Source organism: Sinocyclocheilus rhinocerous, unplaced genomic scaffold (assembly GCF_001515625.1).
Source record: "Sinocyclocheilus rhinocerous isolate Xijiao unplaced genomic scaffold, SAMN03320098_v1.1 scaffold5670, whole genome shotgun sequence".
Classification (NCBI taxonomy): Eukaryota; Metazoa; Chordata; class Actinopteri; order Cypriniformes; family Cyprinidae; genus Sinocyclocheilus; species Sinocyclocheilus rhinocerous.
Window position 1 is genome coordinate 47400 of NW_015632468.1, and position 65620 is coordinate 113019.

General features: G+C 38.5%; 2 protein-coding genes, 1 long non-coding RNA gene and 1 pseudogene across 12 annotated transcripts in view; 1 reads left to right on the plus strand and 3 right to left on the minus strand.

The window, feature by feature from the left end:
• LOC107742419 (serine/threonine-protein kinase N1-like) overlaps positions 1-7393 on the minus strand; it is a 25688-nt gene extending 18295 nt beyond the window's left edge. For all 3 annotated transcript variants that reach the window (XM_016555360.1, XM_016555359.1, XM_016555358.1), the window contains exons 1-3: positions 7219-7393; positions 1983-2280; positions 1624-1769 (exon numbers count right to left, since the gene is read on the minus strand). In XM_016555360.1, coding sequence (XP_016410846.1) covers positions 1624-1769; positions 1983-2280; positions 7219-7317 — 543 coding nt within the window. In that variant the 5' untranslated portion in view covers positions 7318-7393. The remainder of the gene's footprint in view (positions 1-1623; positions 1770-1982; positions 2281-7218) is intronic.
• A 9632-nt stretch (positions 7394-17025) lies between these two features.
• LOC107742421 (uncharacterized) lies at positions 17026-19183 on the plus strand. The gene is made up of 3 exons (XR_001640308.1): positions 17026-17268; positions 17389-17507; positions 18524-19183. It is a non-coding gene; the product is annotated as an uncharacterized LOC107742421 (long non-coding RNA).
• Positions 19184-22294: 3111 nt separating this feature from the next.
• Positions 22295-45436, minus strand: LOC107742420 (mucin-2-like). 8 transcript variants are annotated; one of them, XM_016555369.1, is made up of 7 exons: positions 45153-45435; positions 33680-34340; positions 33278-33371; positions 26793-26846; positions 26632-26750; positions 25698-26375; positions 22295-25208 (listed from the first exon to the last, which is right to left on the minus strand). In XM_016555369.1, exons 2-7 carry the CDS (start codon positions 34236-34238, stop codon positions 22660-22662), a joined length of 4053 nt encoding a protein of 1350 aa, XP_016410855.1. In that variant the 5' UTR covers positions 34239-34340; positions 45153-45435; the 3' UTR covers positions 22295-22659. The 8 variants fall into 8 exon arrangements, with proteins under 8 accessions (XP_016410855.1, XP_016410854.1, XP_016410849.1 ...); XM_016555368.1 differs by having other exon boundaries at positions 22295-26375; positions 26632-26719; positions 26789-26846; positions 45153-45436; XM_016555363.1 differs by adding an exon at positions 43740-43788 and having other exon boundaries at positions 22295-26375; positions 26632-26846; positions 45153-45436.
• Positions 45437-57709: 12273 nt separating this feature from the next.
• LOC107742422 (mucolipin-1-like) overlaps positions 57710-65620 on the minus strand; it is an 11348-nt pseudogene continuing 3437 nt past the window's right edge.

Genomic DNA, 65620 nt, shown 5'->3' on the forward strand with positions numbered 1-65620 from the left:
AGACAGACAGACAGACAGATAGATAGATAGAAAGAAAGTCAAATGATAGATAGACAGACAGACAGACAGACAGACAGATAGATAGATATATAGATAGATAGATAGAAAGAAAGTCAGATGATAGATAGATAGATAGATAGATAGACAGACAGACAGACAGATAGACAGATAGATAGATAGATAGATTGTAGGGGTGTGAATCGTCACTGGTTTCTCGATTCGATTCGATTACGATTACGATTATCAAGTCAACGATTCGATTCGTTATCACGATGCATCATGATTATATCAAATTTATTTTGTGCATTTTTATTAAATTATATAAGCAGGCTACTTTTAAAATAATTACAAATTAATAATAAATTTAAAACAATTGTTAAGATCCAAATAAATACAACTTCAAAACATACAAGCAAATATAAAGTAATAAAGGGGGATAAAAGACAATTACAAATGATAAGCAAAAAGTACTTTCAGTATCTGAGAGTGCTTTAAGTGCCCGAAAGTTCACAGGCAATCATAGTTATGGGTTTTTCTTTTTTCCTCAGCATTATTGCTGTTTAATTATTACTGATGAGATCATAGACAGTGGCTGAATGCACACTGATGCACAGATCTATTTCCACATATCAGATGTTTTGTCCTGTTCTGAAAACATAACTGACTGTGTTTACATCAATTTCGTATTCTGAGATGCATTTAACCGCAGCCGCGATTAAGCTCCAGGACAAACAAACACAAAGCAAACATGAAAGTCTGTGAGTACGTGAGTTTCGTGCATCTGATACATACTGCATTCCAAATGGCAGACATGAAAGCACATCTAAAGTAAAACACTGAAATAATGGCGGGTGGAAGCACACATCGCTTTCACACGAAACACACAGCGGCTTGAGTGAGCGGCGGCCAGCGGATTTGACGAAGGAGGCTTGCGGCAACCACATGTGACGACCCCGGGCTGGACTCTGTTTCGTCCACGGTGAAAGCCGATCCGGCGATCCACAGCACAAAGTTGTAGTATTTCCTCAGCGACCAGCACGGATCAGCTCTAGGCATGACGAAGCGGATATCGTCCTCTTTTGGAAGGCCAAACAAAGTAGTTTCGCTTTCACAACGAAACACACAGCGCCTTCACGACATGGCGGCGGCGGCAACAATACTACAGCGAGAATAAAAGTTACTTCTTTCTTTGCGTGAACATTTGGGCGGTGTTATGCAAATCTTCCCACACAGTGACGTAGACATGTGGGGGCGTGTTAGAACGAGGCGTTTTAGGAGGGCGTGGACAAGTCTTAACTTTTATAAAGAATATCTCTTTGGATTTGAGACTTTAGTCTTTGCAACTTTACAGATCTTCTTTATGCACCAAGAGCTTGTAACACTCCAAAGAGAAAGGAAAAATTGAAATCGCATCATATGACCCCTTTAAAAATAGTGGGTGCATTTTAAAATACTTGCGGGACAAGCGCTTATGCGAATGACGTCAGTACGCTATAATCGATTATGGTCTATTACTGCATTATGAACGATGCAACGATTAATTTCAACACCCCTAATAGATAGACAGTCAGATATAGACCATCAGAGAGATAGACGTTAGATAGATACATAGATGTTCATTACCTTTGTAACCCCGTTGGCGTAGATGGGGATCATGTTCTCTGCCCCCTGTTTGACCTTCAGTTCGATGTTGAGCTGTCGCTCCAGAGCCTTAATCCTGTCCTGATTGGCTGAGGAGCGACCCGGCGTCCCGAGAGGCTGAAGGTCATCTGTGGGTCAAAGACAGGGTCAAACATTCATCTGGGGTCACGGTCTAACAGGGTTATGAAGGCTGTAAATATATACATCAATTTGCCGTATGTTCACAACAAAACCCATCATCCCTGAATATTCGTATTCACTCATCAATAATGAAGAATTTTACATTAAACTCATTTCTTACATGCAGCATTAAAGGTAAGATAATAATTATGACCCCTGACCTTTGCTGTCATCGTGACCCTTGACCACGATGTGGGCGTCCAGCTCCTGCAGTTGAGTGTGGAGCGAGTCCAGCTTGCGGCTGGAGCTGCGTAACTGGCTCTCCACCTGCTGGGCGTTGCGTTTATCAGTGGTGGCCCGCCGCAGGTTCTCCGCACCTGCTTTTATCTTCAGCTCCTTCCGGATCTCTCTCCGGATCCTCTCTCGCTGCTCGTCCAACCGCTGCTGCACGCTGGAGTCTGAGAAATCAGAGTTCTGGTCCAGTCCCAGCTGCTCCAGGACGGACAAGCCATCCGAATCCTAGGAGGGGTCAAGGGTCAATGCTGGCAGACTGAGGTTATGTATGGATAGACAGAACAATAGATAGAATGATAGAATGACAGAAGGATGAATAGACAGACAGACAGAAAAAAAGATGGATAGATTGATAGACAGACAGAAAGAACCAGACAGACAGATAAAATGATAGATTGATAGATAGACAGAATGAAAAAGATAGAAAGAAAGAGAGAGGTAAAACAACAGAACGATTGACAGACAGAAAGAATGAGACATAGATATATTGATAGATAGAAGGATAGACAGACAGAAAGAATGACAGAGATGATAGATAGACAGAATGACGGACAGATAGAATGATAGAACCGACAAAGAGACAGACAGATTTAACGAGAGAGGTAGAACAATAGACAGACAGAAGAGATAGATAGAGAGACAGACAGAATGAGAGAGACAGATAAAATGATAGATAGACGATAGATAGATGGAGAGAAAGAATGAGAGAGAGAAACAGAATGATAGATATTTAGAATGATAGCTAGATAGAACGATAGATAGATAGATAGATAGATAGATAGAACGATAGATAGATAGATAGATAGATAGACTTTATTGATCTCACATGGGAAATTAAGTTTCAGATGAAGCATCAATGAAAATACATGGAAGTACAGTAAATATGTGTGTAGTTTCTGTAATTTGATTTTCAATGCAATTATAACAATGATGGTTTCACAGAAATGACTTCGAAAGAAAAGTGGAATAATCAGTTCTGCTTGTGAGTATCTAGTTTACTTGCTACTAAGTTCCTCAAAAAAAGAAAAAAAAAAACCTCTGAAAATCCAAGTATTAATGACACAGATCTTGCACTGCGGCAGTAAACATAACACTGTTTCCTGGACTGATATAAACCAGAGCACACTGATTTCAAAAGACTGAAACAAAGAGTGTGATGTCTGCGTCTGAGACTCTTCACAGACCCGGGGTCAGTGACGGCAATGCTGTTCATTGATTCAGTATGAGCAGAAATAACTCCCTCACAGCAGGACATAAACACACCACCTGCTCTTAGACCAAAACCACTGACATCTCAAACCTCGTATGGCAGTCCAGACCAGATTCTGAGTGTGTCTGATAGACATGAAGAGAAATCAAATATAAGACCTGTGAATGCCATTCATTAAATCAAGTGTCTGTATCTGCGGTGACTTTAATGCTTTTTAGTGCAAGCATGAAGTCTGAACTGAAATATTTGGCATCAGTAAACATTTCGGCGGACCTGAGGCAGTGAGGGAACTAAAGAGTGCAAAACCTTTTTTTAAATATATATATATATATATATATATATATATATATATATTTATTTGATCAAAAATACAGTAAAAACAGTGAAATATTATACAAATGTTCAGCATCATTACTCCAGTCTTCAGTGTCACATTATCCTTCAGAAATCATTCTAATATGCTGATTTGCTGCTCTAAACATTTATTATTATTATTATTATTATTAATGTTGGAAATAGTTGTCCTGGTTCATATTTTTGTGGAAACGTTGGGGAAAGAAAGAATTAAAAAAAAAAATAATAATAACAATGATACTTTTATTAAAAAAAAGTTTTTTTAATCAATATGGGTTTCCACAAAATTATTTTAAAATATATTAAATATATTAAAAATAGATGAATATATTAAACCAGTTATTTTAATCTGTAATAATATTTCACAGTATTACTGTTTTTACTGTAATTGATCAAATGGCTTTGTTGTGCATTTCCAAAAGAACAAAAAACACCTTAATTATTCAAAACTTTTATATCCAGTAGTGCATTTATTTGATATATTTTTAATTTCATCTTAATGCCGTTTTTACATTTTACATTCATATAGCACTAACTTTATACAATACGAATTACTGAAAAGCAGATTTAGAATCAAATTAATCACAAGAGAGTCACAAAAAGTTTCAGCAAGCAATAATTTCTTAAATACAAAAAGGCTCAACAGAGGATCATTTAAGTGCATTTAAATTCATCTTTGCAACTTTAATTGAAACTCCTGTTGTAGTCTTTGTCAGTGATCCGTCATGAGTCAGCAGCAGTGTGAGGAGCAAAGGGCAGCTCTGCGGTTCAGTGCTCATGCTGAGGAAGTTAGAGACATCAAGTGAAACCTTATAATCATGGATAAGGTAACTGACTGTTGACTCGCAAACAGAAGTTCTCTTTTGTGTTTTGTTTGCGTTGGCCGATACCGACACAAGAGACAAAAGAATCGATCAGACTGAGTTGAACTGTAATCAAACATCGCCCAGCTGAAATATAACACACTTCGCGCAGCCACTTAAAGACTAAACACACGTCTGGCAGTGTAAATAGAGCAGGTAGCAGACTCAAGACACCGCAGAAACATTCAGCTGACAAGAGAGCGAACGACACACACAAACATTGTGACTCAGTAAGGAAGTTCAGCCGTGAGCAGCTCACTTACAAAACACACACATAAAGCATGTAGGAAAGAAAAACCACAATGAAATCTCTTTCAAATCTCAATAGTTCCTTCAAGTTCGCAGGAGTTTTGCTGAACTTTCCTGATGTTCCTCCTTTCAAAAGGACCCAGTTAATCGCACATTTGTGACTTTGGACCACAAAACCAGTCATAAGGGTCAATTTCTCGAAACTGAGATTTATACATCATCTAAAAGCTGTATAAATAAGCTTTCCATTGATGTATGGTTTGTTAGGATAGAACATTATTTGGCTGAGATACAACTATTAGAAAATCTGGAATCTGAGGGTGCAAAAAAATCTAAATACTGAGAAAATCGCCTTTAAAGTTGTCCAAATGAAGTTCTTAGCAATGCATATTACTAATCAAAAATTAAGTTTTGATATATTTACATGATTTTTGGCATAAAAGAAAAATCAATAATTTTGACCCATACAATGTTTTGTCGGCTATTGCTACAAATATACCCCAGCGACTTAAGACTGCTTTTGTGCTCCAGGGTCACATTTATCTCCTCTAAAGTTTCAGACAAGATCTCAATGTCTAAAATTAGCCACGATCTCAAAAGTCCGAGATCTCAGTGTGGACACATGAAGGTATAAACATTTCAAATGGATCTGAGCTGCTCTCCATGTTACGTTTAAAGCTCTACTCAAGTCAAAATTGTGAATAAAACAAAGATTATTGGGCGTATGTTTTACAAAACACGGTAACACTTTATTTCGATAGTCCACTTTAGACATTCTATTAACAGTAAGTAACTTTGCAACTACATGTCAACTAGCAGTTAGTAGAGTATTAGTAGACTGTCTGCTTAACACTTAAGACTATCTTCTAACACTTTCTTTGTCAACTTATTCTACTAACCCTAAACCTACCCTAACAGTCTACTCTGAGAGTTAGTAGACATGTAGTTGCAAATGAATGAGAATTAGTTGACATGTAGTTGACATGTAGTTACAAAGTTACTTATAGTTAATAGAATGTCTAAAGTGGACTATCGAAATAAAGTGTTACCCAAAACACTATTTCAGTCTCTCATGTTTAATTCAACATGTTACTTGCTGTTTCTTTATAATTATTTGTGAAATTTATTAGCAATTAATTTGAAATCCTTAAACCAAATTATTATCAGTATATATTCCTATTTGACTCATTTGGGTCTGAATCTTATGTATTTAAATACACATTACTGGTCTATTGTGAATGATCCATCAGATCACATTTCTAATGCAATAAAGTTTGTCTTCATACTTTGAACTTTCTCCTCCTCTGCAACGACTTTCCTTTTCCTCTCATGTCATCAATTCATCTTATTCATCAGCCACCTTCACGCAAAGACATGTTCACCATCCAATCATTTAATCAGAATTTTTTTTTCTTTATCTTTATATCCTGTTTCACTCAGAAACATGTCTCATTACGGAAGTCGAATGTCTTGTGAACACCACTAAGCTCTGAGCAGCATTAGTTTCACTACAAACACAGTTCAGAAACATCACAAATGCAAAAACACAACAGTTATAAACCATCATCATCACCACGATCTTTGTCTCGCAAAAGTTTAGTTCAGGCCTTGAAAGAATAAATTCTGTCATCCTCATGTCGTTTCAAACCTGTAAGACTTAAGAATAAAACAGAACATAAAAGACGACATTTTAATAAACGTCTAAGTGTTTTTTCACCAATAGGGCCCAATAACTAAAAAAAAAATATATATATATATATATATAAAAAAAAGAAACTTATTTTAAGTTGGTTTACGTTTTTTCCATTTAGTTTAAGTACTAAAATGACAGACTAAAACTGAAATAAATGTTAATAAAACAGTGACACTTTACAATAAGTTCCCATTAGTTAATGCATTAGCAATGAGCAATACATTTCTGACAATATTTGTTAATCTTTATTAACTTCAGTTGATAAAAATACAACTATTAGTTCATATCAGCTCAGGTCCGTTAAATAATATTAACAGATACAACTTTTGATATGAAAAATGTACTAGTAAATGTTGAAATCTGCTATGATTTCAAATCACCTGACATCAAAAGATCAATAAACGCTTTCAAAGTATTTTTCATTGTTAGTTACTTAATATAGTTCACTAATGCTAACAAATGGAAGTATTGCCAAAAAAAACCACACATTTAAAATAATAACAATAAAAAATTAAATAAATGACAAAAACACAAAGTTATTAAAACTTTAACTAAAATAAAAAAAAAAAATATATATATAAATATATAAAAAAACTAACTCAAAATATTAATACATAAACAATAGTATATTAAAGATACTAAAATATCTCCATTCTTTAAAATATCCTCTTTTATGTTCTAAAATAAAAAATAAAGTCATACAGGTGTGGAACGAGGTTTTAGGTGAATAACAAACTGCAGATCAGTGCCATTCAGACAGTTCAATGTGAACTGAGCAGATTTTGAGCTCCTACCACATGTTCGGCCTCCGCTGGGGCTGGGGCTGGGGCTGGGGCTGGGCTGGAGGGAAACTCCTCCAACGAACAATCTCCCGCATCTCCTTCACTGTCCATCACCTCCTCTCCTCTCCCGTTCTCTTCAGACCATACACTGTTCTGTCTGTTATTAGAGCCACTGACACCACATAAAGCCATGGCTTCCGCTCAGAGAGAACGGCTGCAACAGCTTCCTGTTCATCTCTACATGATGACACACAAGAGACGTTTGCACAGGAACACACACACACACTTGTGCACGTGGATAGCTCGCTTTTGAAATCTCTCGACACAACTTCCTGCTCAGAGACAAGCTCTGCAGATTGGCACCATTACAAGTGTGTTTTAATATGCAGTATGATATTTTTGTGAACTCTTGTGACTTCTCGACACACCTGCTCAGAGACAAGCTCTGCAGATTGGCACCATTACAAGTGTGTGTTTTAATATGCAGTATGATATTTTTGTGAACTCTTGTGACTGTTCTGAAACAAAGAGGAAACGAAACCATTCAAAAACACACACACACACACACACACACACACACACACACACCAAACACACTTTTTTAAGGCATGCAGTCTTAAATTCACTGCAACTGAAATACCGTTTCTAGAATATAGAACATAATGAATAATGTTCCCAAAGGCCATCCGAGATGTAGATGAGTTTGTTTCTTCATCAGATTTGGAGAAATGTAGCATTGCATCACTTGGTCAGCACTGGATGCTCTGCAGTGAATGGGTGCCGTCAGAATGATGTTTTTATCAGCTGTTTGGACTCTCATTCTGACGGCACCCATTCACTGCAGAGGATGCATTGGTAATATAATGCTACATTTCTCCAAATCTGATGAAGAAACAAACTCATCTATATCTTGAATGGTCTGAAGGGAGTAAATATTCAGCAAATATTCATTTTTGGATGTTCCTTTAATGTGTGTGTTTATCCATATAAAGGCACAGGACTTGTGGTCTCTACTGTCCTCAGATGGTTCTGGCTACAACATCTAGTGATGCAAAGCAGAGAAGTGAGTTATTACTGTATCAAGCTGTTCTAAAGAAAGAGATGATCTATGTTCTGAATATAAATATGATCGAATTTATGATCAGCACTTTAATGTCATGCATCTTTCACCTCATGTCCAAATTTGACCAGGTTAAACTGAGCGACTACATTCCGAAATGACAGTGGAAAGCTTCCCGTAGCGTTTCACAGGGTCTGTAAGGCTCCGCCCACGATGCCCCGCCCACAAATCAGACTGACAGCGTAACGTTCAGGTATTCCGGCCTGGAACGTTTCCCAGAAGCCATCCGACTGCTGTGTTTACAGACAACATTACACAGGAACCGAATGAAATGAGTTCACTTTGAAAAACAGACAGAGCAAAGCAAAGCCACTGAGGTACACAGGTTTCTTTTTTTTTTAATCTGTATGTAGGATTTAACACTTTCACAAAAATTTACTGTATTTTTAACTGTTTCAACAACTGTAATCAACTGTTTCTGCAACTAAAAAAAATGAGGAGGTTAACAATAGAAAATTATTACAGAGCTACAGTTAACCCAAAATTCAACTTTGATATCTGACTGGGGTACCCTAGCAACGCCCAAGCAACCATCTATAACACCCAGTAACTGCCTAGTTACCACCAAAAACACCCTAGCAGCCACCAAGAATTTGGATCCACCCAAAACACTCTTGCAACAAATTAGCAACCGCCTGAAACACCCTAGCAACTTCCTAGCAATGCCCTAGCAACCATCTATAACACCTATAGGGCCCTATGATTTCCATGATGCATAAAACACACTCAGAAAAACAACAACACAGAATTTCTGAAAAACGTAAAACATTTATTATTGTTATTATTATTATTACTGAATTTAAATTATTATTAAAATTAGTTAAAACAGCATTTAGGAAAAAATCATATAAAAAAAAAAATAATAATAATTTTTTCATAGGATCATAGACCTAGCAACTGCCTAGCTACCACCAATAACACCATAACAACTGCCTAAGCCCTAGCAACTGCCTAGCTACCACCAAGAACACAATAGCAACTGCCTAGCTATCACCAAGAACACCATAGCAACTGCCTAGCTACCACCAAGAACACCCTTGCAGCCATAGATGTGTATAGGTAGATTCCTCATTCGACCGATCCAAGCACGTAGACGCATCCACCATCTTGGAACATTGACAATGTCGTCACAATAAAAATCAATGAGTTTCAAGATGCAACAACATTGTGCAGCATCTGGTTACAAAAACCGTCTTAATTAAAATTCCTGAAGAAACTGGATAAACTTTCACAGGTAAGAATATGTTTGTTTTTAATATCTATTAACTCAATATTACAGGTTTTTAAACTACAGTACCTTTTAAATGCCTTGTTAGCTAACGGCTTTGCCTTGTTGTATTGTGTTAATTTAGCAAAAGCATCTTCTGAAGTCTACTGAAGATATATATTATTCACACATGTGTATAACTACAGTTACAGTGCAGATGCACGGCCTTGACATTCCAATATGGCGGACGGCTTAAGCATAGCGGCCCATAGAAACATGAGGAATCTACCTATACATATCTATGCTTGCAACTGCCTAAGCCCTAGCAACTGCCTAACTACCACCAAGAACATCCCATCAACTGCCTAGCAACCATATTGTAATGCCCTAGCAGCCTCCCAGTACACCCTAGCAACCACAACAAAGCCCTAGCAACTACTCAGAACATCCTATCAACCACCTAGCAATGCCTTAGCACTGCCTAAACACACACCCATAGCAACTCCATATCAGCGCAAACACAATGCTCCAGTTTAATAAAATGAAACCCCAGCAACAAGCTCCAAATATCAGGGTTTGTTTTACTTTTTTTATATCGTGTATCATGGGTTTTGTGCAAAGAGGATCGGATTTCAAGAGATCTGAATGATTGCTAGTCCACACGTCTCACTGAGTGAAAACTACACCTGATCAATGAAAGGCACGTGTGGACGAGAGACACTAAACAGAGAGAGAGAGAGAGAGACAGGAAGTTATTAGTGAGCGTTGAGTGGACTGATCCATTTCTCCTAGTGATTTTGGCAGCAACAACTATCAACTTAAATGTAATAAAAACTGAATTAGCAGAAGGACTCTTGCTGCTGAGAAAGACAAAAATCCTTTGAACGGATCTCAGAGAACCAATCAAATCACACTAAATCTACCTCAACACTAATCCGTGCATCAGTTTTAACATACAGTATATATATATATATATATATGTGTGTGTGTGTGTGTTAGTCTGTGTGCATTTATGTATGTATATATATACAAAACCCAGAAGCTCCGAATATCAGATGCTGTGTGTGTTTAAGTTTAGCATGAAGCTTCAAACCTTTTAATTATTTTAATGTCGACGTGAAACGCAAATGCATTTTACTTCCATAATGTGACACATTTCAGAACAAAACCATATATTTACTGAAGAAAAAAACAGACAGGACTTGATTTGAATCGATTGAATGGTGAAACATCTCTTTATGAGAGCTGGTTGAAAAAATTAGATTTAAAAAAAAAAAACTTTTTTTTTCTGATGAATCAATAACAATAACACTACTCTCTCAATACAATTTTAATAAAGTCCATTTTGATTCTACATTTGAACATTTGAGATGTAAAAGCTTCAGTGACGATCAGCGTTCAGAAAGCAGACACAATCATGACTGTCTGTGAAATCACAAGACATTTCAGATGAAACTGCTGCACACAGATGTATTATTCAGAGTCACATTAAGAGTCACTTAAGAATTAATGTGTGTGCGACCACCGTCAGCATCTGCACACACACACACAGACACACACAGACACACAGACACACACACACATAATTACATTGGTTACATTTTTGTTAAACTATCTCTTTAAGACAAGACAGTACAGACTTTTAAATTTTTTTGAGGTTTTGGACTATTTTGCTTCCATAACATGTCTTCTTTCAGACTAGAGGAAAAAATAAACACTTAAATGTGTATTTTGGATGTTTTTTTATTACACTTTATTTATTTGCATGCAAGACAGTACAGACTTTTTAATTTTTTTGAGGTTTTGGACTATTTTGCTTCCATAACATGTCTTCTTTCAGACTATACACTTAAATGTGTATTTTGGATGTTTTTTTATTACACTTTATTTATTTGCATCTGTAGATTTCAATTACAATACATATCTTTAAAGTCAGTTTCTCAAAATGAGTTTGTTTCTCCACTTCATCAGCACTTACAAACACCAAACTTTTAACAGTTTTATTCCTCTCTATATTGTGAAGGTTTTTACTGAAGGGTTTGTTCATATATAATTCGCTCTGAATTATATAACCATTTATTCCTAAAACATCCTGTTTTCTGCTTTTCTGATTTAAAGCATGATAAAAATAGAAAACCACAATCCTCTCATTAAAAAAAACATTTAACTCTAATATGTGACCCTGGAGCACAAAAGCAGTCTTAAGTCGCTGGGGTGTATTTGTAGCAATAACCAAAAAAACATTGTATGCGTCACGGTTCGAAAGAGGCGAAGACTCAAGTGCAGGCAGGCAGTCTTCATTTATAACTCACAACAAACAAACAAACAATTGGAGCCTTGTGAGCGGACACCGCCGCCTGGGGGGAACTGTGAGTGTGCGCCGCCGCCTCAAGGGGATCCTGAGCGGGCACCGCCACTTTGAGAACATTGTGAACAGACCCAGCCACCTCGGGAGGATCGTGAGCGACATCAGCGGCGGATCCTCCACGCTGCGTCTCAGCCTGGGCTGTTCAGAGAATGACCCCCAGAACCTGGAAGTGGCCGGCACGACCTGAGGAGGTTCTGGAACGGCAGCCCAGACTGGGAGGGGGGCACCCTCCAGCAGTTCCACCTCCCTTAAATAGATGATGTGGTCGACCATCTACCAATAGGACCACGTATCTAGCTCCCCCAGCTCCTCCCAGTTGACGGGCTCGTCTTGTCCTATCCTAACAAACCATACATCAATGGAAAGCTTATTTATTCGGCTTTCAGATTATATATAAATCTCAATTCCGAAAAATTGACCCTTATGACTGGTTTTGTGGTCCAGGGTCACATATGTCAACAAAAATCAAACAAGAAATTTGAACCTGGCTTTATCCAATATTCAGATTTATTCAAATTAGTGAATTTTTTTGCATACTTAAACATAACATTTCAGAAAACAATTGTCTTAAACTGCAATTGGGGATGTATGACGATATATATTAGTTAATTTTTTAAAAGTCTAAGTCTACTTTATCGACTGTCATCAACACTAAACTAGGGTGAGGTTGCAGGCGAGGAAATTTGCATCAAGCTTTCATGTGCAAATATACAACATTAGTTCCAAATGAGGTGGTCACAATGTGCTCAAGTGTTGTCAAAACATCACTGTCTCTCATTACGTTTCGATGGCGCTCATGTTTCTCTTGTAATGTAAACAGATGGTGGTGAATTTCTCCATAAGGGCTCTTCAAGCCATTTGAAAGCGTTTCTCTCCAATCACGACGGACAGAAAGCTCCTAACGGGTGCGTTCGCATTACCAGCGGTGACACTCACCGAGCCCGAGGGCATTAGAGCTGATTTCTGCTCTCCTCGCAGAAGAAAAACATTTGGACAATTGTTTTAGCAAACGACCCACAGCAGGTTATTGGTTCCCATGTTATTCATCAAAAATCAAGTTTTTGAATAACAGCAAAACTATGAAATTCAAGACTCGAAATTTACCTAGTTTTCAGGAGTCCATAGAGAATTTGCCATTTCTTCAACAATTTGGGTTTCACAGTTTAAAAGTCTGAAATAATGTTTTTGGTTGTTCGTTTTCTGGATAGCAATTACTAGTCTTTTGCAGGACTAAGAAGTGTGAGAAAGCCAGTTTACCCTCACAAGGGTTTGAGAACCAGACATAAAGGCAGTGAATCCGGTCCGTGGTTTTCCGTCTGCTCGCCACCAGATGTTGCCTTCCAGTTATATTGACTCTCACACTACACAAACTGTTGCATGTCACCCCGGACTACAAATAATCTCTACAAGTAGTGAATAAAAACATCAAGGACGCGTTTTTATTTCGTGTCTGTGCATCTAATTTTAAACATAAAAATATCCAGCACGATCTGACACCTCACACGAAGGGTGTAAGAGTTCAAAATGTCTCATATTTTACTCTGTTTTTATACAAATCTACTTTTTCTCATAGTGTCAAATTGCATGGAATCCAATGGAGGTTAATTTGTCACCAGATTTTCAACACAACAGGAGATTAAGCTATTGCTCGCTATAGCGCCTCTTGTGGCAACACTTAAAAGATACATGAGCCTGCATTTCAAATTGCACTCAGAATGCAACCATGACAAAATAACAAGGCGCTAGTATAGCTAAATGCATTTGCAATAATCTTGAATGAAGTATGTTTTCTACCTCTGACCATCAGATCAGTTTACCGTTTGTGCTGAAACGTTAAAAACTAGTCTAAAACCTACATACCGTATTGACAGACAACAGCTAAGCCAGCCATCTGATTCAGTTTCTCGTCTACGGCACAGGAAGATGGGCTCAGAAAAGCTGTTTAATTTTTAATTCTTCCCTGGATGAAGCTGAAACATCAATGCTACAGAGAGCCCTGATTTTCTGTTGCATATAGCAGTAAGAGTCCTACACTACTTGGGTTCCTACTTCAATGTGCATCTGTGAGATTTGTATACCTTTTTTATGGTCAACCAATTATTACCATTATAAAAGCATTGTAATTCTCATTCTAAAGGCCATTTTATTCAAAAACAACAACAAAGCTTATGCCCCTATTAACAAGAACATCAATATAAAACATTAATAAATGTGGTCTATTGTCCTTGGTTTATTTCATACAGAGTGCAACAGCATATAAATGACCTCAAGTATAACAAAAATGATGTTTATAACAAATTTAATGATGTCTGTAAATTTCAAGAAATAATTCATTTTCCTCATCTGATCACTCCCTAATGCAAGGGTCTCCAAACTCAGTCCTGGAGGGCCGGTGTCCTGCAGAGTTTAGCTCCAACCCTATTTAAACACACCTGAACCAGCTAGGCTAATCAAAGTCTTACTAGGTATACTTGAAACTTCAAGGCAGGTGTGTTGAGGCAAGTTGAAGCAAAACTCTGCAGGACACCGAGTTTGGAGACCCCTGCCCTAATGGTTCATATTTGGGGCTTGTATAGTCAAGCCTGTATTTTTCCTATGATGACCACAATAAAGAACACAACTGACCGTCCAACATCAAACATGTTAAATCCAAAGCTTTCTGCAAAACAGATGACCACCAGAGAGAAACCAATTCAATTATTCCTGAGATATTCTCCTGAAACTTTGGACATGCTGGCATACCATCATCGTTACAGTCAACTCCTTGTAGTAAAAACTACAGTATTTACAGGAATCACAACGGCTGCTGACTGCTTATCACCTTGTGTACCATAGCATTTCAAATGACAAACCTGCTCCAGACCAAAGGTTACGAAAAGAGCAAATCTAGGTAATTTATCCTAAATTGCTCCAGAAACAAGATTAAACTGCAGTCTAAATGTTAAATAAGAGAAATCATTTTCACAGTGCTCATTACATAATCACAACATTGTAGTAAATCCTCAGAAGGGTGACTGAGGGCAAAGGAGAGTTCACCTAACGTTCACCTGCCTCTGTTTACTCTTATTTACAGTCTATAATCCAACACGAGAACACTAAAACACCCGTTCACACAAAGAACGATAAATAAGCATCCACACCAACACACTGTTTATTATAAGCGTGCGCTGCAGTTTTGTCTTTTGGTGCTTTAGACTTGCAAAATAAATCAACCCTAATATCAGTGTTGGGGAGTAACTAGCTACATGTAACAGAATTACGTAATTTAATTACGAAATAAATGTAACTGTAATCTGTTACAGTTACTGAGAAAAAGTGTGTAATTAAATAACAGTTACTTATGAAAATGTTAAAGATTACAAAGTGGGTTACATCTGAATACGTTCATTCTATCTGTTCAGTGTCATTTTACTGAAGCATTCAAGTAGCTTTTAAGACAGCACGCGCGCAGGGTGCGTATTACGCAGTGACCATACTATATATGGTTTATACTATAAATAAGATTATAAATAAGGGGGGGTTAAGATTATACTATAACTAAGATTATAGTTATCATTGTGTTAATTTAGAAAAAAAACACTGAATAGACATTACAAAAAGGTAGCTGAAATATAAGTATCTTTAGAAAGAAAAGAAGGGTGACTGAGGGCAAAGGAGAGTTCACCTAACGTTCACCTGCCTCTGTTTACTCTTATTTACAGTCTATAATCCAACACGAGAACACTAAAACACCCGTTCACACAAAGAACGATAAATAAGCGTCCACACCAACACACTGTTTATTATAAGCGTGCGCTGCAGTTTTGTCTTTTGGTGCTTTAGACTTGCAAAATAAATCTAATATCAAGATAAAAATATTAGAATAAAATCTAACCTTAATATCAGTGTTGGGGAGTAACTAGTTACATGTAACAGAATTACGTAATTTAATTACGAAATAAATGTAACTGTAATCTGTTACAGTTACTGAGAAAAAGTGTGTAATTAAATAACAGTTACTTATGAAAATGTTAAAGATTACAAAGTGGGTTACATCTGAATATTTTCTCACACATCCAGATTTAATTGATTTCTTTCCCAAATTGCATTGACTGCTGTAAAATATGAGACAGCAATGTTTAAGAGTTTAGTACACATGCTTATTTGATAACTGTTTTATTTACTATTTGGGTTTAAGCATATGCTTTATTTTTTAATATTAACTGTTTTTTTTCCCATGACATTGTTAGATGCCAGTGTTTCCTGTCGGAGCTAAGCAAAAACAGTATCATAGCTATTAAACTATATATGATTAACAGTTGAAAACACTTGTCAGAAATGTTGAAAAGTAATCAAATGTAATAAGTTACATTAGTTCAATAAATTAATTGAAATAGTTACACTACTTATTACATTTTAAATTGTGTAATTTGTAATCTGTAATCTATTGCATTTCCAAAGTAACCTTCCCAACACTCTCTATATATTTTATACTTTTTATACTAACAGCAGTACCTTTTTATCGATTAAATGTAGTTTTGACGTCCATCAGGGGGGTTTAAAGCCTTCTTTAGGGGGGTCAGACCCCCCCAACCCCCCGTAATTCGCACCCTGCACGCGCACAGACACACACACACACACACACACACATTGCAAATTCATCCAGGGTTACAGCAGCGATGATATATTGCATGCAAATGCTGTTAATCTGTATTTACACACTGAATAACAAGCGTTTAGGACTACTTGTGGGTTCAAGTTGGAAAATGCGCCCCCTTGTGGACCACATTGACGCCGTCGTAAGTGTTTTTAAAAGGAGCTTTAAAATACCCACATCAGCAAAGGTGCCGTTATTATTTTTTCAGTCACATTATTCACATTTTCAAAATATAGGGAACGTTACATAATTTATTATTATTTGTGTGCGTGAATTATATTTAATAGCACATAATCCAGTCAAAATTAAGCATTATTTGATCAGTCAGATTTAAACCTGACAGTTTAAAACAGTTAAACTGATTTTTAAAAAATACTATTTGTAGTTCGAATCGAAACTTGAATATCCAAACATACATAATAAAATATAGCTACAATAAACCTAAACATGCATGTTAATACATCTGTTTAAAACATTAAATATGATATAACACATCAAACCTGACTGTGTGAATAATTAAGCACTGTGATTGGTTAACCGTTTTAGTCAAGCGGTGCTCGGCGCGCGCGGGCTTCACAAGCTAAAGCGAAAACCGTCGGACTTAGCCTACTGAAAATAGATTTTTTTTTCTTTCTCAAATGGGGTATTTATTGTCCACAGTGAAGTTTGTTCATAGCTATAGCATTGTAACTCACACCACACCATCCAGCCAAGTCAAGACGATCGAGAAGGTAATTCTAGCTTAGCTTTGGCTGATAGCAAAATACTGCAAGCTCAAACTACAGGCTAGAATTAACGTAAACCTCTTATGATTGTTAGAAATAGTAGCCTTCATGTTTTATTCACTGTAGCTACGTTTGAGAAGTGCAGTATGATTGATGAACGACTACTGCACTCACTTGCAATCAGGACACAGACAGATGGAGCTGGAGGACAAAAAGTGAGCACAGTACGAACAGACGACATGGAGGTGAGTGAAATATTAGAACAAATGTTGGATATTCATCCAAACGTGCAACCTTCACGAATAATGCCAAATATTTCAAACATGAATTAACATTGATATACACCTGAAATATATCTTTAAAAAAATAAATGAAAATGTATCTAGAAATATATCTTTCTTTAAATAATGAAGTTTTATTGTGTCTTTCTTCCAAAGTAATCAACTCTGCAGCTAATTACTTTGTCCTCTTCTTTAATAAACCAAAAATAGTTTCATAAGACAAATTATACTACATGGTTCCACTCCTCCATTAACCTCCATCTTTAAATCCTTAATTAAATGGTTCAAATATTACTGTTGTTCTAAAAACACGAAAAGGATATAAATCTTAAATATGTGGTTGTATCTAATTCATCCATCATCATTGCACTTATGATTTTAATAGAGAAAAAAGAAAACTACAACCATTATCTATAATATACAATTGCAATATATCTTCCAGTAATAATAATAATAATAACTAATATCAACTTACCTCAGAAAGAACATTTAACTGTTGGCTGTGATAATTTTTTCTCTAAATATATAAATAATTAAATTGGTTTGTCCTAAGAAACCAGCACTGCATCAATTTCTTTTTATGATTCATCATCAGTAGGTGGCGCTAGTGCAACAGCTAGTCAACAACCGAAAAATGTAACGTTTCTAAAAGTGAAGACAATGCACATTAACAAAAATGAACAAAAAGACAGACATTAGATTACTAAAGTGCTATAGAAAATATAACAGAAATACTAATTATTTTAATACTAATAGTAAGTCTTGCCAACAAGCACACACTCTGACCCCTCCATCAGATATTGTACATCTAACTCTATATACAAATACACCCTCCACAGCATCTAAAAAAAAGTCACATTGATGGCATTGACAACAGACAGCTCATATACTACAGCTTTGTGTCTTTACTAGAGTAGAGAACATTCTCTCTCTCATATATACACTTCCTTCACTACTTTTCTCCCTCATGTGTCTTTTAGACACCTCCTTTTTTCTAGTTGCCACAACATCATCAGTAACCCAGGAAACCCATTGAAACAAGAAGGACCCAGGAAATGAAGTAATGGTTCAGGAATGTTGGGAGACAAGAGTTTCCCCCACAGCTGAAATCCCCCTCTCCAGAGGAGAATAGCAAACAGAGTAGCTCTGTCTGAAGCCACATGAGGTCAACAGTCCTTGGACAACAACAAAACATTACCCATAACACAACAGAATGCATGATCTAATTACAACCTATATCTATGTAAAAATCTCTACTAACCTAATAATATATAAAACAGAGACAAACAGAAAGTTGTCTGAATATGATCATTTGGCAAATGCAGTCATATAGGTTAACAGGACCAAAAAGCTGTTTGGCAATAAGAACTTCAATAGGCTGTGATGGTAACCTGTTGGGCCTTCAGTAAAGTGTTAAAATCAACATAATTGATTAGATTGAGAAAAGTGTCCGTTTCATACCAAAATGGAGACCGACCTGAATGTGAGTTTACAGTCAATCGTGAGGAACTAGTCCCTTGTTGAAACCATTAACCACTGTTAAATTACTGCATTATCTATTGGCAAGATAAAAAAAAAAAAAAAGCAATATTACTTAAAATAATTGCTCAAAACCATTTTACAAACTGTTCTTTGAGGCTCCCAAAAGCGTCCTGGCCAGGATTTCTATATTGCCTTGCTGAAGGTAATGATCAAAAAGTAGTTTGACCAATAACATGCAGGCATTGTACATAATCGACCAATCGTGGCACGTGAGAAGGTGGGATCTACAGAGAACGGTCAAAGCGATCTAAATACGTGTACATATTAGGTGTGTTCAACTTTGAAACAAAGTAAATATAGTTTTCATGTTGACTAAGTAGTTGAAATCCTACAGGCATGTAATTAATAAAATACCATGAATACATAAATATGTCTAAAGTTTAAATACAAAAAAAAAAAAAAGTATGATTGTTGAAGCAAAATTATAGGTGAGAGTTTAAGCTACAAAGAAACCCAAACTCTTCAGGAATGTGCTTGCGTACTGAAGACTCAAAATGACTGCATTCAGAAGGGATAAGCTAGAACACAAGAGACCCAATTAGAAGGCTTATAGGATACATTTGTAAAATGCAGGTAGAGCTATTGGACAGCTTAGTGTTTTCTATAATAGTTTGGGATAGGTGATTGATATTGGTCTTTAGTGCACATGCTGGGTTGAATAGTGCTCAGACCGTCAGTGATGTGTCTCCAGTTCCACCACAGTCCAGTCACCCTGCGGGGAACTGGCCTGGCTGCTGGGGGAGTAACTACTGACAGAGGCCACTGTTGCGGTGGAGCAGTCGAAGTGGGACATGATGTGTGGCCACATGCTGCTCTCTAGAGGGCTGAGGATGCCCCCTCCTTGCCCAGGTAGGTACAGGATCGGAAGACAGCCGTCCTCCCCAGCTAGAAGCATAGCCTGGTTAATAAGCTGCTGGACCATGTCCAGTTTTGTGTTCCAGTCTAGTTCCTGTGGAGGTGGTCGGCGAAGGTTTCCATTGGCCACTCTAAGCGGTAGGTCTGTCGGGATGGAATGGGCTGTCTGGTTGGGGGAACCTTGGTTGGCGATAGATCCGTTTTCTGCATCCCCTTCTTCCTCCTCGCTGGTCTCCATGGCCTCATAGATGGTGCAGAGTCCAGATGAATGTGACTGGAGACACGGTTGCCCTTTCACCTGCCTTTTCACCTGTGACTGATGTTTGAGTCTCTGTTGCTGCTCCATCTCAAGCTGCCGTTGCAGGAGCTGTCGGCGGAGTCGGTGTTCCTGCTGCTGCTGTTGTAGTTGCAACTGAAGCAGCTCTCGACGTTGCCTCTCCAATGCCCTTTGCTGCTCCTGCCACTGCCTTTCTTCCTCCAGACACAGCCATTGCAGCCGTTCCTGTTCCTGGCGTTGCCGAATGTGCCGCAACTGCAGCTGGTGCTGCTCTAGCCTTCGCAGCTGCACATTAGGCACCGATGGAGTTGGTGGGACCCTCGGAGGAGCATCAACATGTTGAACATTGATACGAAGCTGTGGCTGCTGCAGTTGCTTGTGGGTGTTTGGCAGAGGGGCAAGGTACTTATTGTCATTCAGCTCTTGGGTTAGCCTTGGATAGTTACCATTCTCCTGTTGGCTCAGTGAAAGCTGGTGCTCACCAGTCTGTATAGTGTTCCTGGGTTTCCCTGTGGACAGTCAAGAGCACTTGCAACATGTGTTTACTGACAGAGGCATTCGTTATGAAGAAGGGTGTGACCAAACAGGAACAGAGGAAAAGCACAGACAGAAAGAGAAACATGCAGACAATAAAAGAAAACATAAACCAAAGAACAAATTAGACAAAACTCTTAATGAAGGAATCAAGTTTTCCCACACGTCTTTCCTGTAAACACGTCAGGATATTTAAAAACAATTAGTAACCATCACGTAAGGAATATTCTGGGTTTAAAGGTGCAATAGGTGATTGTCTTCAGAAAATTTTTTTTATGCTGGTTGAAAGTCTCTTCACATCCCGATAGCAATCATTAAGTTAAATGGTCTAAATGTATTTATCTGTATTTATATATTCTGTGGAAGGCGTAGGACCAAGAAAATGAGATGAGATTCCATACTGAGAAGAGGAAAAACAAAAAGAAGATTCTCTGGCACACCCAAAACCAAATCAACATTCTGGGAGGATTTGGAATTTTTGTGTTGAGTTTGTGTTTATGCTTTAATGCATAATGATGACAAAAGGTATTTCTTGAAACCCATTAACCAACTCCTTGAGATACCATGCAACCTTGTTGTGCTGGGCTTTCAGGGTGGGGTCCTGTTGTTGAGTTTAGGGGTCATGACATGCTTTAGTAAAGGGGGATCATAGACAATGAGCACTGACTGTAATTTCATCAAAAATACATCTGGAATAAACACCATTTCAGTAGATATCTGTTCAAAATCAAATACCACAGGAGCACTCAGATGAGAACAGACCATCAAGCCACTCAAAATAAAAAACAAACAGGAACAGACAGCATTGCAATGATGTTTAATGGAATTTTGGGAAAAACCTTTTAGTTATTGTGAATCATTAACGTCCAAACATCCCTGGATTATGTCTGGATTCATAGCAAGAATAATTTCTTAATTAGTTGCACATGCACTTCCAATTCTTGTAGAAATGTCCCAGTACTCACAGTACACTGACCTGCGAGCATCATTTTAAGATTTACAAATGCAGGAAAACACTTACATTTTCATTAATAGAAATAGTCTGTTCCGAAGTACAAATGTTTAACAACTGTAAATGAAAGAATCCAGATCAATCTGAGCCCAGTACTTTAAAACACTTAAGTTACGTGCCAATGAGAATCTATGTTATCCTTCACAAAAATGGGCAGCAGTAGCTCAAAACTAACAAAAGACAACCAAAAATGAAGTATGACTTGCCATCTAACACTCATTCACCTCCCTATGTCAAACACTGTGAGAGTGAAAAGCTTCTGAAGAATATTTAACCTGTATTTAATGCTAAAACAGTTAGTGCTGGAACACGTTTTAAAAGAGAAAGCTGGAATAAGGTTTAAAAGACAGTAAAGCTACTTTTACAGTGCAGGAAAACTGATGTGTGTACAAACATTAAGGTAAGACAGGGATCTTAACAAATCAAAAAAAAAAAGAAGAAGAAAAAAAACTAAGTATAAAAAAATGACATTTGATTGGTAAAAACAGTAGGATAAATACAAAGGTAGTTGGAGTCCACCAAGTGTATTTATTTTTTGCATTTTTGTCCTTTCATTAAAGGACATCAACTTAACTTAGACTAACATAGCAGGTTCAGGGGTGCCATGAAACGCAGTGTTATTTAAAAAGTACATTCTAATAGAAAATGAGAATAGCTACTGTACATACAGAAATTTAAGCCATACAATCATAACCATCACCGTGGTAATAGAAGAACAGAGAGCAGCTCAGACAAAGCTACTATCCCTCACCTGATGGCTCTTCTTTTCTTTCCCTCTTCTATTACATATTTCTATTCATTTCTTTGCTTGTTAACCCCACATTTGGAAGAAATGAAGGACACAGGGTGGGAGCGTGGGGGTTGGGGTAGACAAGGTGCATTCCAAAAGAGGGACTTTATACGTTACCTGCCAGAAAGTTATCAGTCTTATCACATATAGTAGAGTAGTATGGTGGCTGACGGTCAGAATCGTCCCCATGTTGGGGTGATAGGTGCATAGGGGACTCAGGATCCATTTCCTCCATCGCGCCTGGGTCTGTCTTACTGCACAGCATGTAGTGCTCGTCAAACCCAGCATCCCTCTCTGTGGGCTCGCTGATAGGCAGCAAATCCACTGGGCAGCCCAACAAGTCATCACTGTAGGCGGTAGCTGCTGGCAGGGTGAGCTCCTTGATGAAAGAAGGATCCTTGGCCTCTTCCGGAAGCTGCTCTTCATTTTCCAGGCTAAAGATGCCTGGACTCTTTCCACAGCTTTCAGCCATAGAGTGGGCATTGGAGATGGATGCGGAGCCGTCAAAACCGTAGGAGGCCACAGAGTTGGCTGACTGAGGCGTATCACCATCTTCCTCTCCAATCTGTTCAGGAGCCTCCTCGTCTTCCTCCAGGGCAGTGAGGTTGTGGGGGACTGTGGCATTGTCATCAACTGCAACATCAGGGTCATTGATTTGCATCTCACCCTCTGTATCACTGGCTTCATCACCGGAGGTTGATGGTGATGATGGTACAGAGGCTGGTGCTGTTGCGGCATCACCCAGTACTTCGTCAGCTGGCAGCGTTTCTGCCTCTTCCTCCTCCCCATCACCTCGCTCAAGGTGAATACCTAGGTCCTGCTCCATGTCTGTATGCATGGCAGGGACTGGCGTCTGCTGCTTGTCTGATGGGGATTCTACACCTGAGCTGCTGTCATAATCTCGAAGCTCTTCAGGTGTGCTGGTCTCACTGCTGCTATGGGCAGCCAGGGCTGTTCCACTGAGGGTGCTGGACTGGGACATTCCAATGGCAGGAGGAGCCAAGATACCCGACTCCACTGGGACTGAGATACCTGTCTCCTCTTGGATGTCAGGTTGAGGTTCTAAGGTCTGAATCAGGGGTGGACTTGTGTCCAGAAAAGTCTCAGATGGGGATTTGGGTGGTGTATCTGGTTCAGCTGAGAATGTGGTGATTGTGTCTAGGTCGGCTTGGAATTTGGCGAGTGTGTCTGGATCTTGAACTCTTGAATCTGACAGGTTTGATTCAGACAGGGCGAAAGAAGGCTGGGCCCAGGGATCAGAGAATGGATTGGAATTACTCCATGCTGCTGTCGAAGGCATAGATGTTGCTTGAGCAGTGTGACCCATGCTGTTGAGAACTAGATCACTTTCATCTCTGTAATCATCATCATCTTCATCTTCATCTTCATTACCATCATTTGTACGAACCCCAAGTCCACTCTCAGCCATGCCTCTGCAGACCATCTCCACATCTTCATCTGCTTCCTCTAAGTCTTTCTGTTGTTTGAGATGTTCATCATCATGCTCTAATGCCAGATCTATGTCTTCCTTCAAATGCTCTTCTTCCTCATCCTCTTCCTCATCTTCACTACCAAATGACTGGATTCCAGGAGGCCCTGTGAATGGTTGTTCCCTGTCTGCCTCGGTTATGGTGAAGTCATCTGTATCTTTAGCACTGCAACTGTCTTCAGCATTAAAAGGAGATGTCACTTCTGAGTCATGTTTGTTACTGCTGTACATGTCATCTGATTGCATCATACCCCAGTCAGAGCTGGCAAAATCTGCCACCCCCTTTTTAAAGTCAACTTCTTTCTCTGTTTGGGGCACTGATTCCTTTATGCCAATCACTTTTAACTCTTTTTCTTCCTCCTCCTCTTCCTCTTTCTCTTCCTCCTCCTCCTCCTCCTCATCATTGTCTTCATTAATCTCTTCTTCAGCTTTCTCCACTGCCTCTTCTCGTTCTTGCAAGGGGGAGACAGGAGCTGCATTTCTGATGTGATCCCCACTAGTGGAGCCCATCAGATGAAAGTCTTTGATCACATTATCTGCAGCATAAGGTATCTGTATATCATCCTGATCTTTTTCATCATCCTGTTCACTTTCTTCATCATGCTCTCTTTCCATATCCTGCTCCTGGTTCTCTATGGTTGCAGAGCTGGAGTACAGTGAAGATCTCTGTGCCCATGGTTCAGATGGACCCTGTGTGCTCAGGAAGGGAACTGAACTTGGGAGCTCAACTGGCATGGATGTTGGGCCGGTGGGAGAGGATGGTGGGGACATTACTGTTGTGCCCAGGGAAGACACAGCAGGCACTGGCTCCTCTAGACTGACCAAGTCCACTTCAGCAGCCAGCTGAGACATTACATTGTCATCTTTAGAAGTGTCCATGCTCTGGGGGACATCCTGGGAATAGACAAGCTCCGCCTCATCAGAAGTAGGAGAAATAACAGGTGTAAATGTGTCTTCGGGTTCGTCTTCAAAGGCTAGAGGAATGACAGATGAAGTTGTTTCTATAGGTGCCTCATAAGAGGTAGGGGGAATGACGGATGCAGTTGTGTCTTCAAGTGTTTTGTTAGAGGCGGGAGGCATGACAGGTAAAATGGATTCTTTAGGTGCCTCATAAGAGGTAGGGGAAATGACAGCTGTAGTTACATCTTCAGGTGTTTCTTCAGAAGGAATGGCAGGTGAAACAGTTTCTTCTCGTGCCTCATAAGAGGTAGGAGGAATGACAGATGTAGTTACATCCTCAGGTGTTTCTTCAGAAGGAATGGCAGGTGAAACAGTTTCTTCTCGTGCCTCATAAGAGGTAGGAGGAATGACAGATGTAGTTACATCCTCAGGTGTTTCTTCAGAAGGAATGGCAGGTGAAACAGTTTCTTCTCGTGCCTCATAAGAGGTAGGAGGAATGTCAGATGTAGTTACATCGTCAGGTGTTTCTCCAGAAGGAATGGCAGGTGAAACAGTTTCTTCTCGTTCCTCAAAAGGGGTAGGAGGAATGACAGATGTAGTTACATCTTCAGGTGTTTCTTCAGAAGGAATGACAGGTGAAACAGTTTCCTCTCGTACCTCATCAGAGGTAGGTGGAATGGCAGACATAGTTCTGTCTTCAGATGTTTCTTCAGGACTGAAATGTGTAACAGAGTCTTCAGGTGATCCCTCAGAGACAGGAGGAATGACAGGTGTAACTTTGTCTTCAGGTGCTTTCGTAGTGATAGGGGCAATGACAGGTTTGTCCATTTCTTTTGAATCCTCTTTAGAGTCCTCAGAGGAAGCAGAAATTGGAGTTGTAAATGAGTCTTCTAATTTCACCTCAGAGGCAGCAGGATTGACCTGGGTAAACAAGTCCTCAGGTGCCTCTTCAGTGGCAACAGGAACAAAAGCTGTGGCTAAGTCTTCAGGTGCTGCCTCAGAGGTCACCATAGAAACAACAGCAGCAGCTGCAGTAGTGGCTGCAACCATAGCGGGTACCATGTCCTTGTTCTCAGCATCTGTAGCTGCTGCGTCTGCAGGCTGGGAGGCTTTTGGGCCACCCTTCAATGGCTTTGGAGTACTACTGCCAACTGACTTCTTTGGACTGCTTGTTTTAGTGCTGGGCTTGCTGCCTGTGGTCTTGGGGCTTGCGTTGACCTCCTTGGAAGGTGTTGCTTTGCTCTCCTTGGGTTTACTAGTCTTAACATCTGCCCCCTTACTGGAGGTGGTGGGTTTTTTGGAGACTGATTCTGCCTTGGCAGTGGAGGCTGACTTAAGGGTGTCAGGTTTGGTGGTCTTAGTTGGTGCTGGCCGGGTAAGTGGAGAAGAAGTGGGCTTCTTGGCTGCTGGAGCAGATGACTGCTTACTGACATCTAATGAAAAGAGAACATATAATTCCAACTCAGTATCACAGCTTCAAATAGAAATTAATCTAAGCATTAATACAGGATTAATACTGTAAATTAAATATAAGTATTTTATGAAAATAAAATACAATTAAAAATGGAATATATAAATATTTACCATACATAAAATATCAGTATTCACGTATTACAACACAATATTAGTGTCAAAATAGTTACAAATAAACTATATGCATGTGTTTATTATATTCCATGAGATACCCACCTTTCTTGACAGGTGTTGTGGTCTTAGGAGTGGGAGTGCGGCCAGCAGGGGGAGCTGTGGTTTTAGCAGGAGAGGGTTTAGCAGTAGTAGATGGTGTCTTGGGTGTAGCAGTAGTTGGCCTAGATGCGGTTGTAGATGTCTTGCTGGCAGTTGTCTGTGTCCCAGGCTTAGGGGCAGCAGGGGAAGAACGGGCGGCAGGAGCAGAGCCAACAGACCTGCACATAGCAGATGTGACAAGAAATTGAGAAATCATTACAGAGGAAGACTGCGTCGAATCCTAATAACAGGTATGGTGAGTAATTAAAAAATTTTCAGGTCTGGCTGCTCCTAGCTTGCGCAACTCTCTGTTGAGCTTTCATGTCCAGCTAGGACAAGGACCTCCTGCATTTAAAAAAGCAGAAGAAAGCTGGAAGAAAAGATCACATAGAAAAGTCCTGATATTAGTGTGTATGGGTTAAAACTGCACTCTCCACTTCTTCTGACATTTCAGTTATTGGTGATAGGTCATATATCCCATTTAAAGCAGTGACTCATGAGTCAAAACTTTGATTAGTCACAGCACAGAAGGCCTGAAGGACAGACAGGTAGCTCAAGAACACAACATGGAGTTATGTTAATACTAGCAAAAACATTATTTTCAAGAAATCCCCTTCCCTCAGTTATATACCCATAATGCCTCTGTTCTATCCTGGGGTGCCTGACTCAGTGGTAATACACATGTTCTACCCTGACGGGGTCTAGTATCTGTCCACTCTGGTCTAGTATGAGCTCAGCTTAGCACACGGCAGTGACTCAGTACATGTCCAGGTCAAGTCTGAGTAAGTTAACCTAGATCCTGTTGGCCTGGCAGGAGCTTTTGATTTCCTCTGTCTACGCTCCACTGCATGTGTCTCTCCTGTTCTAAATAAAGAGCTGACGAGCACGAGGCAGGGTGAGTATCAGTGCAGAAGACACAGTGAGCACCATTTAAATCTTTCATTGTGTTGAGTAAAAATAACCATGCAAATCCCATTTGGGCAAACAGCATGGATCTTGCTAAAACACATGCTCCATAAGTTCCACATTTTGTCTAGGCAAAGTCCACACGGCACGGGCGGGGGTGAGATTCTACAAAATTGTGGTGTCCTACATATCAGGTGAGAGAGCAAACAACCGCGCAAGAGAGAGAGAGATCCAGCAGTGAAGGTTCTGGAACAAAGAGGGCAAGTCTATAAACAGATAAACCTGACAGAGAAAACCACACATGAATTAATGCAGTGGTGAGTTGTAGCTCTTCGACCTAGTTTCACTTTACAAAAACACCTACTTAAGCACACAACCTGGATTAGGACATTAGTCTTTGAGCCAACTTGATAATTAGACCTGCATACAGTTCATAAAGAAGACTTCTGACTGAAGTCTTTGCAGTTCTTTTTTTAACCACATATCGAAATCTAACATTAAATGTTGGCCAATATATATTATATTATATATTATCTTGTTGGCAATATAAAATATAAATCATTATCATAAAATAGGATGAGCTATAGCCACAAAAAATTTACCTGGGTTCTTTATGCTTTTTCTCGTTCACCACATCATCTATTCTCATGTTTAATGACATGATTTTACCAACGTAAAAAAGTCATATTTAGTAGACCACAGTAAAGACACACATCAAGAGACATTCAAAGAGTCAACCAGCACTAGGTAGAATGAAAGTCATGACTTTACAGATTATTGGAAATAATCCAAATTTTTTATTGTTTCTAGAATACAGATTTGCATTATAATTAAACCTTCAAAGGAGAGCATGCTATTAGATGATGAGAAGAGAATGATAGCAATATAGCAATAACACTTCATCCTAATCTCAAACATAAAAACATAAAATCTATAGTGACAGGATGACTCAATAAAGGAAGTGAGCACACAGAGATTAGCACAAACATCGTTCTCCTGCAACACAAGAGACAGAGCGAGTTAAAGAGAGTGCGGGAGAAATAGAATAACAAAAACTTTTTTAGCATTCAGTGAAGGCATACAGTGACCAGGTGCCATGAAGCTCCACACTTCATCCTAATCTCAAACATAAAACCGATATGAATAATCTATAGTGACAGGATGACTCAGTAAAAGAAGTGAGCACACAGAGATTAGCACAAACATTGTTCTCCTGCAACACAAGAGACAGAGCGAGTTAAAGAGAGTGCGGGAGAAATAGAATAACAAAAACTTTTTTAGCATTCAGTGAAGGCATACAGTGACCAGGTGCCATGAAGCTCCAAAAAGGCCAGTAGTTCATATGATTTGTGCACTATATTATTTAATACAATAATATTATTATTTTATGGTGCATTAATAGAACACTGGTGGTATATTATAGTCCTTGCAAAAATGTAACAGCCTTTGTCAAATAACTTAATGTTTAGCAGAATAAAGAAAGTGATATGGTCAAAGTCATTCATTTTTGAGTGAACTATTCCTCTAATAGAAAAAACAAACAAATCATCAACAACAAGCCATCGCATCGCAAGCCAAGCATTTTTCTGTCAGATCTGTGCCAGGGTTGGGGGCAAATATAATGCACATTAAAACCCAAAAATGCACTGTAGAAGACAATCTAAGAACATTTACACATGTGCATTTGCTTTAAGTGCTTCAAGCTAACGGCATGCCATTCAAGCATTTTATAGATAGCTCTTTGATGTTTTGTGAGCAATGGAGAAGCCTGTGGCATGATTGGCTAATAAACACAGTTTAACTTGCCATTACATTTATGAGTGGCAAAGGTTCCCCTGAAGCCACAGCAGCAGTGAGGAAGACAACCTCCTCCTGAGCCAGCGACTGGCACTATGGCTGATGAGATTTTAATAAGGCACTCTGGCCTGAAGGGACTCTTTAACCTCAATAACGAGGTTCAAGTCCCTTCAGGATGAATCCTAATGCACTGGTAAAGCTGTGATTCGGTAGCGTTTGATGAAATTGCATCTACCTGCTGGCACTCACATGCGTGTAAATTTGCTGTGTTAGCTTCATATAGGCCAACAGTCGTTCATCTGAACAAGATTTGATTTACTTTACCTCAACAGCAAAGATCAAAATGTTTTAATGTGCAGTGATTTCTTGGCTTGCAGTGGCAAATCTGTCAAATCAAAGATGCCTGTACACAAAGACTCTTATATAATTGGACAATGCATGGACCTGCACCCATTTTGTGTCTTTTATATTGTACCCTGTGAAAAAGACCAAAAATCATAAATATCCAGAAAGGATTTATATATTATAAGCAAATTTAAATAGACAATGCCATCTTATTGGAGGTTCTGCTTTTGTGTCCCATGAAATAAAAATGATCACAGAACTATATATTCTTTAAGATTTTCAAAATACAATTAAATAAACTATTCTGACAAAAAATAAAAAAAATAATCATCAACAGGCCACAGCTAGAATGGATAGTGAAGACAAAGTACAGCCATGTTAAACTTGATGAGCGGAACACCAGCAAACATGCACAGCCTATAAAAATGCAGAAATCTGACAAGCGAAAAACACGTGAAGCACCGCAGCAATATCAGAATCACTGAAGTGTTATAAACCATCCATCAAGTTGGCTGTTGGGAAACATGCAAGCTCCATTTGGAGATTAGGCTAGATCCAGTGGCTGCAATAAAACATCTCTCTGGAGGACTGAACTCTAACATGACCTAATGAATGAGAGAAAGCGGGACAAAGAGATACAGAAAGAGAGCAACTCATTTATGAGAAATGACTCAGATGGTTTAGCGTTGGCTGCTGGGCGGGCCCTTTACCAACCAGCCCATAGTTCTTACATCAGTATGACGCAATCATCGTCAGGATGGAAAAAGCTCATTCATTAAGGTTGCCCAAAGAATTCAGTTAATCACAATCATTCATATTTTTGGCCAGTTCTGTCATGTCTGCACCAGAGTATGTGAGCGGAGCAGAGGGAGTAGTGGAGCGGTGTGATTTTGAATGGAGCGAGGAGCGGATTTTTTAAAAGTCGGAGCGTCGTGGTTTTCACTTGCTCCAAGAGCGCTCCACTGCCGCTCCATCGCGAGCACAATTCATGCCAACGGCCCACTCAAATCAGAAAGAATGTGAAGGTTATGATGACGGCAATGGACATGAGTGGGAAGTTAGTTCTCAAGGACTTTGTTTGTTCCTTCTAGATACTGAATATTTTCTGGTGAAAGCGTGATTTAAACACTTATTCGTTATATATACATTGCAACACTTATTCACACGCAATGCTCTCAATAATGCATTCAAACAAATGTAATCTTACAGTGCTTCTTCATCTGTATCCGATTTCGAATGAGTAGAAATCTGTAAGAAATACAGCGATCCGTAGATAAAATAACGGACGAAAACTTACTAATTTTCATCCTTCACAAACAAAATTTGCACTGCAAAAAGCAGCAATGATAGCTATCTTTAAATGCTGACAACCATGTAATAAGCTTGGCATGTGGTAGGAAAAAGTGTGCACACTAGTGTTACAATAAGCCACTTTGAAAGTACTCTCCTAGTATTTTTTTTTCTTTTAATACATGTTATGAACAGAACTTTTGTGATATTTCAAAGCATACTGAAATAATTTAATTAGCTGTAAATTTCCTCAGGGAGCGAAGATGGAGCGGTGTTTCTGATATCAGTGAGCGAGGAGTGGAGCGAGGAGTGGGAAATGGTGAACCCAGAGCGGAGCGATTATTGAATGCTTGGAGCGCGGAGGGGAAATTGTTGCTGCTCCACTCCGCTCACATACTCTGGTTTGCACTTCTGTAATGCAGCTAGCATCCAATGTAGGACTCACACACATCTTTCACTGCTTTTGAAATTTTTGCCACTCCGTTTGGTGCCACTAGTAGCAACTGCAATAGATTTTATTTAAAGCTTGAGGTGGCAAATATGCACCATTAATGCCAAAGGTATGTTTTATTTATTTAAAATCCAGTAGGTTCAGCAGATGCAGAATTCCCTGCAGTACAATCTCTACTGCTCTAGGCAGGACACACACATGGTTGGATGCTTATATGCACACTACACTCTTCACATGGACACAAATGTGAAGAAAAAATATGCCGCACCCAAAACTGAGTCATATATTACTGGACTGTGAAGCAAATGTTAAATTAATATTAAGATATTGATATTAATATTAAGACAACAGTTTGTTATGCTGCTCAGCTGTACAAATTTTGACCGAAGTAGCATTAAATATTTGTCAGATCGAAGATACCCAGTGGGTCAAAATAACAAGGAAAATACAAACTCATGTCTGCACTAATTGGATGACAAGAGGCCTTTTCGCTGCTGTTTAGTGTTTGAGCTTTAAGTCATAATGAAGCAGAAGCAGAAAACAAAGGCTCAGGGTGGATTCCCTAGATTATCTTTCCTAAACCCAGTGCTTGAATATACTGCAGTACTAATAGTGTCTAATGTGTTTCTTTTTCCAAGCAGTGTGTGACGTCGTCTGTGTGCGGGATAGCAGCATTCCTAAACACCATTAATCATGAAATAAACTTCCTGTTCAGCTGTATGACATGGGAGGAGAGTTTGGACTTTTCTAACAGGAACTGAATAACATCAAATTCTTCTTCTTCTTTTTTTTTTCTTTGTCTATTTGTCTTTTGTTGTCTTTGCCAGGTTATTCTTAAAGTTTTTTTTTATTGTTACCAAGTAAAGCAGCACTTAATTACAGAGCTTCTTGGAACAAGAACCTAAAACATCCAGAAAGAACTTTGACAGACCCACCTTTGTCCATTTTACTTTCTTTAAGAGCACTGGAAGAAACATACTGTACTTTTAAGAGAAGCTAAAGGAAAGAAGGTAATCAATGTCTGTCAAAATCTAAAGAGATAAGCAAAAATGTATGGTTGTGGGACCAAATATCACATTACAAATGTTCACAAAGTCATACAAACATTTCTCCCCTACCCTCACATAACGTCATGAGTCTGAGCTCCTTTACAGGCCTCAGGATGTCCCTCATAACCTCTATAAACAAGCAACAAAAAAACTCCTTCACTGTTCATGGCTGACTGCAGGCAACTCAAATCAGCTCCTGTGAGTTCTATGTTGTGATTCCCAACGTGACTCAGATTGTCTCCCTGCACGATAACCATACTAACATCTCTCTGCATCTATCCAGGATATCTGGAAAGTTGCATTATATCAGCATCTCGCCGTGTGAAACTACTGCGGAGGCTGTTGAGACTGTTGGTCTGCTTGTGGAGACTTTATAAACTCCCTCACAATGGGGAAAGTACAAACTTTTCCAAGTTGAAGAGAGTCTTAAACTCACTGGGGAGAGTCTAAACTCTCTCCCATTGGGAAGAGAGTTCCTCTTCACATTTTTTTGTAATCAGGAATTTTAGGACTGTGCCAGTTCATTTCCCAGCAAATGATATACTTTCCCTTTCAGACTTAGAATTGATGCCTAATGCTTTAAGTATTTAGTGAATGAGGAGTAGTGATTGTCTATGAGAGACGTGGACTGCAACGTGAGGCTGTATAAGCAATGCATTAAGGACATCGGAAAAGAATGAGCTACTGAAATGGCCCACATTGCAGAATTCTCATTAACATACCCAGTCTGGGAGCTTCTGTTTGTGACATTCCCACCCAATGAGATGCTCACCTGGTTGTCTTGGCGACAGGTGGCCTATCAGGTTTGGGAGAGCCAGTGATACTGGTCTTAGTGGTGGACGCAGTGGCGGGTCTTGGAGCTGGAGCTGGAGTGAAGGATGATGTGAAGGGTTTTTAAGAGCATTAAAACAAGAAGACAAATACAGACAGTTAATTTGAAAGTTTGATAATATGCTACATCCGAATTTCTCTTCAGCTCCACCCCCAATCAAACACACCTGATCCAGCTAATCAAAGTGCTCAGGGTTACTTTAAAAATACAGGCAGGTGTGTTGGAAAAGGGTTTGAAGTCTAAAGGAATTGGTTACATTGAACTAATGCTGGGGGGCACTTCTTGAATGTGGTTGGGAACCACTGCTGTAATCAATAAGCTCAGATGATACTTTTGACTTACCTGTAGTTTTTGGTTTAGACTTCAGACCATTAGCTGGTGCAGCAGGGGCTTTCTTGATGAGCTGTGCTGCCCCTGTTGTCTTCACACCATTGGCTGGAGCACTGGCAGGTCTCGCCATCCCCACAGGCTTTTTCTCAGCCACCTTGTTTGTGGGTGCGGGAGTAGAGCTGACTGGTTTTTTAGTGGCAGCAGTGGTTGAGGTTTTCTTCTCCAGGCCTGCTGTGGTGGTCTTTTTGGTGACGCCATTAGCTTGCGACTTCTGTGCCCCGTTTATCAGATGGCTTTGGCCAGTGGAGGGACGGGAGCCGGTTGTAGATGTCTTGGTTCCAGAGGTGGGTGTCTTTGTTTTGGCAGGAGTCTTCGTCTTAGCTTTGGGATCCCCAGACTTGTCCTTTCCAGTCTTGTTGGTTGCCTCTGTTTGCTGTGGTTCACCTTCTGTTTGCGTTGCAGGCAAAGCCTGGTCCTGAGCTTCGCCCACTGGCGCCACTTCGACCGCAGGACCTGCATTTAATGCTTCCATTGGCTCCATTGTTGCCGTGTCAACACCATCCGGTTTCATCTTGTCCTAGTCCTGGAGGTCCGTCTCAGCAGAAGAGGAATCAGGAATCCAGGACTCAGTCCACTAGTTGGAGTCTACTGCTATCAGATGGCTATGGTTGACCTGAAAACAAGAGCAACAAGAGTTGTAGTCTGATCCGAGACTTCAGACAATAAACAAACAACAAGTATGAACAAGAGAGAAGTCTGTACCCCCTCTCACTGGCAGACAGACCTAAGAGAACAATCAGATAAAGAATCAGGTCTGATTAACACGCAAACGCTAAGAGAAACTGCTTAAGAATGAGATTAGGAATGAAGTAAAGAGCGTGCTGTGCAGAGGGAAAACAACAGCTGATTCAGAGTTCAGAGCTTGTGGATCTGTTTAAACTGTAACCAAAATGAATTAAAGCCACATAAGAAGCAGTTGCCAGCTAATAGGAGTGGTGGTTGGTGTAAGATTTCAGCTGTCACTAATACAGTTTTACGGATTCAAATGCAGTTTTACACTTGGAAAGACATCTATCATAAGATTATTTTGGTGCTATTTCATGTGTAAAAAATTATCTGGGTTTTCAAAACCCTTTGGGGGAATTCCTAATTGCTAACTACTAGCAAAGCAGCAATGCCAGATGCATTACCCACAATGCTTTACTAAAGCAGATGTTGTTTGCATGATTTAAGAGCAGCAGCTCCAAAGCAAAGTGCATACAGTGGAAGAGGCCAAAGAGAGGAAGTGCCTTGGCTCAAGGAATCATGGGAAGAAAAACAATGGAGTAAGTCAACAAACACTGAAAATGCTCACTCATAAAGTGGACCTCAGTGTCACAGGACACTTCGTCCACATTATATTCCAGAGCTGCAGAATCTCCCTGATTCTTTCTGAGGTTGACATTCATTCCTCCACCTTCGGACTCATTCTGCCCATTACAAAATCTCCTCAGTTACTCCTCACACAGATGGTCCAGGCAGCTGAGCATCCCAAATTAGAGAAACTGGGGGGAGGGGGACAGAGAGAGTGATGGAAAAGAGAGCGAAAGCCAAGGGGAAAGAACCCATTCCATATATGCTGCCAGATATGAGAAAATAGAGATGAGAAGATAGATTGTCTTGACAGAGATCAATCTATGGCCATTGGTTGCTGATATGAATTATGCACTTGTGAACATTAACAATGACCACATTGACTTGCAAACAACTGTACCCATGGCAAATGAGCAATATTACCTGTGCCAAATGGGGGAACTCTGGACATTTTGGGTTTTTTCAGACCTGCAGATCATTTGCTCCGTTCCGAAACAGGGACTTCAACTGTTACAACTGTTTAATTGTTTCTTCTTGGTTCAATTCAGTTTTTAACTATGATAAATAATGTTTTTATGTAACACATCCCCATTATGAATTACGATACAGCTTGGTTCGTTGGTCTTTTGGGTGGGATTGCTTTTTCACCCCAACTGAACCAGTCATTTTCAATCAGGCTGAGACACCTTATTCAGGTGATCTTGGACTGATTATTTTGTGAGGAAAGTGCAATTGCCATGTTTATATGTGCCTAAATGAACCAAACGAAGGGAGAAAATGTGCCAATATCTGAAACAAACTAGCCAGATGTGAAAACGCTCTTAGAGAAGGAAGAATCTGAGCCGCTCAAGACAAAAAGTTACACACTCTGGGACAAAATACCTGCATAGTTTTATATTATGCAGTCATAAAAATGAATAATACTGTCAGATTAAATAACGTACTAGTTAGTAATGAAGACTATCAAAGATTTTAGTATTTTAGACAAACACAACCACATGCAACATCACTTCCACTTCAGAGACCTCAAGGGCTATTTTCTCTTATGAAAAACAACTCCTCTAGAAATACAGGCTTTGTTGTATCCGCTTTACCCCTCCTGACTCTTTTTTTTTTCTTCTGCGATTGATCCTGTTTAGAATGATAGATGAGAATCGGCCTGTGAGAATGTCAGGTGGTGGAGAGCTGATGAGATTAAAAGGGTAAAATAGCCTTGTTCCGAGAAGAAAACACACACACCGTCACACGGCCTTATGACCTTAATGATCCTACTGAGGGTTATAGACTGCTTCCTCTGCATGTAAACAACAGTGACCCTGGGGGGTCAGAAGCCTATGGTGTCCATCTTATTCTGGGGGGAAGATCTGACCTCTGCTAACTTCTGATGACCTCTATTCTTCGGAGTGGCTGATGTCAACAGGCAACAAGTATGAGAAAAAAGCGTATGAAAATTAAATAATCAAAGTTTGAGGCAAGTGGACAGGGGGAAATGCATTTACATATACATTTATCTGAAGCACCAACTAGAGATATTTCTACAGCCATAGCTTTATTTTTTATGATATAAAATAACCTTATTTTATGTTAACTTAAATCATATTTCTTTTATTATCCCTCATTAACTCTTGTTTTTATTGAAAAACATACAGTTCCTGCAACCTCTGGATCACAAAATTAACTGGCTAATTGAGGTTATTTAATATAACATGTCAATATTCCCAGTTTGTGTTTGAAAAACACCAGTTTTGTCATAATTACAGCAGAAATACTAAAAATGTCTAAAAATTAATTTGAGAACTACTGCTTTAGGAAACCTAATGGCTAAATAAAAAAGTGCAACAAAATCAAGGTGATATTCAAAATGTCACCTAATATTGTACACACACATATATATATATATAGCCTTAGTGAGCACAAGAAACCAGAAAAGGTAGGTGTGGAGGCTTTGTGACCTTACAAACATAAGACCCATCATACCTACAAACCCTCTTACCCGCAAACCCTCTTACTGGCACTCCGTCACTCTCAGGGACGAACCTGCATATGCCTAATGCTTAATGCCTCATCCAATTATTGTAACCAATCCCGGTGGAGGAGCCTAAAGCTCCTGAAGGGATGACTCTGTGAAGCGCTCATCCTCCAAAGACCCACATATGATGTAAACAAATACTACAGACACGCTGCACACCTTCTAGAGGCAGCATTTTGGCAAGTCTCCAGCGACGGTGCATCAGTCTTTAAATTGTCCCGTCACAGAACCGCAGACCACCCCCATGCTAATGGGGTCATTGTAACAGCAAAATGCACTTTGGCCTCTTTATCCGAAGTGCAAGCACAACACGGCCTTGTGCATGCATAAATGCATATCTAAGTGCTGCATTGTGCCTTAAAAAGTCCCCCGTGTGCAAAGCTTGCTTCTCACAATCAGCTAACCACTGTGGCACAGCAGGTGCTAACAGGCTAATGCCATCTTAGCTTTAGCCAGTTGGGGCCAAACCGACATGTTTGCATACACTAGGGACGCCGTTGTTGGCCTCTTATTTGGCGTTTGGTCAGAGTACTGACTAATCAGCAGTAATTTGTCACAGTTTAGGCTTTCACATATTAAGTCTGTCTTGCCAATACCCCATTGTGCCTCCACAGAGATAATGCACACTCAAAAAATATTTATTAAATATATTTTTTTAATGTGTGTCTGACATATGCATCATATTAAGTTTACTCGTTTTTTAATTTTTTATTCTGTAATCAAAATGAAATTTTAAATGCAATTCAAATACATAAATCTTAAAATTCTGACCTAAATATATAGAGTGCAGCATCTTTATACACCCTTCCAAACCCCCCTTTTGCTTGTACCCTCCGGATGTTGCAGAAGTTTCCCTCCACCCCCGTCCCTCACTCTAAAACAAGGGAACACTGGATCTATTCAGAGGCGACCACCACCACAAAGGGCCACCGGGACTCACAGTTTGCTGGTTGAGGAAGAAACACACTACTGTGCTGCTTTGAAGTGTAAAAGGTCAACGAGTTTGAGAGAGAAATGGCAATCAAATTCATCAGGTACCTGATTCTGAACCCTAAGAATAAAGCAAGAATAAACCTCACCTCAGGTCCATAAGCTAATAAAATCCATTAAAAACCACAGCAGTGAGGAACTGAATACAACTATAAATTGATTTGCAGGGCACATTAGTGGTGAATGTCAAATGTATTTTGATGATAAATTCTATTTAAATTGATAGCTTTGCTCACTGTCAGTTATTTAAGGGTCTTTTGTTTCCTCCGAAGAATGCGAGCAAGTCTTTTTTATAAAAAGGCTCATTTGAATCTTTACTAACATTCTTTCTCCATTTTTTTATTTCATTGTCTTACGTAGCCCAGGCTAAATTTAAGAATTAAATGCTTTTGCCTGTTGTGTCTTGCCTTAAAAACGGTAAAAGTTGTGTTTGTTGCAATATCAGTATCAGTAACAATGCAGTCTACAGTACAAAATTAATCACAAAAATGTACTTCAAACTCTCTATTCATCATATAATGCCTTCTCTACAGCAGTGCACGCAAAAGACTGACTGAAGGTGTGACTGGGGTCTGCGTCACAGAACCGCTTTCATGAGTCCATGAATAGCCCATTGGCTGTTGGTGTCAATAACACAAACAAAATTACATAATAGCACTCAACAGTGGACAGCGTCTTAGACGCATCTGTGTGGAGATACTGGTCCCCTCTCTATCTACTGATCACATGACTCTCTGAACGGCCCATTATACAGAACACACACGCCGAGATGAAGTCGAATGGCCTGAGGCGCATTGCAATGAAACAAGTCACCAAAGAAGGGATTGTTGGGGTGGCGGCCCTCGCGGAGGAGTGAAAAGAGGATAGACACACATGGAGGCACATGACAGGACCGCTGCTGTCCAAGCTGACAAAAGCCACTTTAGTGCCCCCGCTGTCGAGATTGCGATCATGGCCAGCGCATTTCCAAAACACCCTTGGCCAAAAGGTCGGGAAGCCGCTCTGTCCAACTCACAAAAACAAACAGGTCGGCCTATTCTACAGAACAATCGGAACGAAAAAGGGAAGGTAGTGACGTCAGGCTGTAAGAAACCACTTTGAGACTTCAGAATGGAAACAAAACCAGTGGTAAACTGAGACTAAACTAGTTGTGATTGAAGATTTTTTTTTTCTGCCCGAGACACCAACAGCTTATGTGGCAGATGCCTGGACAACATCCAGAGGTGAAAAGGAGGTAATCCTTGTACTGTAAGGAAGATTTACATAAGTTTTCTGGAACATGTGCTACTTCAGGGCGTGAGACACTCGACAACTCTCTGGGATAAAAAAGATAAGTGACCTACACAAGAACGCTTAGAGACCATTTTCACCGGATACATACTTGTGTTCTGACTTATGGTGACAGGAAAAGCTACTGCGCTTTCATGCAAAAAGTTTGCCTTCCCCCAAGAAAATTTGTGTTCATTCACAAAAATGTTGCCTTCCCCCCAAAAAACATTGAGCTCTCTTGCAATGCTTTTGCTTTCCCCTAAGAAACTTTGCGCTCTTTTGCAAAACATTTGCCCACCCCAATAAAATGTTACATCCACTTGCAAATCTTTTGACTTCCCCCAAGAAACTTTGCCCTCCCTCACAAAACTTTTTGCATTGTCTTTCAAAACTTTCGCCTTCCCCCAAGAAACTTTGTTCACTCACAAAAATTTTGCTTTGCCCCAAGAAACTTTGCACTATCTTGCAAAATGTTTGCCTTCTCCCAAGGGAACTCCCTTTTTTGCCATCTAACCACAAAATATATAGCGCAGTACTGAAAGTCATTGACATGTTAGTGTAATAAAGAAACAAGCACAAATGACCAAATAAAGTTTAAGCACAAAAAGCCAATAAATTTGGAAATAAACAAACATAAACAATCTTTCTGCAGTTTTTTTGTCTGTACTAATGTATGACTAGGTCTGCTCCAGCACTTCTGTCTGTAATTATTAAGTTCTTCTGAAGACCTTTATAAGCTGGTTCAGGTGTGTTTGATCAGAGCTTGATCTGAACTTTGCAGGAAGATAGATCTCCAAGAGCAGAATTGGGCATCCCTGGTCTAGTGGTTTGTGAACACAAGAGCACATCCGGTGTAAACGGCCCCTAAAACAGCACCATAATTTGCTTAAATGCAATAAAGCAGTGTCAGAGTAGGGTTGCATGACTGAAAGAGCTGGTACCAGCACCTCTGTTCACTCATTGAACAGCAGCAGGAAACATCAAACCATCGGCAGACCAACACGGTCCCCTGGGGACAGGGAGATTAACACATGACAGAGCTTGTTAACTCGGGACAAAGTATGATGCTAATCCTTTGCGATCCTCCGACGGACACCCACAGAATGGGATGCACACAGGACACGGGCCAGATATGGGCACCAGCCAGCATGCCATGCCACCTGGCCAAGAGAGTAAGAGGAGAAATGGTGAGACGAGATGAGATAAGATGGATATTGATCATTGAGAGAAAGTGCAGGGGTCGCAGCACAGATGGGAGAGTTGAACAGTGCATTAGCAGAGCATGTGGGCCCACTGAAATTGGTAGGTTTTGGGTGTAAAGGGGCCTTTTAACGAATTTGTAATTCAAGGAGCTGCTTGAATTACTATTATCTTTTATCTACTGGGAGCACAAAAAAGCTAAAAAGCCAAATTACATAGGAGCTGATAAAAACCAGCTGGTGGGGTTCGATCAATGACATCTGATAGTGTGTGTTTGTTTGTGACAGCATGGCCACAAATGTCATCTGCAGCAGACAATAAACATGCCCTTCAGCGAACAGGAGGAAGTGACACACACACACTCCACAGGAATTGACTGTACCTATAAGAGGATTATCCTTCTGCTCACAGCTAACCAGCACCTTCCAAATGGACTCTGAGCCTCTGTTCTGACTCAACAGAAAATTTCATAACGTGCCTGCTGACGAAGCGCGAATCTACATGAAGCTGTTTAACTTATATACAACCAGATATTGGTATTAGATGGTTATGGTTGAGGATCTAGACTAGTAATCCAAAGGTTGTAGGTTCGCACTCCTGCAGAAGTGATTTTCCTTCCACTGCTGTGGCTCTGAGCGAAAGTATTCAACCCCAGTTGCTCAAAACAGACTGTCACTGTGCTGAAATACTCTAAGCTGCTTTAAATTATGAATCTACTAAATAATAATGACCTACAGTGGATTTATATTGCTCAGAGGTTGGTCTTTCAGAGTATTTCATGTCTTAAATTTCTCTCCAACAAATTTTCAAGAGAAATTAGTTATTTCTGGAATACTGTAAGAATTATAGAGGCAAAAACATGGACAGCAGTTCAGAAAATTTGATCTTGAAATATTTGAGTTCCTGGCAAATGAATGAATGAGTGAGCAAATCTGAGTTTGAGACATTAAGATCCCTTCTGAAATGTGAAACAAGTGCGATTACTTTGCTATTTTTCTCTAAAATCTATGATTTATTTATTTATTTTAAAGACCCATTGACTTACTTTGAAGGAAAGGATCTGGGCCAGGTCCAAAATGACCAAAATGATACAGAGACTTTGGTTGGCCAGTAAGCAACCATCAAAACATTCTAGCAACCATATAGCAACACATTCAAAACCACTCAGCAACTGCATAGCAACACAAGTTTTTTTCTTTAGGAAATGTAAAAATCTAGTTTATTTTTACTTCCATTGGGAGTTTGGATGCATCATAAACTGATGACAAACTGCAGATTTTATGAACACCTTGAGGTTGATGCGGAGAGAAAATTTGTAAGTTGGCATTGTTCACTGCATGGAGGCCTGCGGCATCAAGACACCTAGTTTTCAGGACAGATTATTTTAATATGGAATTCAGACACTGCAGGGATTCTTACATAGGGTTGCAAAAAGGTGGAAAATTTCCAGTAAATTTCGGAAATATTCCAGAAATTTTGGAAACTTTCCAGGATTTTTTTTTGGAATATTTCAGGGATTTTTGGAAAGTTTCCGGAAATGTTCCACCCCTTTGCAACCCTATTCTTACAGCATGTGAACTTTAACCTTTATAAAAACATCAGGTCAATATATCCATCAGTAAACCGCAGCACCCAAATGCAATCTGTGATACCCTCACAGACACCATTCACTGAGTGACATCTGCCAAGACTGGAACAAAGGATACTCAACCAAAATGCACCAAGAAAGGACTGCATGCCTGCTCTGATAAAATGTTGCTCCAGACGGAGATTAACACAGCAATAGTGCTACAACTGCACAGCAGACATGTTTACAGAAAGCAGAAGCGTAACCACAAAACACTCTCCAAAAAAAGAACTCAGAACGCAACAAACCCTTCAAATGACCACAACTGCAACACAATATCCCATTCTAACAGAGCCAACTGTCCACTACGACAACTGCTCAGCCCCTAGGGTGCTATCTTTACTGGAGGAGGGAGTGCTTCAATATGAGAGAATTATCAGAAAAAGACAGATGACACAGGGAAACCACTGTAACTGCATCTTGGGACAACAACGAGTTAAACCTAAAAATTAAGGTTCAAAATGGGGGGTTTGGTAGCGATGCAACAGAAGAAGTGTCAAGAACATTTAAAAAATCTAAAGAACCTTTTTTCACTATAAATAATTTTTTGTCCAATGAAAAGGATCCATGGATGATAAAGGTTCGTCATGGAACCATTGATGCCAATAAAGAACCTTTATTTTTAAGAGAGTACAGCGAGCAAGCAAATGTTAGTGGGCCAAATAATGCAAAGTCACATTCACTTATGTCACTTCAGATAATCATAAACAAGAATCTGACCTTTCTGATGTCATTTGCTGTAATTTCTTCTCTAGCGAGTCCCACCCCCATTCCTCATACAGTCACTACCCATCATGCCATGACACATTTGTAATTGCTGGCAATGCAATGACAGATGACACAGGGAAACCACTGTAACTGCATCTTGGGACAACAACGAGTGTTCACTGCACTTTTTAAAAATTAAGGTTCAAAATGGGGGGTTTGGTAGCGATGCAACAGAAGAAGTGTCAAGAACATTTAAAAAATCTAAAGAACCTTTTTTCACTATAAATAATTTTTTGTCCAATGAAAAGGATCCATGGATGATAAAGGTTCGTCATGGAACCATTGATGCCAATAAAGAACCTTTATTTTTAAGAGAGTACAGCGAGCAAGCAAATGTTAGTGGGCCAAATAATGCAAAGTCACATTCACTTATGTCACTTCAGATAATCATAAACAAGAATCTGACCTTTCTGATGTCATTTGCTGTAATTTCTTCTCTAGCGAGTCCCACCCCCATTCCTCATACAGTCACTACCCATCATGCCATGACACATTTGTAATTGCTGGCAATGCCTCCCTCCAAGAGCCTAATCCCTGTAGGCTGGAGTTAGACAGCCACAGCATTGTATCAGGATCATAACATGACAGAACAATGAAAGTCAAACAAAAATGGATCTGAAATAATTAGAGAGATTTGTTTGCTATAAATTTTAGCAGTGACTCGCATATTCTGAACTTATATACACCGACAGCTTAAAATAGTCTGTATTACTAAAATGATCTCTCATTTAGACATATATATATATACAGTATATATAACTAATATTTAATTCGTCCCATAATAATACACAAAATACCAAACAAAAGCAGAAGAGATAGACCTGAAGAACCCTCACTGGAGCGGTGAGATGGTGGCCGCAGGTGGTTGAGGCATCCGTCTTAAACCTTTTGTTTGCCGAGAAGAGAGAAGGGAACTATTAAGCAAGACTGCAAGCATGAACTGACTTACAGAGCCAAGATTTAGCAGCAGGAAAAGCCAAACCAAGCCGCACCTGCTTGGAAACGCATCATTTTGACTCGAGTTGCGCATGCAGGGAGCAAAGCCAAGAAACCACCCTGTTGATTTGCATTGTTCCTAAACCACGACTTTTTTTATGAGGAGAAACATCAATACTTCACAGTAGACCATTGAATGATATCGAGCTGCTGGTTGTTAACTGGTCTGTATCTCTCAGAAATGGACAGGGTTTGGACAGATAAACTGCACCAGCGGGCGTGTGTTTTGGCAGGTTGGGTCGGGTCGTTTAATTAATTCCTGCAGTAGCCTATCATTATGAGGTCTGATACACATATACCGGCACGTCGACATCAGCCTTAATAACGCTTCTAATTCGGTAAAAAAAAAAAAAAAACACTACAGATACTCATATATATATTAGTTTTTAAATATATGGAATGAGTAGGGGACTGTATTTGATATATTTAGGCTACATTCTGATATTTGGCCAATACGATCCAGTACAATGCAGACTACACATAGCCTGCCGGCAAATTCAGTCACTGTAATACATTGTATTTGGACCGCGGAGGGTTTTATATTATACGCCTATAGACCGGGTCGATACTGAATGGACCGAAAGGGTTAATATATTATAGGAACCGGGCGGGTGAATATATTGAATGTGGGGCGGCCGGGCGGGTGGAGGAGGCGCAGAACAAAAGACTCGAGCGAACGGACTAGTGGAAAGTTGCACTGCTGCGAAACACACAAAACACACAACATGTAGAAAAACGGTATTATAATTTATTCTCTTTCATCTGTCAGTGCAATATATGTTTTCTGAACGACTGTCCGAGATTAAATTCGGTCACAGTTACGAGTGGGTTTGCCGTCACCGCCCAGACATCCACCATTGAAAAGGACACAAAGGATGAACAAGGCAACACGGAATAAAAAGAGACAATCTAAACCGGTTAACAAGCAGTAAAAACGCTAAACTAACTAAACCGGTTGCGTGCGGTAGATTTAAGGCTATAGGCTAAATCAAACCGGTGTGAAACCTGATCGCTTCAGTGGCATTTTCATCTGATGATCTCATTTATTCCGCCGGTACTTCTATTATAATGACCGGTGTGAACTCATAAATAATCATTTACATATCAATGCATGCAGTCGTAAATCATGCTGTTGAATGAAAACCATTTCTTAAACTGACATTAATGCTTTAGTTTAATTAGTTGTGACACAGTGAAAAACGCTTTTAATGAATCGCTGGTTCTTTTTAGGATCGGCACACAGATAATCTTACCAATTCTATAGCGCTTTTCCTCCAGCAACGCCCAGTCGGTACTCGCGTCTCCTCCCGTTTTTTCCCCAGGCGGAACCCGGCTGGCAGCACTGTGAATCGAGAAAAACCGGCAACAAATGTTGAGATAAAAACAGGTAGACTGGAGCTCTGACGGAGGCTGTTTGGAGCAGACTGACTGTCTACCGGCGATAAAAGAGATGCGTGTCTCCTGGTAGCAGAGAATGAAACGACGCTCGGCGATCCGCGCACACACACGAGCGAGAGGGAGCGTTGAAAAAGAATAAAAGCGCGAGCGGCTTCGGTTTCTCCCGCCCGTGACCAATCAGCATTCAGACTGAGATTTATGCAAATGAGGGATGATGTCATCGCACAGGCCACCCCGCGTCCTTTCTTTACGCGCCGTCGCTCTTCTTTTCTGTCGCCTCGGACCCCATTCCCTGCCCCCATGTGCCCACCCCCAACGCCCGCGTTCCCGCCGTTTCTTTTCACTTTCACTTGTGCACACAAGAGAGCAAAAGACACAGGCAGGGCTAACTAAAACTTAAACACTCAACATTTTTGTTTCTTGAAATAAACTTTCACTGAAATAATGAAAATATTACAAAAAGCAAACGTATTTCACTTGGTTGACAGGCAACATTTCTAATTTTCGTTTAGTTTAAGTTGAAGTATTAAAATTATTACAATTAAAACTAAAATAAAAATTAATAAAACGTATCATGACATATTAAAACAATAAAAATGACAAAAACATAACAAATATATTAAAGGGGTCATATGATGCGATTTAAATTTTTCCTTTCTCTTTGGAGTGTTACAAGCTCTTGGTGCATAAAGAAGATCTGTAAAGTTGCAAAGACTAAAGTCTCAAATCCAAAGAGATATTCTTTATAAAAGTTCAGAGTCAGCCACGCCTACCTAAAACAACTCATTCTAACACGCCCCCACATATCTACATCACGATGTGGGAAGATTTGCATAAAGCCGCCCAAATGTCCACCCAAAGAAAGAAGGCGTAACTTTTATCCTCGCTGTAGTATTGTTGTTGCTACACTCTCGTCACTCTAGCCCCCGGCCTCTGCTCACTCGCCACCGTGTGTGACGCTGTGTTTCGTTGTGAAAGCGAAACTACTTTGTTTGGCCTTCCAAAAGAGGACACAACGCGAGTTTTGAGCAGAGTAGAGTAGGCTTGTTGTTTGTCGTTTCTCCGATCACAAATGCAGACATGGTTTTATGTTTACGAGGCGCAATACGCAATGCAAAGCGTAAAAACACAGTATAAGTCATTATAATCAGTAATTATGTCCCCACTGGATGCAACAAATGCCTCGTTTGTAATGGGTTTTAATGTTTATGTCTCGTCACTCCGGTGGAAAATAATGTGTTTTTTGAACCTTAAACCACATAAACACATTTCATTACACCAAATACACAAAATAATGTTCTTTTTAGCAGCATCATATGACCCCTTTAAAACTTTAAAAAATTAAATTGAAAACAAATACACATTAAATAATGTAAAATATTACAAAAAATATGAAACTATATTATAAAATTATGAAAACTATAATAGTATGTGAATAACACTAAAATAGCACAACTGGTGCACAACTGGTTTTACTGCAGGACACGGATTACACCTTGTATATAATATGGTGACCAGTGCAAAATTTGGCCCAGCTATATTCAGAATTATTTAAAAGACATAGCTAAATAGAAAACTGACAACTAATCTATTTTGGCAGCATTTTCGCCTCCTCTTTAAAAGCTGACACCTGTTTACTTTGCTTTCATGACTATGTATGATAATATTGTTAACCACATTTTATTATTAACACTTGGAAAAAAAAATGTCTGCTCTCTTTAAACAATATTTTCGATTTGCAACCCACCACACCACATGCCAATACAGATAATATTTTAAACCTCAATAGAATTGGGGGTAAAATAGTAAATCAACATTTTTTTGCATTCAGGGGTGTATTTAAACACGAAGGACATTTTGGATCAGATTTTAGACAGATTTATTTGGCTTACAGCTTAAAGACACCTGTGAGCACATTAAATTGCTCCATATAGTGGACGGTTTGCATGCATGTTCATAAGCATGCAAGATACATATTTGTCCTATCTGCATGTGGTTTGGTAGCGTTTGCTTGTAAGCCTGTTCTCCCAGACACGCTGGAGAAGCCTCTAGACTGCTGCTGCTCTCATACAAGTCTTTGTCTTCCTTTCTCTCCAGCGCTGTGGAGACGGTGGGACACAGGGTGGGCTTTCGACATGTCTGTCTGCCTCTCTGTCTCGCGAGCGCTCTCCTTTTCTGACAAACAAAGCTGCATGTAAATGTTCCTCTAGCATCTCTGAGCAGCAAAGCATACAGAAAACCTGTTGTATTTATCCTCTGCGGTTTCTACCATGAGTCTCTCTAATAGATCACGGTCGCACAGACCTGTCAGTATAAACCTGTTCTCTCTCACTCATTTTTTTTTTTTTACCTCAGTTGCATCGGCAACAATATCATTGCAATACTGAATAGAGAGGTCTATGGCAATTCCCACCCCTGGTACTGTATTAGCTCATGTTTTCTTACTTCTGTTTAATTTCCAGCCTCCTGATTTGAATACAGTCACATGTCAATCTCAACAGACTCCTGTACACACCCACATAGAAATATTACAGAATATTTATTGCGCAAACAGGTGCCAAGACCCAGGCTGGATTTATTGCAGATTGATAGAACCTTCGCTTCGACTCAACTATGATATCATAGAGCTTTTGGAGTGGCGCGATGACCTCATGCCTAGCAACAGCAGAGTGTCCAGGCAAAATAAAGGGTGACATTTTAGAGAGTCCAGACCTCCGAGCACTCAAACGCGAGTGTGTTGGCTTACAGACGTTTTGGCCCCCTTCAGGAGTGCACACAAAGGGAGGAAATATCCTGACCCTTGCAGTAGGGGACGGTGCCGAACCGGCAGGAAGGGGCAGGGCATTTGAGCCGTCACTCACTTCCTATGCTATTTATCTGATTGTTTTTCCCCAATGCCAGCAATCAGCCCTGTAGCTGGGCAAAACGGCTCAACAACACTGGCACTCGCACAAAACACAAGCCTGAGCTAGAAACATGACAGGAACAAACACTCCCTAAAACAAAAACAGCCCAGATTCAGAAACTTCAGAGCAGAAGCTAAGAAGTAAAGCAGTAAAATCCTATTTGTTTTCTACACAGATGAACTGACTTTGACATATAAATAGTGTGATAACAAATAAACGTGTATTTCCTTCTGAAGTCACAGTCAGTTGTTTAATAGCCGAATCCTCATCAAATTCACAGCAAATGTATTACTTCAAATCAATCAATGACTGTGAATGCCTGTTCACACCAAGAATGATAACGATAACTACAACTATAAAGTTTGATTATTCTTTTTAATTCTAAAGCGGCCTTTGACCATGAGGTGAGAATTACCAGTATTTTTTCACTTTAATGTTATTCTGTAAACGTGAATTATGAATAATTATGACATAAATAATTACTTTATATTTATTTAATCATTATTTATGTTGATTTGCATGTAATGATATTTGTATTATTACAGTTTTCTGACTTGAGTTCACGTGCATTTTCTCAGTCGGGAAATTATTTTTCACAATGAAATTTGGGGGGTGGGCACATGGGGGCAGGGGATGGGGTCCGAGGCGATAGAAAAGAAGAGCGACGGCGCGTAAAGAAAGGATGCGGGGTGGCCTGTGCGATGACATCATCCCTCATTTGCATAAATCTCAGTCTGAGAGCTGATTAGTCACGGGTGGGAGAAACCGAAGCCGCTCGCGATGATTATTTTACGATGATGCTTCTTACGTCCGTTTCGGAGAACCAGAGGACAAATATTTTAATCGATCGCTCAGGCATGGCACCGAAATGAGGAACTGAAATCTGCGTTCTGATTCGGTTCTAGTACATACCGGTTACATAGGTACCGGTACCATATTGGTACCGGGTTTCGGTACCCAACCCTACATCTAAGACATATATTGTTTTCGGTTGCTGAGTTTCCTTAACTTCAATCATGGCTTGTGTGACGAATACTGGGGTTTATGTCACACTCCAGGATTCCCCAAAGACTTAACGCGCCTCAATGAACTAATACAGTGACATAAACAAGACCTCAGATCTCAGTATACACATTACTGATGATACAAACTATATAGGCAAGCAGATGAGGTCAGAAGAACGCAACGCTCAGCATTTTCTTTATAATCACTTTCTAGTGGCGCAAAGTTAGTTTTCTATATTCACCGGACATGCGCTTTCCCTTGCCACTGTTCTATAGAGTCGACAGTCCTACAAAGATATCACTACCACTATTAGTTTTAACAATATGCAACCACTTTATATCGACATAAAAAATAATTCAAAACCGCCTACGAGTATTGTAGCTGCAAATTTTAACCGGAGAAGACGTGCTATCGGACGGTGACCAAGGGACTGTCTGACACTCCATTCACTAGGTTAAAACATCCAATGTATTTTTTTGGAACATGAAATTCATGAAATTCGAATTTCAGTAATTTTTCTAAGAATAATTATGTACTGTATGTACAGTAAGGAAGATATTGGAAAAATTCCAACTGTAATAAGTCAGTCTGGTCACTAGGAACATACTACAACATTTGGAACACCAAAAATCCCATTTTGGTGAATTACTGTAATTTTTTTCTTAAAAATATTTGTGAAAAACAAAAACTTTAGGCGAATTTCAGTAATTTTTCTAAGAATAATTATGTACTGTATGTACAGTAAGGAAGATATTGGAAAAATTCCAACTGTAATAAGTCAGTCTGGTCACTAGGAACATACTACAACATTTGGAACACCAAAAATCCCATTTTGGTGAATTACTGTAATTTTTTTCTTAAAAATATTTGTGTGCTATATATACTTAGGGGTAGTATTGTCTAAGGTGAGATATTGGCAATATATATTTAGTCAGTTTACCCTCTAGGCATTTACTATAGCCCTGTAAACATTCAATTTAATTAATTATTGGACTTCGTTTTGTACTGTGAGGTAAATTTGCAGACGATCCCTAAAGCAGCATAGGCGAATATACAGCGAATAAACCTAAAACTAACTTTACCGCGCTGTTTTCTATGGGAGAAAAAGGCTTAAAACCATTTAAACCACTTTGTGGTTTGTGTTAATATTCTGGACTCATCTGCTTATCTGTACATAGTATATTTTATTAATTAGACACCGAATTTGGTCATTTATTATGAAACAATAAACCATGTTAAATGTTTTCTTTATGGGAAAAGTTTAACGTGCAGTATTCTGGTTTCATCTGCTTGCCTGTATATACTTTGCATCATCAGTAAGGAGTATTCTGAGTTTGGTCTTTTAATAGCTATCATTTTGTTAGTCCACTGAGCCGCGTGAAGCGTTTTCTTTACAACAGATTTCTGAGGGGAACCACGTGAAACCTTGCGCGTTACGTTTATATTCTGAGTACATCTGCTTGCCTGTATAGTTTGCATCATCAATAAGGTGTATAGTGAGGTTGGTCTTGTTTATATCACTGTATTAGTTCATTGAGGCACGTTAAGCGTCGTTGGGGAATTCTGGAGTGTGACGTTTGGTCTTCATGAACACCCGCTTGCGCCACCTGCTGGTGAGTGACTAACAGCAGATGGAGCTCATGCATCGATACTCTACTGCTATTCCTGCAGTTCCCGGATGTGCAATGCTGAATTTGAACCAGTGAATTTGTGGAAGCGAATTTGTAAAGTGAAATAAAATGGACAGAAAATTGCCTGTCGAATATTATACAATATACATTATATTTTTAAACAGATTGGCTATTTCGGAAGTGAACTCTGGAAAGCGAATATGAATTACTGAATTTTTAATTATGAAATTGTCTTGAATTTAACAACTATGTTAAATTTCAGCCCCTAAAAATGCAAACCCTGAAAATATAAGGCATTAAAATGAAAGCACTGTTAATGCAATGCATTATTTTTTCAATTCAACATGCTTTTTTTTTGTTTCAAAGACATTTGTCATTGTTTTTCTTCCAAACACACCTTTGAGATTTTTGATATTTATTATTTGATATTTATTAAAATAAACGGTCAAATCTCCAATGTGAATAAATCGCCATTCCGAATCACTTTTTATCACTGAGGTGCCATGTAAATTTATTTTTACAGACGTTCACATGAAAAACAATTACCGTCTGAATGGGGCTTATTACTGTAACATGTTGGTTGTTAATAATTCTGGCAGAAATAATTATTGTATAATTATTCAGTCATTATGTTGATTAGCCCTAGAAAACCTACAGACCTACTGGAGTCCACAGCACAACTATAAAGATAACAACACAGCGGAACAATGTCATTCAGAGCCATTTTGTTTCCACTGATGAAGGATTAAAACATTAACAGCAAATTCAGAATCCACCCGATTTTAAGTGGCAGCAGTGTGCTAATGAATGATAGGCCTAACAAAAGGTCACCATGCATTGCTAGTTACCTATATAGATCGATCTTGGTGTAAACGGGCCTTAAGTTTTATATTGTACCATATTCGCAATGTTCATAATAATTTAAGTGGACACATTTGTGTTTTTGTTTCAAACTATTTGCTCAGTGATTCATCTCTCACCTGGTTGGTTTGGTTCATGACTCAGAACTTTTTTGTTGATTTTTTTTTTTTTTTTCAAATGCTTACGGTGAAGACGACAATAAAATACTTCTTGAACCAAGCTGGGCACAGGAAAGGTGTTTGGTCACTGTTGCTCTATTCTATGCTAGGCCTAATATTCAGGCAACTCAATATATATCACAGAGAAAACGGCATTCATGCACGCACACACAAACCCCACACAGCCTCTTCTGCACGGGTGGAGATGTCAGCGCATGCAAATCACGCGTTCAGCGTTCCGCGCGCACACACACACCGATGAGTTGGCACATGCAAACGGCAGCGCGGTTACCCTGGAGACAGGAACATGCCGGCACTGCACCTGATTAACATTCAGCTTATGACCGCTAATGAAGCACACGCTCGTGCACGCATCACGCCCGAAACAGCCTCCAACAGCACGGAAATATAATGATTAAATAACATGATAACGCTGCGTTAATTACATTATGATGTCTCAGTGCATTAGATACAATTCATTTCTGAGAAGGCTTATGTACTGTAAATACAAAGGAAAACATTATTTTATTCATTATTTTAAATGAGCTTTCACTACTCTCCTTTGGTTACTTCTGATTTCTCAAGCAACCTGCCTGCGTGAGCAACAGGATTTTAGCGAGTTTAATGATTAACTTGTGTATTTATACCCAAATTGTCATATTTATTATTTATATTAAAGGGGTCATATGATGCGATTTCAATTTTTTCTTTCTCTTTGGAGTGTTACAAGCTCTTGGTGCATAAAGAAGATCTGTAAAGTTGCAAAGACTAAAGTCTCAAATCCAAAGAGATATTCTTTATAAAAGTTAAGAGTCAACCACGCCTGCCTAAAACGGCTCGTTCTAACACGCCCCAACATACCTACGTCGCTCTGTGGGAAGATTTGCATAACGCCACACAAATGTTCACGCAAAGAAAGAAGGAGTAACTTTTATTCTAAATCAACACGTTTTAGAAAGGCGGGGCATAGAGGAGAAACAATAATGTACAGTATGTGGAAAATAATATATTTTTTTAACCTTAAACCGCATAAACACATTTCATTACACCAAATACACAAAATAATGTTCTTTTTAGCAGCATCATATGACCCCTTTAAAATTATAATAATAATAGGCTATATTTATTTCAAAATATTTTTTTTTCTAGGGGAAATCTTAATATATAAAATGTAGTAGCTATAAAATGTACAACGTCTAATATCATTTAAAGCTGTACATTACAATAAAACATGCCTTGTAATCAAAGAAGTCTTACAAAGTTTACATACTTAATTATTCACCTTTAATTACTGCACGTCCCATAGGAATGACGTGGAGATTTCTGTGAACAGTGCAACTGGCAATAAAATGATAAAAAAATAATAGATTTGATCCTGACATGTACTGAAGTGACGTGTGACACTGAAAAGCGTTTTTAATCTGGCATTTTCTCTTGTAATGCAGGTTGTTCTTGTGCTCTCAGGTCAGCAAATTCAACTCCTGGAAGTAAAAAAATAAGCAATAGTTATTAATGCATTCTCACTCAATTCACTTTCACTCTTTTTAGGACCAAGGACAGTATGAATACTGAGAAAACTGGATTGGTTTTCACTCGGTTCACTTTTTGGTCCATTTCTGTCAAGGTCCTTCACCTGCTTTTAAAAGCCTCAACATCGCTCTACATGAGCACAGTAAAACGCCTGGAACAAGCGGTGTATACACTAAATATTCAGGCCTCAGGTGACAGACTGACAGGTAAGAGGACATGGAGGAACTGCGCTCTCTTGTCTCCCTTGGGCTCGAGTCTTCAGTCTATCAGTTCATCTGATGGTCGATTGTGCTTCCTGTGGCTCCATCCTGCACTAAATAATGCATGCGAGCATTAAGAGAACCGAACGACACTTGTGTCCCACTGACACATCTGATCACATCATTCGTCCACAGCATCTTAAATGTCATTTTTCCCACCATGAGAAGGTTTGGTTATCTTCACAAATGCCAAATACTGATGCCTTTTGATAATAACTTAGTTTGTGAAATGTAGATCTGTGTTCTTGGTGCTTGTATTGTGACTGAAGCGTAGAGGCATTAGAATGGTTTGCCAGGTTTCATTTATCAATGTCGTTTTTATTGTGTCTGTTTTCTTCAGTAGTCTGGCTCTAGATTGACAGCCCCTCTTCCAACTGTAGTCTTTTTTTCTCTCTCCAGACATTTAGTAAATGAAGCGCAGCAGAGCCGCATCTCATGATGTTCACTGCTCCATCTACTGGATAATCAGTGTCAGTGCACGCACTTTATGTACAGGTGCATCTCAATAAATTAGAATGTCGTGGAAAAGTTCAGTTATTTCAGTAATTCAACTCAAATTATGAAACTCGTGTATTAAATAAATTAAATGCACACAGACTGAAGTAGTTTAAGTCTTTGGTTCTTTTAATTGTGATGATTTTGGCTCACATTTAACATAGATCAGTAAGTCTCAACCAGGGGTATGGAAGCTCATCTCTGCCACAGAGTAAAAATATTAAAAAAAGGTAATCTCACAATTCTGACCTTTTTCTCAGAATTGCATGTTTAAATCTTGAAATTGCAAGTTTTTTTTTTCTCAAGAGATGCAAACTCAGAATTCCAAGAAGAATTGAGGGGGGAAAAAACTCAGGATTGCAAGACGTAAACTCAGAATTGCGAGAAAAAAAAAAGTAAAAATTGGGAGATGTAATTTCAGAAATCGGAGGGGGAAAAAAAAGTACAAATTGGGAGATATAAACTCAGAATTCCGAGAAAAAGTCATCAGAATTACAAGATGTAAATTCATAATTCTGAGAAAAAAGTCAGAATTACGAGATGTAAACTTAGGATAATAAAAAAAAAAAAAAAAAAGAATCGCGAGATGTAAAAGAGATGTTATATCTCTTGAAATTGCATTTATTTAAAAGAAGTCAAAAGAAGTTTTAAAATAAGCTAAACCAGCTAAAAATCTTTTTTTTTCTTATTTTAATTTACACACGTCAACAACTGTTTTTTGTCTTTGAAAAACCAGGATTCCCAGAGTCTTAGAAAACCTGCATGTATGAGGAAGCCTAATTTCAACCTCTGTAAATGCCATTGGAAATTTTATAATTGAAGTCCTTTTTTTCTAGTTATGCCAAGCTCTAAAACATGCATTACACTGTTCCTTTGGAAAATTTAAAGTCCATTCAAAATTGTGAAAACAGAAACAAAAAATACATTTTTTTAGTTACCATCATGCCGTTCCAAACCTGTATGACCTTCATTCTTCAGAGGAATACAAAAGGAGAAATTCTGAAGAATACTCTGCATTTTTGAGATTATCACCATTATTGATTTACTATTTTTGTTCAGATAAATATTCTTTAATATTAATATATTGTTACATTAATTCTAATAGCTGAAGAATAAAGGGCTCTTGTTGACACAGACAGAAAAATCTTCAGTGATTCAGTCCAGAAAACAAAGAGAGAATGTTTGATGTTGACAATCACAGATGTATTTTATTTGTGACTTTAAGAGCTCAGATTTGTTAAAATGTGTCTGTATTTACGATTATAACGGAGAGCATTCATATCAACCATTTTAATGGAGAGTAACTCTGTCTCGTACACAAAATAACAGATTCACATCCAGAATAATCACTCCAAATAATTTACAAACTTAAAAAATGTGTAAAACTGTGCATTGTAAAAAAAAATAAAACACCCAAATATCCCCTTGTTAAAAATAATTAATGCCACTTATGACACAAACGAACAAACCAAATGCATCTCAGCTTACAGACAGACACAATAAATTAAAACATTAAAATAAAACACAGCATTTCAAGTACTTTAAATCCCACACCTCATTAAAACATCCCCAAAATAACAGCAGTAAACTCAATGTATGTCATGAAACTACACCAAAAGGCATTCTGGGTAAGAAACAATTACATCAAAGTAAAACCGCCATCCTCCTCACCACAAAAACACCAAATCTAATCAGATTCTCTCTGTTTCAGAGCACTAGATGAAGTCACGCATGAACGGATCTGATATTAAACTGCCACAAGCTGAAAGTCCATGACTAACATCAGAAATATAGTACAGAGAAAGCTCATAAATAACATACGGTAATCAGAATGATCCGTTGGAAACGTTCCCATTCAGTCCTGCATTCAGCTGGTGTCTGGTCCCTCATGTTTATGGTTTCTAAATAACTAGTAATTAATCGAGCTAAGCATTAATAGACAGATATCAGCTTGCTATCGACCAAAAACACACAGAAAACACTCAAAGCATCCGCAAGTCGAGTAACTCCCTGATGGACTGACCCGTGTGTCAATATGCAGAGAAAAGCTCTCAAGACGCCCGAGGCTTCTCAAACATCAGTGTGTGTGTGTGAGTGTGAGTGTGTGTGTGTGTGTGTGTGTGACGTCTCTGAAAGGAGCAAATTCACAGAGTCCTGCATTCACTATAAAAATAATCAGGCAAATCTCATGAAATCAGTCAAGAAAATGTGCAGGTCGTATTTCAAAATGAATGAGAAACAATAAATATTTTTGCATATAAGAAAACAAAACCTATTTTTGTTGCAGTATTTTTATTATAAATAAAGATATTTTAAAATTAATATTTGTTGCATTGTGACATTATTTTGATGACAAACACATTTTCTCTCAAATTATTTATATGTCAGGGAATTATTATACTTTCAATCTGAATCTGCATCTTAAATGTAAGCAGATTTAAAATGAAAAATAACTTTAACTGTAATACAGTAATATTAATTACAATTAAAATATTTAATTGTCATGAAAATAATCTCACAAAGCAAAACTTTATAACGGTCCTAAAAAAGGCTTACTTTTCTTCAAGCAAAATATAATGAATTTCTTGCCTTCGATTTTAGGGTTAAATGTCACCTGAAACTGTGCAGATCGTATATCAACCTAAAATAAATGAGAGACAAATAATATTGTTTTACATATAAGAAAACAAACCCTATTTTTGTTGCATTGTGACATTATTTTTATGAAGAAAAAAAAAACAATTCTCAAAGTATTTGTTGTTCTTTCAATTTGAATCTGCATTTTAAATTTATGCAGATTTAAACTGAAAAATAATTCCAGTAGCTTTTACTGTACTACAGTAATACGAATTAGATGATAACTACAAAAAAAAACAAATTTAATTTAATTTTCATGAAAATAATCTCACAAAGCAAAACATCATAATGTTGCTAAAACAGGATTCATTTTCTTTAAGCAATTTTTTTTTCTTTCAATTTTAGGATGAAATGTGACCTGGACATTTTGTTGTGAGATTCACCAAAGCACCTGAAATATAATGCTGGAAAAGTGTGTTTTCATTTGTTTGTGTGCTGTAACTCACTAACCCACAAGAAAATGTGCAGGTCATATTTCAACCTAAAATAAAATGCTAAACATCATAATGGTAATACAAAAGGCTTTGTTTTCTTTAAGCAAAATATAATTTCTCAATTTTTTTTTCGATTTTAAGGTGAAATGTCACCTGCACATTTGGTTTTGAGATTCACCTGAAATATAATGTTGCTTTTCTGTTATTTTGTGTGCTGTAAATCCTCCACGCCTCTAGAGGGTGCAGTTCCCTTTAGCTGGTCTAGTGCATCAAGTCCTGATCACAAAGCCAAGATGCTCATGAATATGCAAAACACATTCAGCTCATTACTTATAACGCGTTTAAAAGCTGCATGCTGAGATCGGCTCTATCAGTGCAGCTACAACAGCTTTACCTGTAAACAAACAAACAAACTAAGAAGTGCACGTTCCTTCCTCTCCCGTGTGCCAGAGAAATAAAGCTTTACCCAGAATCCCCTTCACAAACCCAGTCTCTCTAGTTGAAGCAGCAGAAGAGCGAGCACATCGAAGGCTCTGGGCTGCGGAAGTTTCCAGAGGTCGTGTGTCGGTACATTCGGCGATGAACCGGTGCAGTTCAGACACCTGCGGCATGTCCTGGGTTTGTTGCTGAACACAAAACACACACACACACACACACAAATACAGAGAGAAAACCCATCAAAAACAGCGACATTTACATAACTGACAGGTGTTTTTCAATGTTTTTTAGCGAGACATGCTGTCTAAAAATCACACAGAAGCCTGTTTCCGCCACGAAATAAAAAATAAAAAAGGTAATTGTGACTTTATCTCACAATTCAGACTTCTCAGAATTGCGAGATATAGACTATTCTGAGTTTACATTTCAGTTTATCTCGCAATATTGGCTTTTTTTCCTTAGAATTATGAGTTAACATCTCGCAATTCTGTTTGATTATTGTTGATTCCGCTACGGAATAAAAACGAAACAAAGTAATTGCGACAATTCTAAGGCCCTGTCCACACACATTTTCAAAACCGCATCTTTTTCTATGCGGTTTGGCCGTTCGTCCACACGCAAACGCAGCACCAGTTCACTGAAACCGAACATTTTTGAAAACTCCTGCCAGGGTGAAGATTTTCAAAAACTCCGGTTGCAGTGTTATCGTGTAGACAGCGAAACCGGAGTTTTTGGCTTGTGACGTCGGAGCCTGCGCTGTTATCTCCGCCTACTGGAGACTTTTTCAGGCTTCTGATTGGCCAACATGGCTTTACGGTTGGGTTATATCGCCACCTGTTGGCTTATTGGCATGCTCTTGACAGTGCTTCATAGCAGGCGTTTTCATGTGGACGGAGATTTTTTTAAAAACAGAAGAAGGAAAAACTTAAAATACCCATGTACGTATGGACATGGCCTAACTCTTTTCTCACAATTGCACGTTTATGTCTCACAAATTCAGACTCTTCTTCTCAGAAATTTAGCATCTCGCAATTTTGAGTTTATTTCTGGCAAAAACAAAAAAAAGTCAGAATTGCAACATATAAATCTCACAGTTTATATCTTGCAATTCTGATTTTTTTACTTCTTAGAATTATGAGTTAACATTTCAAAATGTTGACTTGTTTTTTCTCAGAACTGAGTTTAAATTTCGCAATTCTGACTTCTTTCTTAGAATTCTGAGTTTACAGCTCGCAATTCTGACTTTTTTTTGCGAAATCTGACTTAACATCTCACGATTCTTTTTTTTCCACTGAATTCCGAGTTATTAAAAAAGGTAATTGCAACTTTTTAAACTCACAATTCTGACATTTTTCTTACAATTGCGAATTTATATCTCAATCTTTTCTTCTCAGAATTGTGAGTTAATATCTCACAATGTTTATCTTTTCTCTCTCTCTCAGAGTTTGTATCTTGCATACACAGTTTTTCTCTCAAAAGTGCGATAAAAGTCAGAATCATAAGTTAATCTATTATTTAAATGACAATTTAAGTTAAGTTTAATTTCAGTTTAAGTAAAACTTTAATTTAACAAACAAAACGAAAATTTGAAATATTTACTATTTGTTTTTATTTTATCTCAGTTAACAGTTTTATTTCAATTAATGTAAAAGTTTTTTTTTATTTTAGTTAACGATGACAGCACTGCTCTGGACTCACAGTGATGGAGTCGTAGGCTCCGGTGATGGGCGCGATGAAGAGCGACAGCACCATGTAGATGAAGAGCGAGATGAAGCTGTAGAGATAGCTCCACCTCCGAGAACGTGGCAAACATGTCGTCTCCATTAATGAGAGAAAACAAGACACTCCGACACCATAGAGAGAGAGCGGAACTGAGATCAGAAGAAATGGATATGTCAGCATATGGCTAGTAAAGAAATCCTTTGGACTTTAGCGTGGTAATTTGTGACCCGTGCTGGCAAAATGAATCGGAATGCGCACATGCTTATTTTGGGCTACAGGCAAAAAAGTAAAAAAATGTGAATTTTAGTTGATTTTGAGGTTTTCACAAAAATGAGTTCATTAAGCCCTAGTCTAGCGACCACAATGCTCCAAATAGTAATTTTAGATGTTTAATTACCTTTATTTGTATGTTTTCTAAGAGGAGTACCTTTTCTTCGCTCGCTTCTTGCGCAGACTGTCATCCGAAGCGCGTGATCCCGATAAATATACACATATACACAGAATTACAGTATTTAAGTATTCACACAAACATAATCTGTTATGTCTTAAGTGAACGTTTTGGGAACTGTTGGGGAAAAACATCTGATGTGTAACATTACGTTTGATCCGTGCATTACAGTAAGTCTTAATATATAGGCTGCCTGTCTCATTAATGTTAATCAAACAATGAAAGAAAAGAGGGAATCACTCGCTGCTCTTGATTGAACTGCTTTTGTGGTTTTAATAATCAATTTATTTGTAATGAACAGACTAATGGGATTTTTACATTTGATTATTTGTTTTTCTTACTTGAATGCTTTGGTTTAGATGTAAATGAAAAAGGTAATGCATTACTTGTTTATTATATTTGTTCGACTGTTTTTTTTTTTGCATCTGTTCTTATTTATAATAACAAACTATATTGTGATTATTAATATAGAAATTATTATGAAGAAAAGAACTGGAGGAAAAGATGCAACGTTGCTCTGTGACTTTGCTTTGGAAACTTCAGAAAACTTTAACTCGATTTTTCTCAAAATTGACTTTGCTGACTCTATCGACTTCAAACGGGTGTAGCTCAGTCATTTTCCGTCCGATTCCAACAAATCATACATCATTCTGAAGGTCTTTTAATGGAGTATGTGAACATAAAATAACTAATTTTTGGTAACTAAATGTGCTCATTGTGACTCATTTTGCCAGTCGTGGTAATATACTGAAGTATATCATACTTTAGCGTGGTAATATATTGAAGTATACCATACTTTAGCATGGTAATATATTGAAGTATACCATACTTTATCGTGGTAATATATTGAAGTATACTGTACTTTAGCGTGGTAATATATTGAAGTATACTGTACCTTAGCATGGTAATATATTGAAGTATACCATACTTTATCGTGGTAATATACTGAAGTATATCATACTTTAGCGTGGTAATATATTGAAGTATATCATACTTTAGCGTGGTAATATATTGAAGTATACCGTATTTTAGCGTGGTAATATACTGAAGTATATCGTACTTTAGCGTAGTAATATATTGAAGTATATCATACTTTAGCGTGGTAGGGTCCCAGGACAATCCAGCCGCAGAAACAGTAGCCCATGTAAATGGCGGCAGCACAGCAGCAGAACCGGATCACGTTTGGAAACGCGGCTCGTAGAGTCACGATCAGAATCTGAGAACAAAACAGATGAATCACATCAGATTGTCTTTGTAATATTTGCAGTCAGATTTGTTTGAAAAAAAGAAACACAAACTAAAGAAAGAGGAAATGAAAATCTCACAAAGCCTGTCAAAAAATGTATTTCAAGACAAAATCAGAATAAAAATGGATTGATTGATTGATTGATTGATTGATTCATTCATTCATTCATTCATTCATTCATTCAAAGAAAATTAAGCCTATTTTTAGGACCACTGTGGACCAAGTGTTCAAGGTGTTTTTACATTGCCAATTAAATTACGTAAGTTCCCCCCTTTTAAATAGTAAAGTTTTTTATTTAAATAACAAGACATGATTAAATAAATAAATAGTTTGTAAAGTTTGTAGACTACAATTCCGGGTAACATCATTGTTGTTACCTGGTAACATCCAGGTAACAACATTTGCAGATTTGCAAAAAATAATAATACAGCAAAAAAAAGAGAAAGAAATGCATTTCAGTATAAATGTCATAGATTTGTTTTTGCACTGCAAGGTGAAATTGGTGATTTATTATAGTTAACTAAAACTAAAACCATAACAACTTTGAATACTTGAAATAAAATAAAATTTAACTGAAACAAAATATAGAAAAAAAACCCATAAACTTATTTTTTTCAGCTAGTTGCCAAAGAAACATTTCTCATTTTTATTTAAGTAACTTGATGTACTAAAATAACTAAATCAAAACTGAAATAAAAAGCTAATTAAAAATTTTAAAAAAAAAACACACACACAACATAATTACTAAAACTTTAATTGAAATTCAAACAGACAATATGATGATAAAAACTATGATACTAAAATAACACTGATTTAAATTCACCTGTCATTACAACTTAAATCTTAATAGGCTTAATTTTCTTTATACAAAGCGTATGAAATATCTTCCTCTCAATTTTGGGGTGAAATGTGAAATGGAATGAAATGTTCACACAAAATAAACAACCAATTTTAGAGGAATAACCAATTATGGCTCACGTTGTATTTCTGAAAGAAGCTGAAGTATCGTATCACGCCGACCCACACCAGCAGAGTGGAGGTTCCCATCAAAATACTGCAGACATCAAACGACGACAGGTTCTGCAGCACCAACACAAGCACCAATCAGCTCACAGCACTTCTCAAGCGCAGCGAGAGCTTCAGCACTCGAGGGTAAGCGTGTGTGTCACCTTGGTCTCGATGGCAATCTTGATGAAGGAGGCGATGATGGTGAGAATGTCGCTGATGATGAGCAGCAGATACCAGCCGTTGATGAACTCCAGACGCTCGCCCCAACTCAGCGACCGGCCCAGAGACTGACAGAAATAACACACAAACTCCTGCCAACACAGACGAATGCACAGCTAGGGCCCTATGAAATCCCAATTTTCCCCAAATTCTGTTTTATTCTTTTCCAAATTCCATCTTTTTCCCATTTTAATTTTACTGGATTATATATTTTTTTCAATTTTTCTGGTCGCCGTTTTAACAGTTGAATTATAGTCATCAAAAAGTAAATCATGAAATAATGAAACTTGTACGATTAAAAAAAGTTTATTTTTACGGCACTATGAAATACATTGTATTTTTCCCAAATTCTGTTCTTTCTTTCTTTAAAGTTTTAATGGTTAAATTAAATTTGAGTAATATAGAAATCATGTCTAATTAACCAAAATCATGAAACTTCTACAATTTAACAACAATTCATTAAAAATTCTAAATAAAGATTTACAGCCCTGTGAAATATGTATTAATCCATTTTATTTATTGTATTTTTTTTATTTATTTTGACCAAATTCTGTAAATTTAAATACAAATACAAATGTAATTTATAAAAACAAATTAATAATTTATTACATTTATGTATTACTATTATTATTATCTTTTACAATAATAGAGCCCTATGAAATGTTTTTTTTTCCCACCAGAATTTCTGTTTTATTAGAAATATTGAAATGAAGAATCTTGTTTTTGTTATGATGCGAGTTGGTTGTCATTTGTTTTTCATTACTACTGTTACTAATATTTGTTTCTTTTAAAATACATCGATCTTGCCAAAAAATAGGTGATTAAAATGTGTAAAGTGTGATTATTACATAAAAAAATTAAGATTTAAAAATAATTGTATTCTTTTTTCTATTATTAGCATTAGTGTTACATTGAGACGTACATTCTTCTGTATAGAAAGAGTAATACATTTCTGTCAGACACTAGTCCATATCGCGATGTGATTAAGTGTACAGCCCTCCTTTTGATTTATTCATTAAAAATTTCCCAAATTCCGTAACATTCCAAGTTACACAGTAAACTGCATGTCTGTGAGTGGATTCCGCAATTCCATCCGTGTTTTCTGCTCTGTGGAAATCACAGGCCCTACTTACGTGCTGCAGGATGATTCCTCTGAGGATGGAGCGTCCACACAACACCAGAGACAGACCGCAGACCACCGCCACCAACACATCGAACGCCACGCGCGCGTAACTGTCCGCTGGACACACAGAGACAGAGAGAGACGGGTTCAGCTTCAGCAGGACCACAGACAGACGGAAATGAGTGTCTTACCGTGTCCCGAAACATTGGGGTCTCTGCACTCTTTAATAGACGCCTCGTTGAGCAAACTCAGCTTCACTTTACCACTGTGAGCCTTATTATCAAACAGGATCTGAAACACAGGTGCCACATTCCTGAAAATCTCACTTCATAATACAATACACTGTTTTAAAGTTTGAGGTCAGCAAGATTTCTGAAAGTTATGGTTTTGAAAGAAGTGTTTCCTGCTCACCAAGGCTACATTTATTTGTTCAAAAACAACACACAACTGTTTTCAGCATTGATAATAATCAGAAATTATTCTTGAGCAGCAAATCAGCATGTTAGAATGATTTCTGAAGGATCATGTGACACTGAAGACTGGAGTAATGATGCTGAAAATTCAGCTTTGACTCACAGGAATCAATTACATTTTAACTAGTGATGCACCGATACCACTTTTTCCAGTACTCGCCCGATACCGATACTTTTATTTTTGGTACTTGCCGATACCTGCAGTGAGTACGAGTACGAGTACAGGAGCTCAGTATCGGGCCCGATCCCGGGTGCATCCCTAATTTTAACAGATATTTACACAGAAACAGTTATTTTAAATTAGAATAATATCTCACAGTTGAACAAATAAATGCAGCCTTGTTGAGCAGAAGAGACTTCTTTCAAAATCATTCAAAATCGTAAAGATTACAAACTTTTGAATGACAATATAATATACTTTCATGAAATGTTATTGGATTCTGTAAACTGAGTTTAGTGTGCAGTGAAATCTGCGCGTACAGTGATGGAGAAGGTGTAGCAGTCGGGAATCTCATTATTGATAATCGTCTGGATGTGTATCGCCTTCAGCTGGAACTGGATAGTCACATTAATCAACCTGAGGAGAGACCGAAAGACGCTCAGAGAGGAACTCGAGCAACGTTTATGCAAAAAAAACAAAAAAAAACGGCACATTTGCACAGATCAGGGATTGAGAAGAGTTAACTGTGTGTGTTACTGAGCAAAAGTTACTTCAGCAACAAAAACAAAGTTAAAAACAACTGATAAAAAAAGTAATTATCATATTTCATATGTAAACAATAGTGTCCTCATTTAGATCGAGGGTGAACAGATGCTTGAAGGAGTCTGTGTTCTCCTCCTTAAACGCCACCACCATCTGATTACTGAGACCGAACAACACCAGCTGACACAGACAGAGAGAGCCATTAATTCATGCAGAGGACTGTGGAAAACATTAATTATGTGCATTTAAAGGTGCAGGCGTTTATATATTACGCTGAGTGATACTGCAGTCATCTTGGACTAGCAAGTTTTCAGTTACTGATATCATTATAGAAATGCTGCAACTACAGGAATTTTACAACAGTAAAACAGTAACATAGTGTTAAAAATGTCAATAAATGACTCTGAAATAGGGGTCGACCGATTATCGGCCCGGACGATATTACAGTTTTTATGGTTATCGGTATCGGTCATTTTCAAAACCGATTTGCCGATAAAATAATTTAAAAGCATTTAAAGAACGTTTTTGTCAGAGCCGTTGTTATTCTTAATTTGAACATTAATTTTCATTTTCACACCAGACATACATATCGGTTATCTGTCTACTTGATTCGTAATAATTGGTATTGGTCCTGAAAAACACATATCGGTCGACCCCTAATCTGAAAGCCTCTTTCACTGTTTAAAAGCAATCAAGTATTAACGTATCATAGTTTTACAGTAATACAGCACCATTTTAGAGGGTCACTTTGGATGAGTGCTAAATGAGGAATAATGTAATAAATATCATGGCTGATGGTGTAGCCGGGAGGCTGATCTCAGTGGTTTAATGCACCTGTACAGTGACTATGATGATCTTAAGCAGCTGAAGGGCCAGTTTGAAGGGTTTGTGGCCTTTAGCGTGGTATTTATCACACGGGCTCATGAAGAAGTACTTCAGCTTCCTCCTCAGGGCCTCCTCCTGTTCCTCGTGACCCCGACATGCTCATGTCCAGGGTGGGAGGGCTGGCGTGACACACGCCGTTCA

Coding starts and splice junctions, on each gene's coding strand:
- LOC107742420 (XM_016555361.1), bottom strand. CDS start 34,238: ATGAAACCGGATGGTGTTGACACGGCAACAATGGAGCCAATGGAAGCA. Junction 33,372..33,679: donor GTCTAAACCAAAAACTACAG/GTAAGTCAAAAG, acceptor CCTTCACTCCAG/CTCCAGCTCCAAGACCCGCC. Junction 26,847..33,277: donor CCTGTCGCCAAGACAACCAG/GTGAGCATCTCA, acceptor TGCTATGTGCAG/GTCTGTTGGCTCTGCTCCTG.